The sequence below is a fragment of the Protopterus annectens genome, chromosome 16.part0 (genome assembly GCF_019279795.1).
Source record: "Protopterus annectens isolate FY-2018-M chromosome 16.part0, PAN1.0, whole genome shotgun sequence".
NCBI lineage: Eukaryota > Metazoa > Chordata > Ceratodontiformes > Protopteridae > Protopterus > Protopterus annectens.
The window spans coordinates 687,254,732-687,326,820 of NC_056750.1; positions in this window are offsets into that span (position 1 = coordinate 687,254,732).

The window sequence follows — 72,089 nt, forward strand, 5'->3', positions numbered from 1 at the left end:
CAAGTTGGAAAACATACTTTACAATGTGGTTTTGATTCTTTTGAGGCCTCTTGCAGGGCTGCTGTAACTGGGTCTGTGCTAAGAAGGCATGCTTGGCTCAAAGAGCAAACGCTGCCTGATCATGTTAAAGCAAAGTTGTTGGATGCTCCTTTAAAACAGGACCGTCTCTTTGGTTCACCAAACATTACCATTTGCCTTTCTTCTCTAAATCTAGAGCTGGCTTTGCCACTGCTGTCCTGCAGGGCCTAATAGCTGGTCCTAATGCTGTATAAATCCATCCTCCCAACCATAGCTTTGGGAATCTACCCAAATGTAATGACTGCAACAGTGAAACATGAAGAACATAGTACAGTTGTGTACACTTACCATAAATGTAGATGTTCGAGTGCATTCACTGTTGCAGTCTTGGTTACCCTCCCTCCAGCCCCCTGCTTTTTCTCTTACTATACCTCTACTTTTTTTACTATGCTTAAAAGCCTTTTTGGTGTATTTGCTTGTGTTTGGAGGTATATTTCTTGTGGTTTTAATTATATATATCTATATATTTTGCTCCCCATTTGGGGGGCACCTGACATCTGGGGCAAGAAAAACTGATGTATTGGCTGCATGTTTTATACCCCTGATGACCTGACGTTATAGAAGAAGGGACAGCAACTGACGCAGGACCCAATACTTTGCTAATCAAGCTGACTGAGGGCAACCTGCCAGCAGATTACCCCAAATGTAATGACTGCAACGTTGAATACACTCGAACATCTACATTTATGGTAAGTGTACACAACTGTACTTTGTCGTTGGTAGTGGCCAGAAACTGTAGTTCCTAGCACCGCAGGCAGGTGCAGCTAAGGCAAATGAGGAGTGAAAGTAGTAGGAACGAGCAGCAGTGGATGACAATGCTGGTTGAAAGAAGGTGCCATGCACCATGATACTGATTAAAAGGCAGAACTCTGCGGGACTGCTTTTCATGCTCAAAAGCCGAATACTCGAACATGCATAGGTTGGCCACTGTTTACATTAGAAAGATACATCCCATATCACAATATTAAAGAGCCAGGGCAATTTTATTTCAATTTCTGAAGATAGGGAGAAACCATTTGTACACAAGTACAACTAAGGAGATGCATAAGTAACAATGAGACATCATAACATACAACAGACTGTACTGACTCAAGGATAGGATTGGCCCACATCATGGTAATAGCATGTAACTTCCCTCTCTAGCCATAATGTGTATGATAACAATTTTACACTGAAAAGGTTGGTCACAAATTGTAGTGTAGCAAATAACTTTTAAATGATTGCCATGTAAACACAGCAAGATATTATTGTAGAGAAGTTAGTTGTTGCATTTGAAGTATTATTTGTGACTCTGATTTATGGCTGTAGGTGAGGTGTAATAGTGGCCTACAAACTTACAATCTGTGAAATAATTATGTGAGGTTGGTGAATTTATATACATCCTTCATTGCTAGCAATGGTCATAATAGCTGTAACCATAGGAAGTTGTATTTATTATAGAGAATATCATTTCATGAAAGCAGGGACTGAGGTTTTCAGTATTCCAAACAATAAAGTAGCATTAAATGGTTGCAATGTTACTTTTTTATGCCATTGCACCCCCCATTTAACCATCCACATCTTTTCTATTTTAATCTCTATGCTGTCCATTTTGTTTGTGTTATTATTTAAAAAAAATACATAAACACATATGAACATAAATGACTTACAAAACATTTTTCCAATTATTCAAAAATATCCATTGCATGCTGTTTGCCTCATACCTCCCATCCTGGAAAACATCAAAAATCTTGACAAGGCCCATGAAAAATAGGTACAAATCTGTACGCTGATTAACATCTAATTTCTATACATAATTACGTAACCCCGCCCACCCCAATGGAATTGTGGGATATCAACTTTCTAATGCAAACTGAAGAACAGACAACCAAAATATGGCACCACTGACCTCCTGCAGCCATTCCAATGTCCCAATACCTGGGGATTTTGCCTCATTTACCATAAACACTAATGTGTGCATACTGCTTTACTGCTACAATAATTATTTGGATTTTATTTTGATATCTGCTAAACAAAGCAATACTGTCTCAATGAAAATAGACTTGGCAAATCATCGGCCCCTTGCACACAAAACAAGAAACATATATGTGTTCTTTTATTTTCTTTTCTTTGATGCACCTTCCTGACTTTAAGTTATATTCCTTGTATAATATGTATAATACAACACACTTGTTAGGGCGCATTTTAAATTTATTGTTTGAACATTTTTCCAGTAGGCTGTACTGTAGGCAATAAAACAAAATGCAAGAACCAATAATGACAAAACTGTCCAATTCAGAACATTTCCATCATAAAAGTCTAGTTCCACACCCACACTATAAATAGAATGACAGTATTGTAAGCCATAGGCACAGCTTCTTACACTTATTTTCAAGTTTAGTTTTTTTTTGCGGGGGGTGCAAAAGGTTAAAAACCAGGAACACATTTTAAAAATTGCTTGTATAATTTTGGAAACTTGCTAGAATAAACTGTTGTTACCACCATTCATGTCACTGGCAAGACTTGAACCTAAGAACCTATGCATTATACTCAGAGCAACATACCACTATGCCAAATCAGCAGTTTCCTAAATGATAGAAAAATATAAGTCTATATGGCTGGTAATGCACTGTTTTTCACTCCCCCCACCCCTTATCTGCATGAATAAGTATTATTCATATACTAAGGGTATGCTGTTCTCAAAACCTAATATTGGGACGTTTGTCCTATTACTGTCCATATATTTAAATGGTTCAATGCTAACATACCTTGTTGAATTTCCATTGTTGTTGGCCTGTTGCCATAAATGTTACTGGCATGCTGTAGAATAATGACTGTTATTCTATTTTTGCATGTGTGCTGTTTGCCATGCAATTTCCCCAATTCTATTGTTCTGGGTTAACTGGAACACCCATGCATGCTGTTATAACTAATGTTGAAATATTTTGCTCATGACTAACCAGTACACCTTGAAAAACCTTAACACCATAGCATGTTTGGTAGGCAGATCCCAGCGGATTCGCCTGTCCTGCCTCATTTGGATGCGGCACCAAGTCCAAACACATTTTTGACCCAACATCGAACTGCCTCCTCCACTGGTCCTGCGCCACACTCAGATAGAACCATATCAGGGGATGGGGCCAACCCCCCTGGGAATGGACACAGAGAGGACTCTGTCACCTGATATCAGTTCTGAGGTGTCACCTGACACCAGTTCCGAGGTGTCACCAAGGTATGGTGCACAGGGTCATCCAGAGGCACTTGGATGTAAGCCTGCACCAGATTGAGGGCAGAATGGTGCCCCTTGAAAGGCAGGCTGAACCCGTCATTCAGCCCCCAGCAGAGCCACATTTGGGGCCATGAAGGGGCAGTGGTGACTGCCTATGGGTGGGGACTTTAGTCCCTCTGTTTCCATTTGGGGGCATCTGGCCCTCCAATTCCCAACCACCCTCCTCATCCAAGGTGTTTATCTTCCTCATGTGTCATACACTGCCCCATCTGCTGTCTTGTTTGTCTGCAAAAGCAACCTCTCCTACCCAACTTACCTCCCCAAATGTACCTACAACCCTTCCTCAACATCCCACTTTCACCTTAGATAAAAAAGGGGGCATATGTTCCCACAAAAATAATCTTGTCCAATACATAGCACTCCATTTTGCCCCATGTACTCTTCCATGAATTAATCATCCCATCAATTAAGCAACAAACGTATGTCCCCCACACACCTCCCTGTGGTATATGAGGCTCCAAATTGTCCACATTATTCACAGATGAGAGCTATGGTCCTTTCCTACACCTGTCGTGCACATCCCTAGCTGCCTTTCATAATGTATTTCTCCTGCTTGTTCCTGTTTCATCACTTTCCTATTACCTCTTTTTTTTTTTTTTTTGGAATTGACACAGGTTTTAGTGGGAGTAGGCACTGCTAAGCAAAGCTATGCATCTCTTGGCACCACTTAACATCATGCAAAATGACGCAAACCCACTTAAACTTGTTTAAAACTGCTTTAATCACTCTAGCTAGCTTCCCAGCAACAAAATAACCAGCCCTAGCAGGTTTCAAACCCAGAACAAGGTGCACTACAGTCATAGAAAGATACCAATGCACCAAATTTGCTGTGAGAATTTCTCATGCTTTTGTAAATATATCATGCATTACAGTCATTTAACATTACTGAAAACAAAAGTCCCTACCGGCAGGTATTGAACCCAGGATGCTATGCATTAGAGTCAAAGCAACACATCACAATGCCAAATCAACTATGGAAATTAGCATTGCTTTTGTAAATATATCATGCATCACAGTCATTTAGCTTTAGGGGGAAAAAAAAAGTCATCACTGCTAAGGTTTGAACCCAGAATCCTGTGAACTCAAATCAGAGAAATGTACCACTACACCATATCTTCCGTGAAAATTGCAAATGCTTTTGAAAATATATCATGCATTACTGTCATTTAACATTAGTGAAAACAAAAGTCCCTACTGGCAGGGATTGAACCCAGGACGCTATGCATTAGAGTCAGAGCAACACATCACAATGCCAAATCAACTACCGGAATTAACAATGCTTTTGTAAATATTACAGTCATTTTACATTAGGGAAAACAAATTATCACTGCTAGCTCTTGAACCCAGAAACCTGGGCAGTTGACTCAGAGCAATGTACCACTACACCATATCTCCTGGGAAAATAATGAATGCTTTTGTAAATATATCATGCATTGCAGTCAGTTAACATTAGGGGAAAAAAGTCATCACTGGACATATGTGTCACCTCCAGGTATCTGCAGGTAATACTGTCTGATGGGGATGAGGAGACACAGTTAAGGTGTACCTAGCTGTCTGAATGAAAAGACATATCTGGACAACAGAGTTGTATACAAATGTAGGGGCATGCCCAGTAAGACATTCAATAGTAAGAGCTGGACTCCATTCCAGAGGTAGCTGAAGTCTGGTCTAGAATTTTGTGTGCTAAAGCTGAATGGCTGATGAAGCTGTGTAAATAGTCCAGCACCTCAGTGATATACTGTGTGAGAAATCTCCTGGCTTTGTGTTATCCTTATTAACTGAGTCATATCTTGGTGTGGGTACAGAGGGAATTGGACTGAGCAAAGTTTTCAATAATATGTGTGGCATATTCTACATAGCACTGTGGTTTCCTGGTATGTGAGTGGCAGATCAGTATAGAGTTACATCAGGGAGCACTGACAGACATTTGTTTACTGACCCCATACATTGCGGGGAACTAGGGTACAGCATAAAATGTTCTGGTGTGCACATTCTATCTTTGTCTGGCTGGTGGTTCTCCTCCCTTTATATGTCTCTCTTTGTCCTTCTGTAGTGCACTCATGGCCTTTGTCCACAGTTGCTGCTGTTATGTATTTGTATTTATGGTGTGAGTGGGGTAGAAGTTGTAACATTACACACAGTGTTACAGACCTCACACCTCTGGATGTACCCATTTAGAGGGTTTTGCACCATTGTGCCCCATAGATCTACTGTGGTCCTCAGACGGTTTGTGTTGCACTGTTATTGTCAGGCTACAGATTGGTCATAGCTGTCAGATTCTTACAGACGGACATCTGGACAGACCCATATATAACAGTCAGACATGGGCCCAGACAATGGCAGGCTTTTAATATTGCTTTTCCAAACTTACACGGTTGGTAGAGCGGTTTTGTATTAGCTTGCAATTACTTTTGGGGATGACATCTGTATATCTACTGTCTGACATTGCTGTTTTCACATCAACCTTTATTGGTCTGCCAATAGTTTGTCACGCAAATGCAATGTTATGACAAGCAGAACAGATATATGAGGCATACATGTGGGCATTCTGTGACACCCTGTCATTTCATGGGTATGGATGGTGCCCACTTGTTGTCAGTACTGACATAGTGACATGGCAGCCAACTTCTCACAACCTGCTGTTGTAGTATGCACTGTGTAGGTTACTCAGACCTCTGTATTGTTCATATGTGTGGCCCCCTATCCCTCCATTGTGCAGTTTTCCTGCAGTAATAAGTATTGCCTTCTGGATAGTGTGTACAAATCCTACTATACCTCTCAACTACACATTTGCATAGACTGTCCAAATGTTTGCTTACCATTCAGAGAGTTAATGCAACTGTAAGACCTGCTGTGATATCACTCTGTAAGTGTGTAATAGGAATATTTCATCATTGTCTCTATTTGTGGTCCTTTGCCACATATTTCTTTATGGCTTTGTATAACTGACTTGCTGGGAGAGGCTGAGAGGTGTGTATGGGACTCTAACATTGACATCCATGCATGTGATCTATGACCTCACAGTTTGTTAGTCCCCTACATATACTGCAGTGGTTTTTGTCACCTAGGGGACTACTGCATATTCTAGGGAAGTCAATATTTTTGGACATTTGTCCTGTTCTCCCAAACAGCTGTCAGTATGCTGCTATCCCAGTAGGCCACACCATTCCTTTGCATACATGCAGTGATACCATAGATATGCTACCACAACATGCTACTCCATTCATTAGTTGGTAAGAAAAGTGACTTACCTTAGGCCTGCAGCAGTTGTGAGGACAGTGCTTCAGGGCTGACTCAGATGAATGCAGTACACAGTTTATACATGGTAAGGTACAGATAGTGTGATGTGTGTGTCATCCTTTTCACTGTGTGTGTGAGTTGGAGAGAGGTTTCAGTCCCTGGGTCCCTAGGGTGCCTGGGTATGTGCTGTATGTTGCCTCATTGCCAAGGGCCGGGCATATTGGGCATGCCTACATCTGCCTACAGAGACAGGCTGAGGTGGTGATTCCTGTGAGTCCCCCTGTTCCTGTGGGGACCTTGGCAATGGTGGGGAACTGTGTCCCCCTTCCCTGTGATGTTCCTGCCACAGCTGTTTCCACAGGATCATATTGCGTAGCATAGCACACAATTTGTGTGCACATGTAGCTGAAAAGTACTGCAGGGCTCCACCAGATATCTCAAGGCAGCATAACCGTGACTTGAGCAGCCCAAACATATGCTCTACAATGTTCCTAGTGTGGGTATGTGCCTGATTATGGTGGTTTACTGTGTGTGTGTGTGTGTGTGTGTGTGTGTGTGTGTGTGTGTGTGTGTATGTGTGTATAGCCAGAATCCCCCACTAGATGGCCATATTTATTTATTTATTTTATTTTTATTTTACATTTGTTAACAGGGAATGTCCGACTGGAGCAAGGTCCATTTACAGTAGAGGCCCGAGGAGAAAAGCTCCACATTAAACAAATACAGTGGTAGATATATATAAACAATCATGATATATATAAACAAAGGATATATAATACAACACAATTAAAAAAAAAAATATATATATATATATATATATATATATATATATATATATATATATATGCAATAGTTTGTTCTATGCAAGCTTATGCAGTCATAGTTTACACATAGTTGAAATTGGATAGGAGTATTTTGGAGAGAAATACTCCCTATTTCCTTATGCAGTGAAAGAGGTATTTCACAAGAGATAATATATAAATACAAAACATAATGGTTTGTGTACAAGCTCCTCATGGGAGTAATTTAATTACAGTATTGTAGGTATCGTAAAGAGTGAGAATACTGGGTAGTAAGTGTGAGGGGGGGGTGCATCTAAGTGATGCAAGGACATAGCCAGCACTGTGCGAGGTGCGACTTGAGTAATTTTTTGTATAGCAATATAGATGGAGCTGATGTGATATTCTGGGGGAGGCTGTTCCTTTTCTTGGTGATGGAATAAGAGAAAAGAGCTTTTCCTGCAGTATTGTTAGGTTTAGATACACAGAGTAGGGTTTTGTTGGATGACCGCAGGTAACGGTTTGTTATGTATTGGTTTAGTAGTTGATTTAAGGCTGGGGCTTTGTGGGGATTTTTTTACTATGTTGTAGGTGAGGACTAGTTGGTGATAACTAATTAATTGTGGGAGTTCTAACCACTGTAGCTCTTTTAGGGCAAGACAGTGATGGATTCTAAATGTGGAGTTATTTGTGAATTTTGCTATTTTGTTGTAACATGAGTCTAGTTTGTCCATGTCTGTTTTCCTGATGTGGGTTAGTATTGGGGAATCATACAATAGAGTAGACAGTAGGTGTGTTTGGGCTAGGGTGATTCGTGCCTGATCTGATAGCAACTGTTTGTGTTTGTATAGAGTTCCTAGCTATTTATGTACCTTTTTAATGGTTTGAGAGAGATGGACATCAAAGTGAAGATCCTTATAACACCAAGGAGCTTAGTATGGGGTGAGGGAGAGATTGTTGTGCCATTTTTGGAGGTGATAGTGAAGGAGGTAGGTATGGTCCTGGATTTATTGGGGTTAAAGAAAAGTAATTTTGTCTTATTGGGGTTTAGAATAAGTTGGATATCAGTAATCCATTTCTCGATGGAACAGAAGGATTCTTGGGTAAGGTTTTAAAGGGTCACTATGGATGGGGCTGAGCAGATTAAGGTGGAGTCATCTGCGTACTGTATGAGTGATGCTTGCAGAGTGGAGATATGTAGTTTATTGGTGAAAATTGTGAATAGTAGTTAACACGTTAACACAACACGCTCTATGCTTTACTGGGTGCTTTTTTTTCCACTGCTGTATTTGTGGGATACTGACATCATCAGACTTGCCAAAGAGTAATTTACCTCTTTTAATGTGTTTTGCCAGTCTCCAAAAAGAGCACTCCTCTCAAAGAAAATTACTACATACTTACCAATTGCAGGAATCAAACCCCCACCTAACTATGTTATGATACTAAAGAAATACACATTATCACAACGCACTATATGCTTTAATGGGGAATTCAGTTTCCACTGCTGTATTTGTGGGATACTGACATCATCAGACTTGCCAAAGAGGAATTTACCTCTTTTGATGTGTTTTACCAGTCTCCAAAAAGAGCACTCTTCTCTAAGGAAATCTCACACACACTCAATTGGAAGATTCAAACCCCTACCTAACTATGTTGTAATACTAAAAAGATGCATGTTAATACAACACGCTATATGCTTTATGGGGTGTTTACATTTCCACTGCTGTATTCGTGGGATACTGACATCATCAGACTTGCCAAAGAGGAATTTACCTCTTTTAATATGTTTTCCCTGTCTTCAAAATGGGCACTCCACTCATACGAAAACACACACATTCACCCCCACACACACTCAGCAATTGCAGGATTCAAACCCCTACCTAACTATGTTATGACATTAGAGAAAAATGCATTAACACAATGTGCTATACGCTGTATTGGGGAATTTGGTTTCCACTGCTGTATTTGTGAGACACTGACATCATTAGACTTGCCTAAGTGGAATCTGTTTCTTTTAATGTGTTCCTAGTCTCCAAAAACGGCATTCCTCTCAACGGAAATCACACACACACACTCTGCAATTGCAGGATTCAAACACCTACCTAACTATGTTATAATACTCAAAAGATACACGGTAACACAACGCTCTATATGCTTTACGGGGGGACTTTCATTTCCACTGCTGTATTTGTGGGATACTGACATCATCAGACTTGCCAAAGAGGAATTTACCTATTTTAATGTGTTTTCCAAGTCTCCAAAATAGGAACTCGCTCAGCAATTGCAAGATTCAAATCCTACCTAATTATGTTATGATACTAAAGAGACACGAATTAACACAATGTGCTATATGCTTTAATGGGTGCATTTATTTCTACTGCTGTATTTGTGGGATACTGATATCATCAGATTTGCCAAAGAGGAATTTACATCTTTTAATGTGTTTTCCCAGTCTCCAAAAAGGGCACTTCTCTCAAAGGAAAGGACACACACACTTTGTAATTACAGGATTCAAACCCTTACCTAAGTATGTTATGATATTAGAGAGATACACACTACCACAACGCGCTATGTGCTTTATTGGGGTGTCCAATTTCCACTGCTGTATTTGTGGGATACTGACACCATCAGACTTGCCAAAGTGGAATCTAATTATTTTAATATGTTCCTAGTCTCCAAAAAGGGCACTCTTGTCAAAGGAAGTCACACACACAAAGCAATTGCAGGATTCAAACTCCTACGTAACTATTTTATAATACTAGAAAGATATACAACACGCTATATGCTTGATTGGGTGTTTTCATTTCCACTGCTGTATTTGTGGGATACTGACATCATCAGACTTGCCAAAGAGGAACCTCTTTTAATGTGTTTTCCCAGTCTCCAAAAAGGACACTCCTCTCAAAGGAAATCACACACACACTCAGCAATTGCAGGATCCAAATCCCTACCTAACTATGTTATAATATTAGAAAGATACACGTTAACACAACACGCTCTATGCTTTACTGGGTGCTTTTTTTTCCACTGCTGTATTTGTGGGACACTGACATCATCATACTTGCCAAAGAGGAATTTACCTCTTTTAATGTGTTTTACCAGTCTCCAAAAAGGGCACTCCTCTCGAAGAAAATTACACACATACTTAGCAATTGCAGGAATCAAACGCCCACCTAACTATGTTATGATACTAGAGAAATACGCATTATCACAATGCACTATATGCTTTAATGGGGAATTCAGTTTCCACTGCTGTATTTGTGGGATACTGACATCATCAGACTTGCCAAAGAGGAATTTACCTCTTTTGATGTGTTTTCCCAGTCTCCAAAGAGGGCACTCTACTCTAAGGAAATCTCACACACACTCAATTGGAAGATTCAAACCCCTACCTAACTATGTTGTAATACTAAAAAGATGCATGTTAATACAACGCGCTATATGCTTTATGGGGTGTTTACATTTCCACTGCTGTATTTGTGGGATACTGACATCATCAGACTTGCCAAAGAGGAATTTACCTCTTTTAATATGTTTTCCCTGTCTTCAAAATGGGCACTCCACTCAAAAGAAAACACACACATCCACCCCCTCACACAGTCAGCAATTGCAGGATTCAACCCCCTACCTAACTATGTTATGACATTAGAGAAATATGCATTAACACAACGTGCTATACGTTGTATTGGGGAATTCGGTTTCCACTGCTGTATTTGTGGGATACTGACATCATCAGACTTGCCAAAGAAGAATTTACCTCTTTTAATGTGTTTTCCCAGTCCCAAAAAGGGCACTACTCTCAAAGGAAATCTCACACACACTCAACAATTGCAGGATTCAAACCCCTACCTAACTATGTTATAATACTAGAAAAAAACACATTAACACAACACGCTATGTGTTTTATTGGGTGCTTATATTTCCACTGCTGTATTTGTGGGATACTGACATCATCAGACTTGTCTAACAGGAATTTACCTCTTTTAATGTGTTTTAATGTGTTTTCCCAGTCGTCCAAATGAGGACTCTTCTCAAAGGAAATCACACACACACCCCACACAAACACACTCAGCAATTGCAAGATTCAACCCCCTACTTAACTATGTTATGATACTAAAAAGACACGCATTAACATGACGCGCTATATGCTTTTTCTCCAAAAAGGGCACACACAGTTAGCATTTGCAGGATTCAAACCCCTATCTATCTATATTTTAGTACTCAAAAGATACACGTTAACACAATGCGCTATATGCCTTATGGGGTGTTTGTATTTCCACTGCTGTATTTGTGGGATACTGACATCATCAGACTTGCCAAAGATGAATTTACCTCTTTTAATGTGTTTTTCCAGTCATCTAAAAATGGTGGTACTCTGAAAGGTAATTACACACACACTTAGCAATTGCAGGAATCAAACCACCACTTAACTACGTTATAATACTAGAGAAATATGCATTACCACAACGCACTATATGCTTTACTGAGGAATTTAGTTTCCACTGCTGTATTTGTGGGATATTGACATCATCAGACTTGCCAAAGTGTAATCTAATTCTTTTAATGTGTTCCTAGTCTCCAAAAAGGGCACTCCTCTCAAAATAAGTCACACACACGCATACACCCCCACAACAATTGGAGAATTCAAACCCTACCTAACTATGTTATAATACTAGAAAGATACATGTTAACAGAATGTGCTATATGCTTTAGTGGGTGTTTTTATTTCCACTGCTGTATTTGTGGGATACTGACATCATCAGACTTGCCAAAGAGGAATTTACCTATTTTAATGTGTTTTCCCAGTCTCCAAAATGGGAACTCCTATCAAAAGCAATCAGACACACGCTCAGCAATTGCAAGATTCAAACCCCTACCTAACTATGTCATGATACTAAAGAGACACACATTAACACAATGTGCTATATGCTTAAACGGGTGTTTTTATTTCTACTGCTGTATTTGTGGGATACTGATATCATCAGATTTGCCAAAGAGGAATTTACATCTTTTAATGTGTTTTCCCAGTCTCCAAAAAGGACACTCCTCTCAAAGGAAATCACACACACACTCAGCAATTGCAGGATCCAAATCCCTACCTAACTATGTTATAATATTAGAAAGATACACGTTAACACAACACGCTCTATGCTTTACTGGGTGCTTTTTTTTCCACTGCTGTATTTGTGGGATACTGACATCATCAGACTTGCCAAACAGGAATTTACCTCTTTTGATGTGTTTTACCAGTCTCCAAAAAGGGCACTCCTCTCAAAGAAAATTACACACATACTTAGCACTTTCAGGAATCAAACCCCCACCTAACTATGTTATGATACTACAGAAATACGCATTATCACAACGCACTATATGCTTTAATGAGGAATTTAGTTTCCACTGCTGTATTTGTGGGATACTGACATCATCAGACTTGCCAAAGACGAATTTACCTCTTTTGATGTGTTTTACCAGTCTCCAAAAAGAGCACTCTTCTCTAAGGAAATCTCACACACAATCAATTGGAAGATTCAAACCCCTACCTAACTATGTTGTAATACTAAAAAGATGCATGTTAATACAACGCACTATATGCTTTATGGGGTGTTTACATTTCCACTGCTGTATTTGTGGGATACTGACATCATCAGACTTGCCAAAGAGGAATTTACCTCTTTTAATATGTTTTCCCTGTCTTCAAAATGGGCACTCCACTCAAAAGAAAACACACACTTCCACCCCTTCACACACTCAACAATTGCAGGATTCAAACCCCTACCTAACTATGTTATAACATTAGAAAAATATGCATTAACACAATGCGCTATACGCTGTATTGGGAAATAGAAAATCATACACACAGTTAGCAATTGCAAGATTCAAACCCCTACCTATCTATATTTTAGTACTCAAAAGATGCACGTTAACACAATCTGCTATATGCCTTACGAGGTGTTTGTATTTCCACTGCTGTATTTGTGGGATACTGACACCATCAGACTTGCCAAAGTGGAATCTAATTATTTTAATATGTTCCTAGTCTCCAAAAAGGGCACTCTTGTCAAAGGAAGTCACACACACAAAGCAATTGCAGGATTCAAACTCCTACGTAACTATTTATAATACTAGAAAAATACACATTAATACAACACGCTATATGCTTGATTGGGTGTTTTCATTTCCACTGCTGTATTTGTGGGATACTGACATCATCAGACTTGCCATAGAGGAATTTACCTCTTTTAATATGTTTTCCCTGTCTTCAAAATGGGCACTCCACTCAAAAGAAAACACACACACTGAACAATTGCAGCACTCAAACCTCTACCTAACTATGCTATGATTTTAGAAAGATTCCCATTAACACAATGCGCTATCTGCTTTACTGGGGAATTCTGTTTCCACTGCTGTATTTGAGGGATACTGACATCATCAGACTTGCCAAAGAGGAATTTACCTATTTTAATGTGGTTTCCCAGTCTCCAAAAAGGGCACTCTTCTCAAAGGAAATCATACACACAGTTAGCAATTGCAGGATTCAAACCCCTACTTAACTATGTTATGATACTAGAGAGGTATGCATTAAGACAATACAGTATATGCTTTATTGAGGAATTTTCACTGCTGTATTTGTGGGATACTGACATCATCAGACTTGCCAAAGAGGAATTTACCTCTTTTGATGTGTTTTCCCAGTCTCCAAAGAGGGCACTCTTCTCTAAGGAAATCTCACACACACTCAATAGGAAGATTCAAACCCCTACCTAACTATGTTGTAATACTAAAAAGATGCATGTTAATACAACGCGCTATATGCTTTATGGGGTGTTTACATTTCCACTGCTGTATTTGTGGGATACTGACATCATCAGACTTGCCAAAGAGGAATTTACCTCTTTTAATATGTTTTCCCTGTCTTCAAAATGGGCACTCCACTCAAAAGAAAACCCCCTCACACACACTCTGCAATTGCAGGATTCAACCCCCTACCTAACTATGTTATGACATTAGAGAAATATGCATTAACACAACGTGCTATACGCTGTATTGGGGAATTCGGTTTCCACTGCTGTATTTGTGGGATACTGACATCATCAGACTTGCCAAAGAGGAATTTACCTCTTTTAATGTGTTTTACCAGTCTCCAAAAAGGGCACTCCTCTCAAAGAAAATTAAACACATACTTAGCAATTGCAGGAATCAAACCCCCACCTAACTACGTTATGATACTAGAGAAATACGCATTATCACAATGCACTATATGCTTTAATGGGGAATTCAATTTCCACTGCTGTATTTGTGGGATACTGACATCATCAGACTTGCCAAAGAGGAATTTACCTCTTTTAATATGTTTTCCCTGTCTTCAAAATGGGCACTCCACTCAAAAGAAAACACACACATCCACCCCCTCACACACTCAGCAATTGCAGGATTCAACCCCCTACCACTATGTTATGACATTAGAGAAATATGCATTAACACAACGTGCTATACGCTGTATTGGGGAATTCAGTTTCCACTGCTGTATTTGTGGGATACTGACATCATCAGACTTGCCAAAGAGGAATTTACCTCTTTTTGGAGACTGGTAAAACACATTAAAAGGGCACTCCTCTCAAAGAAAATTAAACACATACTTAGCAATTGCAGGAATCAAACCCCCACCTAACTACGTTATGATACTAGAGAAATACGCATTATCACAGCGCACTATATGCTTTAATGGGGAATTCAATTTCCACTGCTGTATTTGTGGGATACTGACATCATCAGACTTGCCAAAGAGGAATTTACCTCTTTTGATTTGTTTTCCCAGTCTCCAAAAAGGGCACTCTTCTCTAAGGAAATCTCACACACACTCAATTGGAAGATTCAAACCCCTACCTAACTATGTTGTAATACTAAAAATATGCATGTTAATACAACGCGCTATATGCTTTATGGGGGGGTGTTTACATTTCCACTGCTGTATTTGTGGGATACTGACATCATCAGACTTGCCAAAGAGGAATTTACCTCTTTTAATATGTTTTCCCTGTCTTTAAAATGGGCACTCCACTCAAAAGAAAACACACACATACACCCTGTCAGCAATTGCAGGATTCAAACCCCTACCCAACTATGTTATGACATTAGAGAAATATGCATTAACACAATGTGCTATACACTGTAGTGAAGAATTTGGTTTCCACTGCTGTATTTGTGAGACGGTCCCCGTCTTCAAAACATTAACACAATGTGCTATACACTGTAGTGAAGAATTTGGTTTCCACTGCTGTATTTGTGAGACACTGACATCATCAGACTTGCCTAAGTGCAATCTAATTCTTTTAATGTGTTCCTAGTCTCCAAAAAGGGCACTCCTCTCAAAATAAGTCACACACACGCATACACCCCCACAACAATTGGAGAATTCAAACCCTACCTAACTATGTTATAATACTAGAAAGATACATGTTAACAGAATGCGCTATATGCTTTAGTGGGTGTTTTTATTTCCACTGCTGTATTTGTGGGATACTGACATCATCAGACTTGCCAAAGAGGAATTTACCTATTTTAATGTGTTTTCCCAGTCTCCAAAATGGGAACTCCTATCAAAAGCAATCAGACACACGCTCAGCAATTGCAAGATTCAAACCCCTACCTAACTATGTTATGATACTAAAGAGACACACATTAACACAATGTGCTATATGCTTAAACGGGTGTTTTTATTTCTACTGCTGTATTTGTGGGATACTGATATCATCAGATTTGCCAAAGAGGAATTTACATCTTTTAATGTGTTTTACTCAGTCTCCAAAAAGGGCACTCCTCTCAAAGAAAATTACACACATACTTAGCACTTGCAGGATCCAAATCCCTACCTAACTATGTTATAATATTAGAAAGATACACGTTAACACAACACGCTCTATGCTTTATTGGGTGCTTTTTTTTTCCACTGCTGTATTTGTGGGATACTGACATCATCAGACTTGCCAAAGAGGAATTTACCTCTTTTAATGTGTTTTACTCCGTCTCCAAAAAGGGCACTCCTCTCAAAGAAAATTACACACATACTTAGCACTTGCAGGAATCAAACCCCTACCTAACTATGTTATAACATTAAAGAAATATGCATTAACACAATGTGCTATACGCTGTATTGGGGAATTCAGTTTCCACTGCTGTATTTGTGAGACACTGACATCATCAGACTTGCCTAAGTGGAATCTAATTCTTTTAATGTGTTCCTAGTCTCCAAAAATGGCACCCTTCTCAAAGGAAACCACACACACACACACACACACACACACACACACACACACACATAGCAATTGCAGGATTCAAACCCCTACCTATGTTATAATACTAGAAAAATACACATTAACACGACACACTTTATATGCTTTATTGGGTGTTTTTCTTTCCACTGCTGTATTTGTGGGATACTGACATCATCAGACTTGCCAAAGAAGAATTTACCTCTTTTAATGTGTTTTCCCAGTCTCCAAAAAGGGCACTCCTCTCAAAGGAAATCTCACACACACTCAACATTTGCAGGATTCAAACCCCTACCTAACAATGTTATAATACTAGAAAAATACACATTAACACAACACGCCATGTCTTTTATTGGGTGTTTACATTTCCACTGCTGTATTTGTGGGATACTGACATCATCAGACGTGCCTAACAGGAATTTACCTCTTTTAATGTGTTTTCCCAGTTGTCCAAATGAGGACTCTTCTCAAAGGAAATCACACACACACCCCACAGAAACACACTCAGCAATTGCAAGATTCAAACCCCTACTTAACTATGTTATGATACTAAAAAGACATGTATTAACATGACGCGCTATATGCTTTTTCTCCAAAAAGGGCACTCTTCTCATAGGAAATCATACACACAGTTAGCAATTGCAGGATTCAAACCCCTACCTATCTATATTTTAGTACTCAAAAGATGCACGTTAACACAATCTGCTATATGCCTTACGAGGTGTTTGTATTTCCACTGCTGTATTTGTGGGATACTGACACCATCAGACTTGCCAAAGTGGAATCTAATTATTTTAATATGTTCCTAGTCTCCAAAAAGGGCACTCTTGTCAAAGGAAGTCACACACACAAAGCAATTGCAGGATTCAAACTCCTACGTAACTATTTTATAATACTAGAAAGATACACGTTAATACAACATGCTATATGCTTGATTGGGTGTTTTCATTTCCACTGCTGTATTTGTGGGATACTGACATCATCAGACTTGCCAAAGTGGAATCTAATTCTTTTAATGTGTTATAATACTAGAAAGATACGTGTTAACAGAATGCGCTATATGCTTTAGTGGGTGTTTTTATTTCCACTGACATCATCAGACTTGCCAAAGAGGAATTTACCTCTTTTAATGTGTTTTCCCAGTCTCCAAAAAGGGCACTCCTTTCAAAAGAAATCACACACACACACAGCAATTGCAGGATTCAATCCCTTACCTAACTATGTTATGATAGTAGAAAAATACACATTAACACGACGCACTAGATGCTTTACTGGGTGTTTGTATTTCCACTGCTTTATTTGTGGGATACTGACATCAGACTTGCCAAAGTGGAATCTAATTCTTTTAATGTGTCCAAATGAGGACTCTTCCCAAAGGAAATCACACACACACCCCACACAAACACACTCAGCAATTGCAAGATTCAAACCCCTACTTAACTGTGTTATGATACTAAAATGACATGCATTAACATGACGCGCTATATGCTTTTTCTCCAAAAATGGCACTCTTCTCAAAGGAAATCATACACACAGTTAGCAATTGCAGGATTCAAACCCCTACCTATCAATATTTCAGTACTCAAAACATACACATTAACACAATGCACTATATGCCTTATGTGGTGTTTGTATTTCCACTGCTGTATTTGTGGGATACTGACATCATCAGACTTGCCAAAGATGAATTTACCTCTTTTAATGTGTTTTTCCAGTCATCAAAAAATGGTGGTACTCTGAAAGGAAATTACACACACACTTAGCAATTGCAGGAATCAAACCACCACTTAACTACGTTATAATACTAGAGAAATATGCATAATTACAACGCACTATATACTTTACTGAGGAATTTTGTTTCCACTGCTCTATTTGTGGGATATTGACATCATCAGACTTGCCAAAGTGTAATCTAATTCTTTTAATGTGTTCCTAGTCTCCAAAAAGGGCACTCCTCTCAAAAGAAGTCACACACATGCATACACCCCCACAACAATTGGAGAATTCAAACCCTACCCAACTATGTTATAATACTAGAAAGATACATGTTAACAGAATGTGCTATATGCTTTAGTGGGTGTTTTTATTTCCACTGCTGTATTTGTGGGATACTGACATCATCAGACTTGCCAAAGAGGAATTTACCTATTTTAATGTGTTTTCCCAATCTCCAAAATGGGAACTCCTTTCAAAAGCAATCAGACACACGCTCAGCAATTGCAAGATTCAAACCCCTGCCTAACTATGTTATGATACTAAAGAGACACGCATTAACATAATGTGCTATATGCTTTAATGGGTGTTTTTATTTCTACTGCTGTATTTGTGGGATACTGATATCATCAGATTTGCCAAAGAGGAATTTACATCTTTTAATGTGTTTTCCCAGTCTCCAAAAAGGGCACTTCTCTCAAAAGAAGTCACCCACACCCCACAGCAATTGCTGGATTCAAACCCCTACCTAAATATGTTATAATACTAGAAAGACACGCGTTAACGCAATGCATTATTGGCTTTACTGGGTGTTTTTATTTCCACTGCTGTATTTGTGGGATACTGACATCATCAGACTTGCCAAAGAGAAATTTACTTCTTTTAAATGTGTTTTCCCAGTCTCCAAAATGGACACTCCTCTCAAAGGAAATCACACACACACAACTCCTCCCACACACACAGTCAACAATTGCAGGATTTAAACCCCTATTTAACTATGTTATGATACTAGAGAAATACACATTAACATGACGTGCTACATGCATTACTGAGTGTTTTTATTTCCACTGTTGTATTTGTGGGATACTGACATAATCAGACTTGCCAAAGAGGAATTTACCTCTTTTAATGTGTTTTCCCAGTCTCCAAAAAGGGCACTCCTCTCAAAGGAAATCACACACACACACACACTTAGCAATTGCAGGATTCAAACCCTTACCTAACTATGTTTTAATACTCAAAAGATACACGTTAACATAATGCGGTATATGCTTTACTGGGTGTTTGTATTTCCACTGCTGTATTTGTGGGATACTGACATCATCATACCTGCCAAAGAGGAATTTACCTCTTTTAATGTGTTTTCCCAGTCTCCAAAATGGGCACTCCTCTCGAAAAGAATCACACACCCACCCACTCTGCAATTGCAAGATTCAAACCCCTACTAAACTATGTTAGGCTACTGAAGAAACATGCATTAACACAACGCACTACATGTTTAAATTGGTGTTTTTATTTCCACTGCTGTATTTGTGGGGTACTCACATCATCAGACTTGCCAAAGAGGAATTTACCTCTTTTGATGTGTTTTCCCAGTCTCCAAAAAGGGCACTCTTCTCTAAGGAAATCTCACACACACTCATTTGGAAGATTCAAACCCCTACCTAACTATGTTGTAATACTAGAAAGATACATGTTAATACAACGCGCTATATGCTTTACTAAGTGTTTACATTTCCACTGCTGTATTTGTGGGATACTGACATCATCAGACTTGCCAAAGAGGAATTTATCTGTTTTAATATGTTTTCCCAGTCTTCAAAATGGGCACTCCACTCAAAAGAAAACACTCACATACAGCCCCACACACACTCAGCAATTGCAGGATTCAAACCCCTACCTAACTATGTTATGACATTAGAGAAATACGCATTAACACAATGTGCAATACGCTGTATTTGGGAATTTGGTTTCCACTGCTGTATTTGTGAGACACTGACATCAGACTTGCCTAAGTGGAATCTAATTCTTTTAATGTGTTCCTAGTCTCAAAAAATGGCACCCCTCTCAAAGGAAACCACACACACACACACACATAGCAATTGCAGGATTCAAACCCCTACCTAACTATGTTATAATACTAGAAAAATACACATTAATGCGACACGCTATATGCTTTATGGGGTGTTTTTATTTCCACTGCTTTATTTGTGGGATACTGACATCAGAGTTGCCAAAGAGGAATTTACCTCTTTTAAAGTTTTTTTTCCCAGTCTCCGAAAAGGGCGCTCCTCTCAATGAATATTACACACACACTCAGCAATTGCAGGATTCAAACCCCTACTTAACTATGTTATAATACTGGAAAGATACACGTTAACACAAAGCGATATATGCTTTATTGGGTGCTTTCATTTCCACTGCTGTATTTGTCGGATGCTGACATCATCAGACTTGCCAAAGAGAAGTTTACCTCTTTTAATGTGTTTTCCCAGTCTCCAAAATGGGCACTCCTCTCAAATGAAATCGCACACCCCACACACACTCACTCAGCAATTACAAGAATCAAACTCCTACCTACCTATGTTATGATACTAGATAGACACGCATTAGCATGACACGTTATATATTTTAATGGAAGTTTTCATTTCCACTGCTGTATTTGTTTGATACTGACATCATCAGACTTGCCCAAAAGGAATTTACCTCTTTTAATGTGTTTTACCAGTCTACAAAAGGGTATTCCTCTCAACGGAAATCACACACAAACATACACTCCCATACCCACTCGGCAATTGCAGGATTCAAATCCCTACTTAACTATGTTATAATACTAGAAATATACACATTAACACAACACACTATATGCTTTACTGGGGAGCTCTGTTTCCACTGCTGTATTTGTGGGATACTGACATCATCAGACTTGCCAAAGAAGAATTGATGACCTTGATGACCACCGGTCAGATACAGCTTCTCTCTATGCAATGTTACCATTCAAGGTACTATGGCTAATTTGATCACAAAGCAAGTACAGATTATACTTCATTTCTTCAAGTAATCATTGTTTGACTGTATCTAGTTCTTCTGCAGCTGTGCATGTTCTCATAACACGAACAGAGCTAATTGTTCAAGTTCAGTAACATTATAGAAAACAGTATTGTTCTATTCATTAATTTCCTGACCTAGCAGATAATCACCTGTTTCTCAGTATATTTCCAAAAGGCATAAACATGAAGTTTGCTGTGCTAGCAAATACTAGGTCAGGGTGCATCTTGCAGTTTTCAGAAAGAATATTGTCATTTTAGAAAAGCATCTTTTAGTTTCACACAAAACTAAGCTGTACATAAAATAGAATGAAATGTGTTAACCCTTTTAGCTTCTAATAAGCACTAAACACATACATTAATACATATTGTTCTAACAGGAATAGCAAGGAAAAGGTTTACCATAGGAAACATGGAAGTGATGTGGGTAAAGTTAGTGGACCACACTGAGTTCTGTAAAAGGGTGGATTTTTAAGGGGATTAGTACAATGTCAGATACCTTCAATGACGTTATGGACAAAGGGAGATTAATCAAATCTGTGGAAGAAGATACAGCAGCAGTAGTGTTATTTAAACAAAAAAGGAAAGACACCAATATGAAAAATGTCACTCATATCTCAGTGTAATATAGTTAGAAATACTTTTCTTGTTGTGACTGAAAGACTGGAAAATGTTCTTTTCAGATAGCTTTGTGATGAAGTGGGATTTCGGTGTAGATAGCTCTTAGATGATTAGCATACCCTTGAAGTTTATACAGTGGGTTGAGAAAAGGGGTAGAAATTTTGTGAATTGAGATTTAGAATGCCTTTGATTATGGTTCTCTAGACTTCATGATAGATACATTGACAGAGGAAATTGGAGATGGTAAGAGGCAAAAGGGAGTTACAGTCCTTTATAGGGTCCCAGAGTTATAGCTTATACATTAATGGTGGATTTAGAAAACAAAACAGTATTAGGAAAATGACATGATAGGGCTGTTCTTTCATTAGTCTATTTTTAATTATCTATGAATGTCTTGTGTAATGAATAAGGAATAATTGCTTGGATCAGCAAACAGAAAATGAAGTGGAATTTTCAGATGATAATATGGCACTGCTTGTGGATGTTACTATGCAAATTCTAGGTGAACCGGAGATATTCAGCAGATTTGGGCAAGAATCAGGGCACCATTACTATGCCAAGCACTTAACGTATTCTCTTCTAAGTACAAAAAACTGGTGACTGTTTCAAAGAAATCAACTAGGTTTAAGAGGCATGATCTGCCCTTAACAAAGCCGAACTGGGTAGGATCCAGTGTCTGTAGGTCCCCAATATCTTTATTTATGAGGTCCATGATAATCCTTTCCATAGCTTTGCAGACCAAGCTAGTCAGGCTTATGGGGTGATAGTTTCCAGGATCCGTTGAGGCACCACCTTTGTGGAGAAGGACCACAGTGGCTGTACGCTACTCTTTTGGTACATATCCTGTAGTAAAGGCTGAGATTGAACAGTAGTTTTATGTTTGAGTTTAGCTCTTCTTGGAGTTCATGTAGGACACAGCCCGGGACACCGTCTGGTCCCATTGATGCTGTGTTTTTTGCTTTGGAGAGGGCGGCTCTTCCCTGAGCATCTGAGATGTCAGGGGACAGCACTCTGCTGGGATAGATATTTGCCCTTTTGGTGGGGAGGGGGGGAGAAGTTTGCGCTGAACCTGTCAGCTAGGATGTTAGCAATGTCTGTGGGTTTGGTGTATTTTTTGACATTTTGGACTAATTCTGAGCATATCTGGGAATTACCACCCAGGTTCCTAACATAACTAAAGAAAGCCTTGTGATTATCCTTAGTGTCCTGTGCAATTTTTCTCTCGAAGCTGGCCTTAGACGATTTTATGAGTGCCCGTAGTTTTTTGCTAATACTGATCAGAGATGCCTTCCCTTTTTGGAATTTTGCTCTATCATTTAGTAGCTTCCTCCTTCTATTGTATAGTTTGTTTATGGCTGGGGTCCACCAGACAGGACGTCTGCCTTTGGAGGATTGGGTCTTGGTTTTATTTGGGATCGCATGATCCATGAATTCCTGAAGGTGTTCATAGAATGCGTTTATAAAGGATTCTGCGGTCTGGCCCGTATTTTCCACAGGCCCGGGGGCTTTGAAAGATTCCACCTCAGTTTTGAGGAGTGTGAAATTTGCTTTAGAGAAGTTTTTCACTGTGGTTTTATGGGCAGGGGGTGGTGTCGGGATGTGAATATCCAGTGAGATTAGTTTATGGTCTGATCTTACCAGTGAGGGATACACTTCAGGTCTGGAGCATAGAGTCCCCATGTTGGTGATGATCAGGTCCAGTATGTTTTCCTCTCTTGTGGGAATGGTAACAAGTTGTTCCATAGCATTTGAGTTTATAATTTCTAGGAACCTTTGGGCTAGGGTGTTGGAGCTAGAGTAATGCTCCCTTTCTATGTTTGGGTAGTTGAAGTCGCCCAATATAATGGTTTTTGGAGAGACCTTCATACTTTCCAGTGTTCTCAGGAAGGCCGAGTGGGGTTCCTGGGTTAGGGAGGGTGGTCTGTAGCAGGCTATAAACTGGAAGGCAGTTTTACCCACTGTTAGTTGCACATGGATAGTCTCTGATGCTTCGTGCTGTGCCACCAACCTGGAGGTGTGGGTATCTTTGATGTATATTGATACTCCCTCTCCCCCTCCTTTTGTGGGTCAGTCCAAGTTTTGGGGCTGAAAAGCATGGTATGAGGTATAACCTGGTAGTGCTCTCGGGAGCCTTGAACCAGGTTTCTGTTACTGCACAGATATCGATGTTCTCCATGCTAAGGAGAGTTTCATGTGCGTGCATCTTGAGGTTTAGACTTCTGGCGTTGAGTAGCATTACTGTTAGTTTCTTATCCCTTGTGATACCTATGGAGGTGGGTTTGTCTTTTGAGCCTTGCCTAAAAAAGGCACTATGGGGGTAGCAAGAGCCTTTGCCAATATCCAAAAGCCTGATCAGAGATGCCTTCCCCTTTTGGAAGGTGCAAGCCGTCCCTAGCGAAGCATCGTGGCTTGTCGAGCATGTCATCCCAGGCTGACAGGCATTGGATCCCCTTTGAATGACACCAATACTTAAGCCAATTGTTGAAATTGATCATCTTGTCTTCATATTGTGGCATCATTCTTGGTGAGGGTAAGATGCTACTCAAGGTCAGGGTCATACCGGCCTGGGCCACATGCTCAGGGAGCTCCTCTATGTCTCTTTTCATGTAGTCCAGGGAGGTATGTCTCAGGTCATTCACACCAGCATGGACAATGACTGAGTCATATTGGAGTGACCTGAGTGCTTGTGTTATTTGGCGGATCCTAGCGCCCGACAGGCAGCTCACCGTGACCTTCTCCTTGTTCAGCCTGGTGAGCGGGACGTCAGTGTGCCTGACGATAGAGTCACCTATTACAAGTGTATCAGGTGTGTTGTTTAGCCTTAAGGGCTGTGACTGTTCAGCACACTGGCTTTGTGAGCTATGTGTTGCACGTGTTTTGTTTTGGGGTAGCGGTTGCTTAGGTGTCTGCTTTGGAAGATTTTTATTTAGAGCCTCCGAGTATGTTTTTGTGTGTTTATGTGTTTGGTTTGCTGTCGTGGTAGGTCTGTGTGAGACTGGAATTGTACTGAGTGTGGTTTCCTTCTCCTCCTGACTGGTTACACCAGTACTGAGTTGAGAGAGCTTAGCCTCCAGTTTGGCTATATGGATGCATCTCTCACATGTGTTGGAATTTGTTGGGAGGAGGAGAGGGTTGTCTGTGTACATGAGGCAGTTGTAACATTGCCTCAAGATTCCCAGATTCACCAGCTGGACCGGAGAGAAGATAAAGAAATGACCTTTGGACATGCTAGAATAGTATTGGGAATTCCTTTATAATTGAAAAAAAAAGGGCCAATGAGGAACAAGGTACTCAAGAGGACTTTGTGAGAGTGTATTGCTTTTAATTTTTTAGTGCTGACTTATATAATTGCTTTAGTGAGCAAGTGCCTTTAGTGAGCAAGTGCCAGGTAACTTAAATGCAATGTGTTACAGGTAACTTAAATGCAAAAACAACAAACAGTAACTTTCTTTTAAGTGAAACAAGGAAAATGAGTACAGTAAGCAATGCAGATATCACTAGGGATCCACAGAAGCGCTGAAAAGCCGTGTTTTAGGTGGTATTAGCATTTCAGGGAAATAACAAGCATACAAACAGAGCTAGATTTTGGCCTGTTCCACAATAATAGTTGTGTTTTTCTGCCAAATCACTGGGATGATATGAGGAATGATGTCACTAAATGATAATAAACATTTCAGTTGCAGACTTCAAATCCCTCAAAGTGTATGTCAAAACAAACCCTGTTACTTTAGCAAATTTTAAACTTTATAGGAGTAATATTTAAAATATGACCCTAGTTATGGGCCTTTGTCCCCTCCATTTTGTCATGCTTTGTCCAGATTTCTTGGGCTAGGAGGTTGAGAGGTATGACTGAGCTTCAGGAGTGTAACCACATTGTACTGTACTGGCAAGAATAGAAATGAATATAAAGTATTACCTGTGAAAATGTATGTATTAATAGCAGAATATGGAAACATAAGTAGACAGTAATCTGACATTTGCCCGACATGTAGCCAATACAACAAGAATATTGTCCTGTTGCCCCACTCTTAAGCAAGAGTATGGCATCGTGCTCCAAGGAAGTTTTGCTACCACTCAGTTCAGTCCTCATCAGACCGATCATTGCTTACAGCAACCCATTTGGCATGTACTTAACCAAGCCCTTGCAACAGTTGGAATACCCTTAAGGGTTCCTCACCAGGAGAATATTTGAAATGAGTATCCTGGCCTACATAGATCACCTTAAAGCCTTATCACTGTAATCAGGTTTTTACAGGTTACCTGTGGCAATATACACCTAGTACATAAGACATCCTCAAATTTAACCCTGACTGATGTCTTGCACATGCACAAAACAAACAGCACCAGAAGCACTTTACCCAAGGACATGATCTTTCCCTGTGACCTGAAAAGAAAATACTGAAGAGACCAATGTGTGTCTCAAAAGATTCCTGTGCTATGGAATAAACCTCCCATCTTCCTGTAACAGACTTCATCTGTGACCCTTTTCAAAAGAAACTTGATCATTGGATGGGAAATCACACATTCACCCCCAGTCTGGGTTCCATGACTCTGATAGACAGAGGTCAACAGTAAGAAAATCAATCCCCAACAAACATAACCTTTAGCTGCCTCTTTACTAACATACAGAGGGGAGGTTGGCATCATGGTCATGGTGTTTATCTTACAGGGGCAAGGAGCAGAGTTTGACTCTCACATAGAGTAATTGGCTAGGCTTAAAATGATCCATAAGGGCAATTAGCCTGGTATTAATCTATGAACCTATATGTCACCGTATAGGCATTCAAGGAGCTCTGGGACAAAACTGGGTTTTGTTGCATAACAAGGCTTGTAAAGCCCCTGGTGGTAATTCGCCAAGTATAAACCTATGAACTTATATAAGATGTATGCTGCTGCTAATAGTAACTTATTACTACCCAAAATCCTTAGCACAAAAAAGGCAGATTACATGAAATATTGTTGAAAAGCATTGAACTAGTTTATAAGTAAGCTGCTCAGTTTATCCTGGCTGGGAGATATTATGCAGCAATATTAACAGTAGTGGCAGAACAGCTGATAGCATTTGATCTCAAAACAAGAGGTTGCCCAGTTCATTATTTGGCTAAGGTTCCTTCTGTGCAGAGTGTGCATGTCCTCCCTGTGTTCAAGTCGGTTTCTTCCGGGTGTGCTGGTTTCCTCCCACATTCCAAGGACATTCAGTGGGTGGACTGGACACTCTAAATTAGATATAGGTGTGAGTGTGTGTGGAAGAATTACAGTGGCAGGGCTAGCCACCCGATGGTGTAAGCATTGGCTCTAAGTGATTGCCACTGTTGAAGTGACACCTCATCCCCATGTGCAAAGATGTGCAAAAGGTGCTGCACATAGATGGATTAAAGTAGTAGATATGTAAAGTTGATATCTGTGCAATGCAGTAGGTTCACACATCAAATGCCTTTATTACAAGAGATGGTTGGTGTTAGAATTTCTGAAATATTAACAGGTAAGGCTAGACTATGTGATTAACTTCAACTTTGTTCTGAAAAATAAAATGCTTTCATACATCTCAATTAATGGTGCACTTTTTGCCTGTTCTTAACTTCAAGATTTTTTGCAATTTGTGTTTTATATATATAAAAGGGCAAAGAAGGTTTCATTTCATTACAAAATGCTTAAGAACCTGGGAGAAGAGACAGTTGATAACTCTCTAATCTGGGAGCTTCATTAGGGTGCATACTTTGTATTGAGTTGCATTGACCAAGAGTACTCTGTGACTTCCAGAAACCTTGATTTGTTTCTGCTTAAATGGGTGCTTAGTTCAGAGTACTGAGTTTTTAAGGCAGTACATCAACCCCGTGCTTCCTCTTATTTTAACGCTGTTGCCTTTTATTAGCAAATGACTTGCATTCCCTGAAAAACACATTTGCACCCAGAGTGGTCTGTGCATGAAACTAGGTGTTTAAAATGCCAGTTTGATGAAATCTATTTGAATGGTTTCAAAGGAAGGAATGATTGTTTCAAAAGAAGGAATGATTGTTGCTTGGCTACTACAGTCACTGTATTGATATTTTTTTGGTCCTTAGAGTCACTGGTAGGACACAAGGCAGTATGTTCTGTGCTTAACACACAAATGTAAAGCTTTGACTGTGGCATATAAGACCTTACTTTGATTAGTGGCTCAGGGAAATGGAGGATCCAAATAGGGGGGAGGGTAGGACTGACTGGCATAGTCTGGTTCCCACATTCTGGAAGGGACAGAGGTATCTAACTCATTGCTGTGCTGCCCATCAGCACTGTTGTGGATCTGGTACACAGCAGTATGGATTGGGTGACAGCTGTGCTGAACAGCAGCAGGGAGACTGTCTCTCTTAGAAAGAATGTGAACATTGCATCTGCCATAGACAGAGAGGGTCCCTTGCATGAATGACAGCCTGCTTAGTGTTCATCTCTTCCACTGAAGGGTAATGAAGGGAATCATAGGGGTCTCACCTTAGTCATGGAATGAATGGGCCGTAGGTCTTTTGTTGTCCTGGCTAGGGAACAAATGGGTCAGAAGTTACACCAGAGTGGGAACACGCAAGTTGATAGAGTGCTGATGCCAGAAATAGTTGTTTAAAGATAAATGAATAAAATATCTTTAATTTTGACCTAATTTAATACAGATAATTTGATATTAACCTCATGATGCCTGCCCCAGAAAGCATGACTAACAGCTGACTGTAAAGGCACCTCTGAAGACAGATACTGAGGAAATATCACAGCCAAAATATGTCCTAATGTTCAGATGTCAGCAATGAGCTTGTCCCTTCCACACATTGTTAGTCTGTCTTAATTTTATGAACTCAGCATGACTAGGATCTCATCTTTACTGGCTTACGTCAGCCAGAATTGCTATTCGTAGCACCCGCAATGTGCCCTGTAATGACTCCTTCTGCAATTCGTATGGGGTTACATGTATTGGTAACATATCTAAATATGATTGTAGATTCTTTTTTATAAGATCCATTGCTGCTACTACTATTGGAACTGTCTGGAAATCTTTCTTCCATATTGCTCTATTTTTTTCCTGAAGATCCTGATATTATGACTTTGTGTATCTCTGTATGCAAGACATTGTAATCACTGGGTATGGGGATTTCAATGATCAATGTTACTTCTGTCTTCTTTTCATGGACCACTATAACCAGTTTTCTAGCATCTATCTTTTGAACTTTTTGTAATGGGTGATCCCATGTGATACAAACTTCATCATTTTATATGATGCTTTGTAGGTCATGCTTCCAGTGTTTTTATTTCATTGTTTTTTCAGCCACTTCAATACCATAATATTTGCGCAATTCCCCAGTGCAACAGTCTTGCCACATTATTATGCCTTTCAGGATATAGTCCTTCTGCCATTAGTATGTCACAACCAGCAATGAGAGGTGCCACTGTTTCCATGTCTGTTTTATAAAACCTACATTTGTCTCTTTCTCCCACATGTCCAGTGGACTTTGTAAATCAACGTGTACATAGCCCATTATCTCAAGCTGCCAATATTAGCCTTTCATCTCTTGGTTTGAATTTGCCTCTCCTTAACCATTCCTGAATTCATTCCTGATCAACATGAGGTTCTTCTAGACATTTTCTATACTTGCAACTATATTTATGCATTTTCCACATTTCTTGCTTTCTCATCTGGTCCTTCACATTATATTCTTTCTTTTGTTTTTTGTCACTTTCAGTTGCTACCTGATTTTTATCTACTTGGTTTGATTTCCATTCCTGCTTGAAGCCGATGTGCTTCGGCTAGACTAAACAGTGAAGTCATTTTAGATTTATTTTCCTCATGTTTCAAAACGTTCACTACATTTGGGTCTTGTGAGGTCAGCAGATATTTGTGCAGTCCCATGATTGCAGATCTATACATGTAATAATAAAACCAAAAAGCTCCAAGAAAACTAAATAAATTAAAATGAACTCACTGTGGCAAAAATAAAAAATACACACTAGACGGTACTAGTATTAAGTGCTTTCATCCTTTAATGATGTGAACAACTTCATCAGACTATAGTAACAAGGAAAGATGCTGTAGAAATAAATGGTAATATAAGATTAAATGTGCAACCAAAGAAATGAATATTTTTAAAAAATACAAATCCAGTAACCAATAACAGAAGGGTATAATTTTGAGAAGCTATGATAACTAGCTTTGTCTATTTATAATATACACATTTGTATGAAAAGGGAGGAGCCAGCATAATGCACACACTATGTTGATGTTCTTGTTAAGACCAGGAGCATCCTCAGCATTCAGCAGCAGTTGCCATTTCATTTCTCTGACCTGTAAGAGAGCATCACAATCACGAAAAAACATACCAACTTGTACAAGCACAACGGAATGAAACCCTCAGACATTAAAACAAACTTCCTTGTGTTTATCCCTGCTTATAGGAATTGGGAAGCTTAATATCACATCTCTTTTAGGTTGATCACTGGGGGAAAAAAAAAGTGAATGATAAGCTGGAACTTAGTATAGCAGTTTGTTAGAATTTCCTCAAATAGTCTCTGTAATAATTCTTGGGGATAATTCTTTAACATAAATATTTTTTGCAAAAAAATATGATTCATTGATAAAATAAATGGGGGAGTTGGATAAAATGTCCTCGAACCAAGTTAACCCTCATAAAATAAGGATGTTGGCTGCAAAAGTCAAGGAAATTATTCATATATGTGTCTTTCCTGAATACTGAAGAGTGCAATTGGCCAGTGGGTTCTTTTCCTTGTTACTGTATTCTGATGAAGTTCTTTGCATCATTAAAGGACAAAAGTGCTTAATACCAGTTCTGTCTAGGGTGAATTTCTTTATTTTTGTGTAGTGAGTTTGTTTTAATAGCTCTGTACATTTATAAACAGTCCAGATTTCATAGGTTCTTAGGTGTTTGTTTACAAAGCTAATGACCACAAAGGCACTTTTAAGCCTAGCCATGCATCCCAAATCCTTGACAATTTCTCATATCCTTGATGCATCCCAAATCCTTGACAATTTCTCATATCTTTGATAAGTGTAAGTAGGGACTTGAGAGGTGAGACATTTACAGGCAGGGGCCTGAGAAATAAACCATTTGCAGGCTGACTGTGTCCATTAGAGATGTAGGTGCCAAACTAGGGATGAATTTCCTGTTTCTGATCCAATTTTCCAAGTTACACTTGAATTGGATTTTGGGGAACTCTGCTTCACATGGATGGGTAGCCTGTTCCAGAAAGTTTCTGGTAGACATACCTGTCTCTTCAGCAGGTCCTGTTTATAACACAGGTAAGGACTAAGTCTTTCGTATGGGTAATTCTGGTGATGCTTGCTTTGCAGATATGCAGGAAGACCATCAAAGTTAGGTTGAATGCCTTGTTTGCCAGGTATAGCCTGTAGGAGGAAGAGTATAGGGATAGGGCCTTGAGGCAGTCTGCATAGGGCATGTTATTACACCCTGTATTGTATTTTGTTAGTGTGGGACCCTTGCTTTCACCTTTGACACCACCCACATGACCCTTGTAAAACGAAGACAGTAAACCATAATAGCCCAATCCTAGTACAGGTCCTGACCATGTGGATTTGCAATTTCTTAATGTCTCTGTGGATAGCTTGGTAGATACAAGCATTTTGAGACTATGTAGGCACAACCTTTTAATCCATAAAGAAAGAAAGTTTATGAGAGGTGTACATACTTTCTACACCCTTGGAGGCAAAAATCTCTCTTACAAACAAGGTTGCTAAGAACACATGCATTACATCCTCCACACATGCAGCTCACCACACACATATAACTTATTATGATGAGACACTAAAAATAACCCTCTCCAAACCTCTAAGATCTCTTAAGCTGTTAAACTGCAAAACCTACCCTCAGCAATTACTAAAGCTACACCAAAAGCACTACCTAACACCACACATAATCCAGCAATTCCCCAAGAATGAAGCTCATAAGGCAAGCAAACACTTTATGTGGTACTGTCATCATAGGGCATTCTATTGTACAACACAGAGAGACTCCTCTTGAGAAGCTGGATAAGGAGAGAATAATGGCAAGTTGCCTACCAGGAGCTAAAATCTGCAATATCATGAGTGCCCTCTAGTCAGTTCACTACAGGTACCAATATGATTCCATCATACTCCACAAGTGTAAATGACCCGAGGCATATGTCACTGGATTTTATGAATCTTTCTATGTATCACAGGCATGTATGTGTCTTGCATTGAGTAGCATTTATTCAAAGCTTTCCTGTGCCTTGCTTGGACACCTGTGACTACAAGACCTTGGGCTGCTTCTAAAACCATCTGTGGACCTACAAAGCTAACAAAAGTTTTTTTTTTTTTGCACGTAGAGCCTCAGAGTTTAATACTTCTGTGAGCCACAGAAGTGATCCCCGGGGTGAATTTCTTATCTCCCATCCAATCATCAAGATTTTTCTTGAAGAGTGCTAATGAGGAGCTTTGTTTGATATAGATAGGTAGTTTGTTCCAGAGTATGGGAAGTCTCTGGGACAGGAATTTATCCCTCCAGCATGTTCTGTTTATTGTGGTGACAAGGTTTAGGTCCCTAGAGGGTGTAGGTCATAGGGATTGGGATTTCTTTAAGTGGAGCATGTCTAAAAGCTCTGAGTTTGACATAACTTTGTGTGTTAGGCAGAGATCACCTCGGAGTAGGCGATATGCAACGGAGTAAAGCTGCAGTTTTTTGAGACGGTCTGCATAGGGCATCTGTTTGAGGCCAGTAATCCTCTTTGTGAGGTATTTCTGTGGCCTTTCTAGTTGTTGTAGATGTCTTGTGAGGTACATACCAAAAGGGGCATTGTACTCTATAATGGGTCTAATGAGTGACGGGTAGAGGGGAACAATTACCTCTTTTTTCCTGGATGAGAAACCTTTTGTGATGAGGTGTGCCATGTAGAAGGATTTCCTGACTACTGTGGTGATGTGATAATCAAAGGAGAGACTACTGTCCACCTGTGTCCCCAGGTCTCTTATCGCACTTTCAGTGTTAAGTAGACTACCGCCTATGTGGTAGTTCATGGGTACTGAGTTTTTACCAAAAGGGATGACAATGCACTTTTTGCCATTGAGCTTGAGGTCATGGCTTTTTCACCAGGCATCTGTCTCAGCGAGGCCCTTTTGTAGGATGCCCACATCTTTTGGAGTTTTGATTATGGATCCTAGTTTGCAGTCATCTGTGAACTTCATTAGCCAAAGACCTTCTGTGTTGGCCTGTACTTCAGAGAAATGGATACCAAACAGGAGATGACCCAGGACTGAACCCTGTGGTACTCCACTTGTCACTGGTCTGAAGTTGGATTTGGAGTCTGCTACTTTCACAGTGTGGGTTCTGTCAGTGAGCCAATTGGCAACCCATCTTGTGACATAGGGATTTATACCTAGTTTAGTGAGTTTATCTATAATTCTAGAGTGGAGGATGGTGTTGAAAGCCTTGGCAAGATCTAGATAGGCTGTGTCGACAACCTTACCCCCATCTATGGCTTTGGTGACTGCTTCAAAGAAGTCTATCACGTTTAGGAGACATGATCTGCCTTTTACAAACCCGAACTGGGTGGGGTCCTGAGTTTGGAGATTACCAATGTCATTGTTTATAAGTTCCATGATGATACGTTCCATAGCTTTGCAGACCAGGCTTGTTAGGCTAATGGGGCATTAATTTCTGGGGTCTTTGTGGAGTGGGATAACTGTCACTGTGCGCCATTCAGTGGGCACATAGCCTGAGGTGAGGCTATGATTGAACATGGTACTTAGGTGGGGTGCCAGTTCGTTCTGTAGTTCATGTAGAACACAGCCTGGGATGTCATCAGGTCCCATGGATGCCGTGTTCTTGGCTTTGGATAGTATGTTTATTACCTGTGCAGCTGTAATTACAGGAACTTTGCATTTTTCTGGAATAGAGATGGGCCCATTAGGGGATGACAGGGGGGTAAGGATAGCACTAAACCTCTCTCCCAGGATGTTGGCAATATCAGTTGGTTCTGTATATTTAGTGCCATTGTGCTGTAACTCAGAGCAGATCTGAGTGTTGCCATTGAGATTCTTGACATAGCTATAGAATGCTTTGTGGTTGTCTTTAGAGTCAGTGGTGATTTTGTTTTCATAACTAGCTTTGGAGGATTTTATGAGGGATCTCAGCTTCTTACTGAGGCTGACCAGAGAGTTTCTCCAATCATGGGATTTTACTCTTTTTTTGCAACAGTTTCTTTCTTCTGTTGTAGAGTTTGTTTATGGCAGGGGACCACCAGATTGGCTTCCTTTTTTTGGAGGATAGCATCTTGATTCTGTTAGGGATTGCATGATCCATACACTCATGTAAGTGCTTATAAAGTGCATGTGTGTAGGATTTAGCAGTCATACCTCTATTGTCCATCAACATGAGTGTCGTGAAGTTGGCCTTGAGGCGGTCGGCATGGGACATGTTATTTATGCCCTGTATTCTTGTAGAGAGGAACCTTTGTGGACATTGCAATTGTTGGATATGCCTGGTTAGGGACAAGCCATATGTGCCATTGAACTCGATGATAGGTGAGATGAATGCTGAATAAAGTGGAATGACTTCCTTGGACCTAGATGCCATAAGTTGCGCAACATAACATCATCATCATCATATGTCTACAGTAGTAAGGAAATCAAAGACTAGATCACTGTGTGTGTGTGGCCCCAATTCTCTTACCATTCAGCCTAACACTATACTTATGGTTGACTTCAACTACACTTCCATAAACTGAGGCGTATACAACCCATAATTTCACATTAGAGAAAAAAAGTATCACTGGAAGGTCTTGAAACCAGAACCCTGTTGACTAGAGTCAGAGCAATGTACTACTACACCAGCTCTCCTGTGAGAATTGTTAATGCTTTTAAAAATATATCATGCATTACAGTCATTTAACATTAGGGGAAAAAAACATCACTGGGAGGTCGTGAATCCAGGACACTATGCACTACAGTCAGCGCAATGTACCACTACACCAAATCTCCCATCATAACTAGCAATGCTTTTGTAAATATAGCATGCATTACAGTCATTTAACATTAGAGGAAAAAAGTCATCACTGGCAGGTCTTGAATTGGGTGGAAAAGGCCTCAAAATACTTTAACCTACAAATACACACACGGCAGGTGAGGTGAGATGACAACCCCTACCTGACTACTATTACAGAATGGAAGTCACCTTCATACTAGCATGTGCCAGTGATTGCTATTGGTGAGCAACTGTCTGCATGAGGACATCGCTCTATGCCTTTCAGAGTGTCTCTCTCTCTCTCTCTCTGTCTGTCTGTCTCTCTCTTTCTCTCTCTGTCTATCTATCCATCTCTGTCTGTCTCACCCTCCCCCTGTCTCTGCCTGTCTATAATTGATATATTTGTATATTTTACATATGTATATCTGTTCTAAACAAAACAGAGTCACAAGTTTCAGACAGAAATCAAATCTTTATTGATAAAACATTATTGTTACATGCATTAATACAGTTAGTTTATATTTTCGTTTTTTAACAGGTGACTGACCTAGGCCAATGGGGCAAGAGAAAAATTGTTACAGCAAGCAACATTCATCTAACTAAAAAAAAATGTAAAAGAATAAATGTCTACTATTTAAGCAAGATATATTAGAATATTAATAGGAGCAACTCTTGTGAAATCATCACCATCAACAATGCTGAGGGGAATACTCAGCTTATATGTACTATGATTTCTTGTGACACGTACTTTGAGAGTTTTTCTTCCATTTCAGGACATGAACAGCAGACTAGTGTTTCTTCCACCACCTTTCATAGCAGAAATGTAGTTTTCTTAGTTATGATACATGTTCTACAAAGACAAGACATCAGTAATTACTGAAGGCAAACAAACAAAAGTTTTATAAAACCACAACCAAGTGTAATAATCTGTAAAGTCATATTTCAGAAAAAACTTAGGGTAAATACATTCTTTCATGTTCACTTTAACAAACCAGCACTTGCAAATATGCCTAAAGCATTCATTCTACCAATCTGCTTACATACACATTAAATGCATTCATATGTTTTACATTTTCTGGATTACTTCATGACAGATTGTAATGGAGTTTGTTTTGTGATTATTGGAGGGACTATATAGTTATCAGAGATACCACATAGTGTCCCATTGCTTTTAAACACGTTATTACTATCATAATGATCTGTAGTCTTCACTGGCTTAATTACTGCTGAAGATGCATGGTTTCTGTGGTAGGAAACACCACTACAGATGGTTATGATGTGTCTTTGATTTCCTTAAGTGCCATCAATCACAACATTAAACCAGGAGAAAAATACATAAACATGTCAGTAACTTGAAATCACAGTCTGAATTTGTACTTGGATAAGTGTGCTGTTCATAAAGGTAGTAGAGCTTGAGGGACCATAAAGTGTTTAAATGAGGGTCAGTCTCACCAGCTGAACTCAGCATTTCTGTATGCTTTGTAAAAGTGAAACATTTTTTTGCACATAAATCATGATGTAGTGGTATGTGCCCACAGCAGTAGTTTGATACCCATATAACTTGTTACAGGTGTCACTACAGTATAATGAATGACAACTTAACCCCCTCACCATTGTATGGCCCACTGAAAACAAGCAGTAGGTCAAAGCTTAAGCCTTCTAATACCAAGGATTAAGCCATCTGAAATCTGTACATGCTCTCATACAGCATAATAGTTACCAAAGTTGTATTTAGTATCCATGGGCATATATCATGAATTCATTAAGTAGTGGAATCGGATAGGATTAGTACATTGACTACATGGTCAACTAAGAAAAAACCCTGGCACAAAACTGTCATCTTCAAAACATTTGAAATACAGTGCGTCAGACATCTTACTGACACAAAATACTTGGGTCACTGCAACACAACCAAGAATTTAGGTTCACTATACTTGTAGTTTACAAGTAGGAATGTATGTACTCTGATGCTGTGCCTGTTGACATTTACTGTAGGATGAGAACTAATATGTGCTCATTTACGTGAATTTATATTTTAAGACACTATACAATTAACAGACTAAGAAGAAATTTCACCAGTTCTCTAACTGCATTGTGCTTGCACTCATTACTGACTGTGGTCCATTGTATTTGCACTCAGTATTACTGACTGCAGTCCATCGATGGCCACTTTTCACTTTTTCACATTAAGTTGTAATATCACTGTCACATTAAGTGACCTTCTAAAAGCAATGATGCCACCTCTGGGTGGTTAGTCCTCCTGCTTATTCTTCCATAACACATGTACTCATACCTATTGTTGGCCGAGTGTCCAATCCACCTATTGTTTTTGGAAGAGAGAAACAAGAGCATCAGGGGAAAACCCACATGAACAGAGAGGGCATGCAATGGCATGAGAAAGAACTGGCTTGAAAAACATTGGCACTTGAAAGAACTGGCTTGAAAAACATTGGCACTTGAAAGAACTGGCTCAAAAAACATTGGCATGAGAAAGAACCGAGGAATGGAGCAGAAAAGAATTATTACAAACACTTAGTAGGGGGCATTTTGGCCATTGAAAACTAACATTAACACAGCTTGTAGAAAATGAAATGCATTATTTTTACCACCAAACATGCCCACCTCACCCCACCCCTCAAGAAAAGAAAGTTAACCGCATTCACTGAACCAAAAAACACTAAAATGAATGAGAATGCACAGTGGATACCATAGACCTGATTTATCTTTTGACCACAGCAGTTAAAAGAAATGTATGGCACTAATTTACACAGCGCAGTGATCTATTAATGAACATGCCCAACAGCAGCACTGTTCATAATCGGATTATAATGAAAACAGTACATAAGTTTATTGAAGACATCACTAAAACACAAAATACAAACTTTGCTACTTATAAAAGAAAACTACCATGTAACAACAACATGGTGTAGCACAATCACAAACACATTGCAATAATGTCTGAGCATACATCCACAAAAAAAAAAAAAAAAAAAAAAAAACAGGAAAAAGTCCGTAAACATTTTAACTTTTAAAAATACTTCTTGCAAGAGAAATAATATAAACTACAATGTACAGCAGACTTCATTTGCTCCTTTTACCTCAAAACATAACAATTAAGAGTAATTTACCCACCACAGCAATGCAATAAACAGGCCCAAGCAAAAGCAGCACACCCATATTCACATTACAAGCAAAGCAGTACATTTTAACCTTATTAAAAATGCATAATACATTAAATGCACACATTTACAAGTATAAATGAAAACAATCTTGAAAAAGCTTCGGCAAATTGGCAACATGTACCTACTAGAACAATAAATGCATCACATTAACTGTTAACATTCCCCCTCAAAAAGTAGACTTGTACCACATACACATTGACTTGCAGGAACTAACAGGAAAAATTACCCAAACAGTATATCCTAACTTCCTGAAAACAGCATTAAATTGCACACATTTCCATACAAAAAAGTGCAAACTATGCTTGAACTTTTTCTATCTGCAAACAGATAATACCCAGAAAAAGCTACGACAATAGAAATACATCACACTAAATTTATATCTCACTGCCCCCCACCAGAAATAATCAACTTCTATACACAGTTCAGCCTTTTAAAAGTAATGCTTCCAAATCATACCCCCAAGAATAATACCAATTACATATACATTCTGGTTTTATACCTTTAAAAAATGCTACTCAAAATAACCACTGCACAGATTTAAATACTGCGTACTGCACCCCCATCTACCTCTAAACATTAAAAAAATTAAACCACAGTATATTCCCATTTTAAACTACTACTCAAAAATCTCAAAATAACCACTGCACAGATTTAAATACTGCATACTACATCCCCATCTACCTCTAAACATTAAAAACTTAAATAAAGCAAATAACTAAAGCCACAAAATACTATTATGTACTTACCACTATCACAGTTTTTGCTGGGCTAGCTTGCTTCCTTCCTGCTGGAATAGCACAAGTGGCCGGGCTGGCTGGCAGGCTCCCTTGCTGGCTAGCAGGCTCCCTCCCTTGCAGGCTGGCTGGCTGGCTTGCTGGCTTGCTGGCCTGCTGGCTAGCTGGCTCGCTGGCTTGCTGGCTGGCAGGCTGGCTTGCTGGTGAAACAGAATTTGCAGATCTTTTTCGTTCGCAGCTGTAGAGCTTAGCGCTCTACAGCTGCGACCTTTATTGGACTCCACTTAGTAAATCCCCACCCCCTCCAGTCCCTCCAGCCAATTGCTGTTGCATTACACCACCCGGACCTAGCAGGGAATCCCTCTAACTGCAGGTCCGGGTGGTGACATAGCCGCGGAAAAAATGGAAGTATTTTTGGTTTTTCCTCTGTAATTCAATTTGCGATCCGGGAAAATGGGACTTTTAAAGTCCCACTCTTGGTGAATGCGGGAAGTGGAATGAGAGGGCTCAACCCGTGAGTGTCCCGCTGACAACGGGATGGGTGGCAACCATAGTACCAAACCATCATTATGAGAGTCCAATCAAGAAAAAAGGAAAGTGTGGAAGAAAAAAATATTTAAATCCATTGGCTGCATGGCAGCTTACTTAATATCTAGATGGAAACAAAAAGGTTGTGCACTCAACTCAAACCACTTCTCCTTGCACTGCAGTTCTAATTATAATTTATATTCAGCTTTATAAACGTACCAAGTAACATGTTGAAAGTAGCAATCTCTTTGATACTCCCACTTGTAAAAATGTTCCTTATCCAAAAAAGACCTGCTGCCTGACAACAACTACCTACTTGTTTCATGGGGAAAACATGATCAAAGTAAAAAATGAAAAGCAAACAGGAAACAAGCTCAACATACATTGCTTAAAGGATTACTGCACAGGATATGGACCACACATGATAGATTGGCATTCTGTTTAGTTTGCAGGTAAAGCCTGTAATGAGCTCTTAAAATAATGTAATCCTGTCCTTTATTACAAATACTGTCATATGCATTTCAATACCCAAGGCTCATATGTTATCTATATATGTTATCCTCGTCCAAGGTGTTTATCTTCCTCATGTGTCATACACTGCCCCATCTGCTGTCTTGTTTGTCTGCAAAAGCAACCTCTCCTACCCAACTTACCTCCCCAAGTGTACCTACAACCCTTCCTCAACATCCCACTCTCACCTTAGATAAAAAAGGGGGCATATGTTCCCACAAAAATAATCTTGTCCAATACATAGCACTCCATTTTGCCCCATGTACTCTTCCATGAATCAATCATCCCATCAATTAATCAACAAACGTATGTCCCCCACACACCTCCCTGTGGTATGTGAGGCTCCAAATTGTCCACATTATTCACAGATGAGAGCTATGGTCCTTTCCTACACCTGTCACGCACATCCCTAGCTGCCTTTCATAATGTATTTCCCCTGCTTGTTCCTGTTTCATCACTTTCCTATCACCTCTTTTTTTTTTTGGAATTGACATGGGTTTTAGTGGGAGTAGGCACTGCTAAGCAAAGCTATGCATCTCTGTGCACCACTTAACATCATGCAAAATGACGCAAACCCACTTAAACTTGCTTAAAACTGCTTTAATCACTCTAGCTAGCTTCCCAGCAACAAAATAACCAGCCCTAGCAGGTTTCAAACCCAGAACAAGGTGCACTACAGTCATAGAAAGATACCAATGCACCAAATTTACTGTGAGAATTTCTCATGCTTTTGTAAATATATCATGCATTACAATCATTTAACATTACTGAAAACAAAAGTCCCTACTGGCAGGTATTGAACCCAGGATGCTATGCATTAGAGTCAAAGCAACACATCACAATGCCAAATCAACTACAGGAATTAGCATTGCTTTTGTAAATATATCATGCATCACAGTCATTTAGCTTTAGGGGGGAAAAAAAAAGTCATCACTGCTAAGGCTTAAACCCAGAATCCTGTGAACTCAAATCAGAGAAATGTACCAATACACCAAATCTTCTGTGAAAATTGCAAATGCTTTTGAAAATATATCATGCATTACAGTCATTTAACATTAGTGAAAACAAAAGCCCCTACTGGCAGGCATTGAACCCAGGACGCTATGCATTAGAGTCAGAGCAACACATCACAATGCCAAATCAACTACGGGAATTAACAATGCTTTTGTAAATATTACAGTCATTTTACATTAGGGAAAACAAATTATCACTGCTAGCTCTTAAACCCAGAAACCTGGGCAGTTGAGTCAGAGCAATGTACCACTACACCATATCTCCTGTGAAAATAATGAATGCTTTTGTAAATATATCATGCATTACAGTCAGTTAACATTAGGGTAATAAAGTCATCACTGGACATATGTGTCACCTCCAGGTATCTGCAGGTAATACTGTCTGATGGGGGTGAGGAGACACAGTTAAGGTGTACCTAGCTGTCTGAATGAAAAGACATATCTGGACATCAGAGTTGTATACAAATGTAGGAGCATGCCCAGTAAGACATTCAATAGTAAGAGCTGGACTCCATTCCAGAGGTATCTGAAGTCTGCTCTAGAATTTTGTGTGCTAAAGCTGAATGGCTGATGAAGCTGTGTAAATAGTCCAGCACCTCAGTGATATACTGTGTGAGAAATCTCCTGGCTTTGTGTTATCCTTATTAACTGAGTCATATCTTGGTGTGGGTACAGAGGGAATTGGGCTGAGCAGAGTTTTCAATAATATGTGTGGCATATTCTACATAGCACCGTTGTTTCCTGGTATTTGAGTGGCAGATCAGTATAGAGTTACATCAGGGAGCACTGACAGACATTTGTTTACTGACCCCATACATTGCGGGGAACTAGGGTACAGCATAAAATGTTCTGGTGTGCACATTCTATCTTTGTCTGGCTGGTGGTTCTCCTCCCTTTATATGTCTCTCTTTGTCCTTCTGTAGTGCAGTCATGGCCTTTGTCCACAGTTGCTGCTGTTATGTATTTGTATTTATGGTGTGAGTGGGGTAGAAGTTGTAACATTACACACAGTGTTACAGACCTCACACCTCTGGATGTACCCGTTTAGAGGGTTGTGCACCATTGTTCCCCATAGATCTACTGTGGTCCTCAGACGGTTTGTGTTGCACTGTTATTGTCAGGCTACAGATTGGTCATAGCTGTCAGATTCTTACAGACGAACATCTGGACAGACCCATATATAACAGTCAGACATGGGCCCAGACAAAGGCAGGCTTTTAATATTGCTTTTCCAAACTTACACAGTTGGTAGAGCGGTTTTGTATTAGCTTGCAATTACTTTTGGGGATGACATCTGTATCTCTACTGTCTGACATTGCTGTTTTCACATCAACCTTTATTGGTCTGCCAATAGTTTGTCACGCAAATGCAATGTTATGACAAGCAGAACAGATATATGAGGCATACATGTGGGCATTCTGTGACACCCTGTCATTTCATGGGTATGGATGGTGCCCACTTACTTGTTGTCAGTACTGACATAGTGACATGGCAGCCAACTTCTCACAACCTGCTGTTGTAGTAAGCACTGTGTAGGTTACTCAGACCTCTGTATTGTTCATATGTGTGGCCCCCTATCCCTCCATTGTGCAGCTTTCCTACAGTAATAAGTATTGCCTTCTGGACAGTGTGTACAAATCCTACTATGCCTCTCAACTACACATTTGCATAGACTGTCCAAATGTTTGCTTACCATTCAGAGAGTTAATGCAACTGTAAGACCTGCTGTGATATCACTCTGTAAGTGTGTAAGAGCAATATTTCATCATTGTCCCTATTTGTGGTCCTTTGCCACATATTTCTTTATGGCTTTGTATAACTGACTTGCTGGGAGAGGCTGAGAGATGTGTTTGGGACTCTAACATTGACATCCATGCATGTGATCTATGACCTCACAGTTTGTTAGTCCCCTACATATACTGCAGTGGTTTTTGTCACCTAGGGGACTACTGCATATTCTAGGGAAGTCAGTATTTTTGGACATTTGTCCTGTTCTCCCAAACAGCTGTCAGTATGCTGCTATCCCAGTAGGCCACACCATTCCTTTGCATACATGCAGTGATACCATAGATATGCTACCACAACATGCTACTCCATTCATTAGTTGGTAAGAAAAGTTACTTACCTTAGGCCTGCAGCAGTTGTGAGGACAGTGCTTCAGGGCTGACTCAGATGAATGCAGTACACAGTTTATACATGGTAAGGTACAGATAGTGTGATGTGTGTGTCATCCTTTTCACTGTGTGTGTGAGTTGGAGAGAGGTTTCAGTCCCTGGGTCCCTAGGGTGCCTGGGTATGTGCTGTATGTTGCCTCGTTGCCAAGGGCCGGGCATATTGGGCATGCCTACATCTGCCTACAGAGACAGGCTGAGGTGGTGATTCCTGTGAGTCCCCCTGTTCCTGTGGGGACCTTGGCAATGGTGGGGGGCTGTGTCCCCCTTCCCTGTGATGTTCCTGCCACAGCTGTTTCCACAGGATCATATTGTGTATCATAGCACACAATTTGTGTGCACATGTAGCTGAAAAGTACTGCAGGGCTCCACCAGATATCTCAAGGCAGCATAACCGTGACTTGAGCAGCCCAAACATATGCTCTACAATGTTCCTAGTGTGGGTATGTGCCTGATTATGGTGGTTTACTGTGTGTGTGTGTGTGTGTGTGTGTGTGTGTGTGTGTGTGTGTGTGTGTGTGTGTGTGTATGTGTGTGTGTATAGCCAGAATCCCCCACTAGATGGCCATATTTATTTATTTATTTTATTTTTATTTTACATTTGTTAACAGGGAATGTCCGACTGGAGCAAGGTCCATTTACAGTAGAGGCCCGGGGAGAAAAGCTCCACATTAAACAAATACAGTGGTAGATATATATAAACAATTATGATATATATAAACAAAGGATATATAATACAACGCAATTAAAAAAAAATATATATATATATATATATATATATATATATATATATATATATATATATATATATATATATATATATATATACAATAGTTTGTTCTATGCAAGCTTATGCAGTCATAGTTTACACATAGTTGAAATTGGATAGGAGTATTTGGGAGAGAAATACTCCCTATTTCCTTATGCAGTGAAAGAGGTATTTCACAAGAGATAATATATGAATACAAAACATAATGGTTTGTGTAGAAGCTCCTCATGGGAGTAATTTAATTACAGTATTGTAGGTATAGCAAAGAGTGAGAATACTGGGTAGTAAGTGTGAGGGGGGGGGTGCATCTAAGTGATGCAAGGACATAGCCAGCACTGTGCGAGGTGCGACTTGAGTAATTTTTTGTATAGCAATATAGATGGAGCTGATGTGATATTCTGGGGAGGCTGTTCCTTTTCTTGGTGATGGAATAAGAGAAAAGAGCTTTTCCTGCAGTATTGTTAGGTTTAGATACACAGAGTAGGGTTTTGTTGGATGACCGCAGGTGACGGTTTGTTATGTATTGGTTTAGTAGTTGATTTAAGGCTGGGGCTTTGTGGGGATTTTTTTACTATGTTGTAGGTGAGGACTAGTTGGTGATAACTAATTAATTGTGGGAGTTCTAACCACTGTAGCTCTTTTAGGGCAAGACAGTGATGGCTTCTAAATGTGGAGTTATTTGTGAATTTTGCTATTTTGTTGTAACATGAGTCTAGTTTGTCCATGTCTGTTTTCCTGATGTGGGTTAGTATTGGGGAAGCATACAATAGGGTAGACAGTAGGTGTGTTTGGACTAGGGTGATTCGTGCTTGATCTGATAGCAACTGTTTGTGTTTGTATAGCGTTCCTAGCTTTTTATGTACCTTTTTAATGGTTTGAGAGAGATGGACATCAAAGTGAAGATCCTTATTACACCGAGGAGCTTAGTATGGGGTGAGGGAGAGATTGTTGTGCCATTTTTGGAGGTGATAGTGAAGGAGGTAGGTATGGTCCTGGATTTATTGGGGGTAAAGAAAAGTAATTTTGTCTTGTTGGGGTTTAGAATAAGTTGGATATCAGTAATCCATTTCTCGATGGAACAGAAGGATTCTTGGGTAAGGTTTTGAAGGGTCACTATGGATGGGGCTGAGCAGATTAAGGTGGAGTCATCTGCGTACTGTATGAGTGATGCTTGCAGAGTGGAGATATGTAGTTTATTGGTGAAAATTGTGAATAGTAGTGGACCTAGTATTGATCCTTGTGGAAAGCCAATAATAGTTGGTAGTAAAGGTGATGGTACACCCTGCCATTTGACTGCCAGTTGTCTATCAGAGAGATAGTTTTTGAACCAGGATGTAGTGGAGGGGGCAAAGGACATTGTAGTTAGTGTCTAGAAGTAGGTTGTGAGAGACCATGTCGAATGCCTTAGATAGATCTAGGAATATGGCTGATACAAAGTGATTGTTGTTTCTAAGTTGGTTAATCTGATTGGTGAAGGACAGAAGAGCAGTAGTTGTACTATGATTTGGGAAGAAGCCATGCTGTGTAGAGGAGAGAAGATTGTGTGAGATTAAGAAGTGCATCACTTGTGTGTGAATACGTTTCTCTAGGAGCTTAGAAAGGGGGGATAGGATAGCAATGGGGTGGTAGTTTGATAGCTAATAGGAGTTGCCACCTTTGTGTAGAGGAATAATGTATGACACTTTCCATAATTTGGGGATTTGAGCTTCTTGTATGGAGTGGTTAATAAGAACTGAAACAGGGTAAGCCAGGGACTCTGCAGCTAATTTTAGGAAATTAATGAGTAAACCATCTGCTGCGAGGGTGGTAGGTTTTAGTTTTAATAGCAGTTTTTTTTACCATGGAGGTTGGTACAGGTGAAAGTGTAAAGGAGGATAAATCTTTGTTATATGTAGTTGGCGTGAGTGTAGAATTATTGTTAGATAGTTGGGTAGATAATGTCAGAATAGATTCTGTGAAGTGGTGATTAAATTGAGAAGCTATGCTGTCATTGTTAGTCTTGGTGTTTGGGGCTGGGGTGGTAGTTTTGCTGGGTTTTAGAAGGGAATTGATAGCTTGCTAGAATTTTTGTGGGTTTTTGGAATGTTTGTTTTGGACATTAAGGAAGTAGTTTTGTTTATCCATTTTTTTTTTGTTTTTGACCTGATTTCGAAGTTGTTGATATATTTGTCTATTATGGCCAGAATTGTTCTTTTTCCAATTCTTCCAGGCATTGTCCCTGGTTTTTAGTAGGGCTTTTGTGGACCTATTTAGCCAAGGTGCATAGTTAAATTTGGTTCTACATTTCTTAGCGGGAGCTATTGTATTTATAACATTTATAAAAGTACTATTGAAAAAGTCGACTGCCTGGTCTAGTGCTAGAGTCTGTAGCAGGTGCCAGTTACATTGTTGTAGTATTCTATTGAGAATTCATGGATTAACCTTGTGTTTATCTCTAATTTCCTTATCCTTTACTTGTCTGAGCCTTTCCTTCAATGTTATTTCAAATATTTCCTGTGATTTTAAATTCTGATATCACTCTGAATATATACAACACAGAATCACTATCAGCCGGGCATACTTCCACGAAAGTGCTTTTTACCAAAAAACACTTTCGCTGAAGTATGCCTGCAGCTAGAGGGAGTCATGGGGGATGACTGTTTTGGAGAGCGTACTATGGTGTGGATAAGGGAATATTCTCTTTTCCTCACTCTAGTGTGATCTCAGAGTGAGAATGTTAAAGTGGGGGGTGGGTCATTACTGATGCCATATCCTTTGGTATACGTTGTGCAATATAGAATGATTTCCTTACTACCATAGACACTGTCATGGTTAAAGATAATATTACTGCCTACATGCTTTCCCAGTAGTAAAGGATATGTCTATTGGTGTTCCCTGTGGGGTGTCAGGAAGAGAGGGCTAAAACCTGGAGCTGAATTTGTTGACCAGTGGATTTGCAATATCTTCAGGCTCAGTGTAGATTTCCTATTCAGAATTAGTTTAGTGCATATCTATGCACTGCCTTTGAGGTTGTAGATTTAGCTGGAGGAAGCCTTGAGATTGTCCTCAGGCTAGAATGCTCTTTTATCTTCAAATTTGGCTTTAACAGACTTTATTAGTTCTCTGAGTTGCTTGTTTAGAATGATGAGGGAGAGATTGAATTGCTTGACACTGCACTTCCTAATTTTGGCATGATTATCTTCCTTTTATTATACAACCTATTGATATAGGGATTCCAACATGTTAACTTGTTTTTTTCCCCATTCTTATTCCTGGTAGGTACAGACATATGTATGCAGACTTGTATTAGCATGATTATACAGGTTTTTTGATAGCAATTCCACATAGGCAGTGGTTTGTTGGGCACTTGGAATTTTCCAGGGACTCATTTAATAGTCAGAAGTTAGCTTTAGGATAGTTCCTAACTGTTCCAGGGCTGGACATCCAAGCATTATTTTTAACACATACGTTTCCTATTCAGAATTAGTTTAGTGCATATCTATGCACTGCCTTTGAGGTTGTACATTTAACTGGAGGAAGCCTTGAGATTGTCCTCAGGCTAGAAGGCTCTTTTATCCCCAAATTTGGCTTTAGCAGACTTTATTAGTTCTCTGAGTTGCTTGTTTAGAATGATGAGGGAGAGATTGAATTGCTTGACACTGCACTTCCTAATTTTGGCATGATTATCTTCCTTTTATTATACAACCTATTGATATAGGGATTCCAACATGTTAACTTGTTTTTCCCCCCATTCTTATTCCTGGTAGGTACAGACATATGTATGCAGACTTGTATTAGCATGATTATACAGGTTTTTTGATAGCAATTCCACACAGGCAGTGGTTTGTTGGGCACTTGGAATTTTCCAGGGACTCATTTAATAGTCAGAAGTTAGCTTTAGGATAGTTCCTAACTGTTCCAGGGCTGGACATCCAAGCATTATTTTTAATACATACGAGACAGTTTTATGGCCCAACCTTTCCAGTGAGGAAGGGTTGCAGCATTCTCCCATGTTTGTAAAGATCATATCCAGGAAGTTTGTGCTCATAGTCAGACCTGGATCATGGTCAAATGGGAATAGACACTTCTTCCCTTGAAAATCAAGCATGAATTAGCATCTATGTGAAGTGTTCGGAAATTCAAAAGACAAGTGCACAACATATTTGCTAACAGCTTTGGACAGCTCACTGCATGTAAGTGTTTCTCTTGTAGGATGACCTAGGAGCACTGTCTGGTTAAGTAACTTAGTCAGAGTCACACATTAAACAAATGAAGGCTGGGAGAGTTTATACCTGCACTAAAGAAGTAGCTTTTTGCCATACTTATTTGTACTAAGTACTAGATAGACTGTGGTAGCCTAACACCATGCTTTTCACACTCATTTGCATGCAAAAAAACAAGGTTCAGTAAAATGTGTTCAATGTTAATATATTAACATTTAACTCACAGACTCCACAATGTCCAGTTTACTCATAGCCAGGTAATAAACACACTCATAATAGTCAACAAAACATGGAATCCAAAGATTGTACTGAAAGAACATGGGATATATGCTGACTTTCTTGTTTACTACAATCAGTTCCTGATTTTATACCATAATTGCTGTAGGTCATAGAACTCAAGTACATGTGTGCATATGCCAACCATCAATTATATTCACTAGTATGACTTTACACCTGTGAAAAGTGATCCCTGCATTGAACAATGTCATAGTCTCACGCATGGTTACCACACACCACCTATGCTAGTAATGCTGCATTCTGTGTTTGTGCCTCTGTGTGCAAATGATGCTAACTTTGTATTTCTCAGCCCTCTAGATTACATGGGTATGGTAATGTCTGAGATACAGTGTGGCCAGTTAGTGCACACCTGCATAGCCTAGGATTGTTAAAGAATTCTACAGAAAATTTATTCTGTGATAAATATATGTAGGCAAAACTGATAGGAGGCTCAGAGATCGTATCAGAGAACATCTATACCAGATATGCATTCATTCCAATACTAATGCCTTATCCAAACATACTCTTGAAGCAGGGACAGAGCATACATTTTGCTTCCTGGTGATTCAGATGAATCATTTTAGTATCAGGGGTGGTGATGTCAGGAATCACACAGAAAGAATGGAAGTTAAATGAATAATTCAGTTTAAAGCACATGTTAGTCCAGGGTTAAATGACAAAATTCCCCTGAAACCATAGGAAGTTGGTAGCTAAGTAAACCATGGGATTAATACACCATTGTTTTTAAAATTATGTTTTGTGATATATAGTTACTATATTTTTTATGTTAATATGTAGATATTTTTAATCATGGTAATTGTTTTATTTAGTTATTTATTTTTGAGTTTTTTCCTTATGGATGCAATGTTTTAATATGCTTGCTTATTATGATATATTTTGAATGCATTTGACTGCCTTAGCTTATGACTTTAAGAGCAGTGCTGACTTGATTGGTATCGATTATCTAATTACCAGCTAGCTATATGGTAGTAGTTGCTTTTACACTCTTCCAATCCAAAATCCTCTTCTGATTTTGGATTTGTGCTTTTTTTGGGAGGTGATACCTTACCCTGACAGTGTTCTTTTCTTGCTGAACTTTGCTTTTACACTCTGTTTAAGGTTTGACAAAGCCTCTTGGCGAAAGCGCTTACTTTCACGTGTCTGGAATAAAAGGATTTTATTTTTACTTTGCCTCTGGATTTTATCTAGCTGCTGTTGGAGTACGTATCGAATATTGTCACTGTTAGAGACTGTATTTCGAGTGCATAGATATATGCTGAACTTTTGATCCTGTGCTGGGTTGCTCCTGAGCTTTTATATTTATCACAGTTACTCTTCACTTTTTTGGCTATGGAGCATTTTTCCCTTGGTGGGTAACGTGTTTATTTTCAGTTTAGAAATTTTATTCTGTTTGCCTTGCCATGATTCATAGTTGTAGACCATCTAGCACCTATTTCCTAATGATATAAAATATTACATGCACCTATGCCTTTCATGAGGACCAACTGCAGTCAGTTCCTCAGAAGATTCCTTAGCCACCATGCCCTCTGCTGCTGGCACATGCATAAGATGAAATAATTAAAGTTGCACTACTACTTGAAGTTTTTGCCGTATGCATTTGGCACTGTGTTAGGCTGTGCTCAAGTATATAATCAAGTCTTTTTCTGGTATACAGAAGCATCATGTAGTGTACTGACAAATTGTTGGCACACACTACTCCATGGTGGCTGAACTCCTTATACCACTTACCAAAGCTAATGTGTTGATACACTAATCGATGGCTTGGACATCATCTATATTCTTTATTCTGCCATATTATTTTTATTATTGATTAATTTCTTAAATGGATTTTTGAACTAGGCCTTTATGACAAAGGCCATGTGACATGCAAAAGTGATACCCTGATTAATCTGCCCAATATGTACGGTAATTCATTGAAGATTGTGCATACTATTTATGCATGCATGCATGTTTAAGAAAATTAATATCCATGTTATACACCTACAGCAGAGATCATTCTACTCAGAAAATGGCTTCCTATACTACATGCATCATTTCTGTGAAGAAATTATTATAGTTTTCCCTCAGTTCTAAAATGATAAAGGGTGTGCCTTCTTAAAGAGAATTTCAGAGACTGGGGCTCAGAAACCAGAAGCTTTTGTCTCTTATTTCATTATGTTCCTTTTGAAACTTAGAATTGTTTTGCACTTTGGGATAAATAAAATGGCTTTAGAATGACTGAAGTCCCCGTACTGGAAATATTTGCTTAGTGTGAATGCATGCTTTATATTTGAGGGCGGGAACATGATTTTTGCCTATATAACTTATCCGAGAATGATGGTAAGATTTACTCTTTTTTTGGCTTTAACTGATTGTACAAGGATGTGCCTATGCAGCAAGTGAAAGGCAAATATAATCTTAAGTAGTTCATTTTCAGTAACAAAAATTTAAGGAACATTGAGTCTCCTTTTCTGAAGTCTGTTGTCTAATTGAAACTATGTAGTGAGCTTAGATAATACTCAGGTCAAAAGACTTGTCTTGAAATACTGTCAAGGGTTGTATCCAGACATATGCAATAGTATTTTTGAATGTTTATGACTCCTGTGGTCTTAACTGTTGACTACAGACTTTCTTAATGCACATTATCCAGCTGCTCTATGAATATGCTTGCTCCCTATTGTGAAGGCTGTCTTGTAAAGATCTTACCTGAATAATTAGGATGTAAAGCAAACAGTAACACAACATAAATATGTGCAGGAATGAAACATAAACTAATCTTGTATTTTGCCTGTATGTGTATTTCTGTCACAAACTCTTCATCTCTTCCACCCTTTCTCTGACATCAAATAAACCTGCTTGATTCTAACCTGCTTCCATCAGCAATAACTTGCTTATTCCCTTGAGTGCCATAATACACCTGCAGCATACAGATAAGGACTGAAGAACTGCTACTCTTATGACTAATGTGTAAATCATCTCACCTGAAACATGACCATACCACATACCTGTTCTGTATTCCATCAGATTCACACATGGTTGTATGTGTACACTGCTTATTTGTGAAAAAGTCTGCACAGAGCTGTATAGACTACTTCTAATTCCCATTCTAAGTTTACCACCTGAAGATATGTTTATGAATGCACTGATATTTTGCCATCAGCAGCACAACTGAGCTTCCAGCAGTGTGCTTCAGACAGTGAGTAAAACAATACTCAAATAGTTATATAGGTAGTACAATGTCTGTATGTTTTTACTGAATTTTGAAGAAGGTATCTGGATTTGAGTGATTGACTCAAGTAAGTAGTCTGTTAATGTATTTCTGCACTGCAAATACTGCACATGCAACTGTGTTACATTGCTGGGTAACTTTTGCACACATAATCCATCAATGTTATTCTGAAGTGCACTGCCATACTTCTCTCCAGTTACATTTCTTTAATATACCATTTGAATACTGAAGCAGTAAAGCATTTACAAAAACATTCCATCTCCAGCAGGGAGACTCAGACAGCATGAGACAAGTGAAAGTAACAGTATAAATATTTCCATGCAATCATCCCAGAATGAACTTGCAGGAATGCTTGACTGATAATCCACTGGTTTGCATTTGTGATTGTCATTGACAGCTCATAATGTAAAACAGGTATATATTCCTTTCAGTAATGCAGTGTATATAAATGACAGTATATAAATCTTAGCAGAGAAGTGTGTCATTACATGGAAGAAGCACAGTGCTGTTAAATTGCCTGTCTCCAAAAACATGTATTTGTCCCAATACCTGTGATGCACAGTACCAGCTGTTCCAAACAGTGACGTTTTACTAAGTACAAATATGCATTTTCACACGGTTAAAGTCAGACTTCTCCTGTGTGGCTTGCAACTGATACTGTGATCTTTCAATTGTAAATTAGATAGGTAGGAGTTTCAAATCTCACCATGTTGAAGTTGTGTGTGTGTGTGTGTGTGTGTGTGTGTGTGTGTGTGTGTGTGTGTGTGTGTGTGTGTGTGTGTGCATATATGGATGTGGTTCTAGTGACAGTTCCTAGGATCATAGGAGGTTACTAGGCTATTGGCCCCGAGGCCCTTATAAGCCTAGTCAAGAGTTTAGCTCATATTTAGACAAGTTAGCAAACAGAGCCCCTGTCCAGCAGGGACACAGGTGGAATCCCAGGTGTGTATTTTCTGTTTCCCAACCAGTTGTCCAGGTTGCTCTTAAAAAGGGTTAATGAGGTACTCTGTTTGATGTGGAGAGGGAGTCTATTCAACAGAAGGGGGAGTCTCTGGCATACAAATCTTTCCTGCCAACAAATCCTATTGATATCACAGATCAAGTTGAGGTCGCACATACGGGTTGCACTAGTGGAGTTTGACTTGTGGGTATGCAGTAGTCCCATCAAGGCTGGGTCTGAGATAGCGTTGTATGCCAGACGGAGGTCACCTCTGAGGAGTCTGTATGAAACTGAGTAGAGGGACAGGGCCTTTAGCCTATCTGTATATGGTAGGTGTTTGAGGCACTGGATTCTCCTGGTGAGGACCTCTGTGGTCTCTCCAGCCGCTGCACATGCTTTGTGAGGTGCATGCCGAATGGGGTGTTATGCTCAATAATTGGTCTTATAAGGAAAGAATACAGGGATCTTATGACCTCTTTGTGCCTGGATGAGATACCCTTACTTATGAGGTGGGCCCTGTAGAAAGATGTCTGTACAATGGAAGCAACACGGTTGTCAAAAGTAAGGTAGCTATCAACCTGGGTGCCCAAATCCCTCACTACTGATTGTGTACTTAGGACATTGTTATTAATGTGATATATGGGGGTGTCACTCTCCCCAAAGGGGATGATGATGCATTTTTTGGCATTCAGCTTGATGCCACGTTTCTGGCACCAGTCATTTGTTTGGGTGAGACCCTCTTGGAAGGTGTCCAAATCACTTGGGAAACAGATGACTGCACCCAGCTTTCAGTCATCTGCAAACTTGGTCAGCCACAGCCCACTGGTTTTGACCTGTACCTCAGAGAAGTATATCCCAAATTACAGAGGCCCCAAGACCGATCCCTGGGGTATGCCGCTCATTATGGGTCTACTGCTTGAGGTGGCTTCCCTCGTTTTGATTAGGTGGGTTCTATCAGTGAGCCAATTTCCCACTAATTGATACTATATGGCTTGATGTCTAGTTGACAGGGTTCATCTACTATGCCCGAGTGGGCAATAGTGCTGAAGGTTTTGGACAGGTTAAGGTAGGTGGTGTGCACCGTCTTCCCCTTCTCCATGGCTTTCATGATTCTCTTAAAGAAGTCAACCAGATTTAACAGACGTGACATCCTCTTGACAAAGCCAAATTGTGTGGGGTCAAGTGTTTGGAGGTTGCCAATGTCCCTGTTAATGAGGTCCATGATAATCCATTCCATGGCCTTGCAGATCTTGCTAATTAGGCTGATGGGACTATAATTTCCTGTATCGGTGGATGCTCCACTTTTGTGTAGTGGGATGACAGTGGTTGTCCTCAACTCAGCTGGGACAAAGCTGTTTTTCGGGCTTTGGTTGAATGGGGTGCCTAATGGTGTTGCAAGTTCATGCCTGAGTTCATGTAGAATGCAGCCTGGGATGTTATTGGGTCCCATGGAGGCTGTATTTTTTGCCTTTGAGAGGGCAGTGATAACAGCATTTTTGCACGTGGTGGCCTTGACCACCAATTCTGAACAGATCCAGGTGTTTCCTTTGAGATTGTGGACATATTTGAAGAAGGCCTTATGATTGTCTCTGGTAGATGTGGCCAGTTTGGACTCAAAGTTGGCTTTAGATGATTTCACAACACAACGCACATTCTAGTCATTGGGGACTCCATTGTAAGACAAACTAACATCTCCTTTACTAGGTTAAAGTAGGAAAAGATCACAGCCAGCTGTCTTCACCAGATCACAGACGCACTTTGGTTTTTAAACCACAAGTTCCAGTATAAGACAATCGTAGTCTATGTGGATGAAAACAACCTGTTACTGAAACCTCCAGCGTGGGAAAAATCATTCAGTAGTTGCTCAACCCTAGGAATTTATTTAAATGGCATTCTCTGAAAGCAATCCTTACCTTGGAGAAGCAAGAAATATGTGCTGTTATGGAATCATGGTTCAGAATCATGTAAAGCATCCTGGCTATCAAAGGCTACAGTGCCTTTCATACACTTCAATCCCCCTCAGCTCAGATAACAAAAAGGGACGAGATGTCTTAGTGTTCATAAAAGACAAGTGCACTGCTTGACTGATCCAGCAACATGACTGGGAGATGAGCCATTTACAGCCTGCCTGCATCTGTTAGACATTGGTGTCAAACCAGGGATGCATTTCCTGTTCCCCATCAAATTGTCCAAGTTATATTTGGATCGAGTTAAGGAGGAACTCTGCTTCACATGTATAGGAGCCTGTTCCAGAGACAAGGTAATGTCTGGGTTATCTACCTGGCTCTCCAGCAGGTCATACTTGTATCACAGGCAAGGTTTAATTCTTTAGAATGGGTAATTCTGGTGCTGTTTGTTTTGCAGATATGCAGCATGTCTATCAGACTGGGATCTAACAATGCCTTGTATGCCAGGCAAAGATCTCCCATTAACAGCCTGTAGGAGACAGAATACAGGGATAGGGCCTTGAGGCGGTCTGCATAGGACATGTTATTTATGCCCTGTATTCTTGTATAGAGGAACCTTTGTGGACATTGCAATTGTTGAATATGCCTGGTTAGGGACATAGCATATGGGCCATTGAACTCAATGATAGGTGTGATGAATGCTGAATAAAGTGGAATGACTTCCTTGGACCTAGATGCCATAAGTTGCGCAACATAACATTACCATCATATGTCTACAGTAGTGAGGAAATGAAAAACTAGATTACTGTGTGTGTGTGGCCCTAAGTCTCTTACCATTCAGCCTAACACTATACTTATGGTTGACTTCAACTACACTTCCATAAGCTGAGGCATATACAACCCATAATTCCCTTGCTCAGTGGTTTTTAGACTAGTCAATGCAAACACCCTGGAGCAATTAGTTAGCTCACAAAATAGAGGAACTAATATCCTAGACCTAGTACTCTCACATGGGGAGATGCTGCTCCCTTCCCTGCAGTAACTTTCCTCTCCAAGGCCATGGTGAGAATTATCAAGGTTCTGATCAATGACATAGGAACTCTCCAAATTGGGAACAGACCCATTTTGGTCTTGTCAAATGGAGGTCTTGCCTCCTCAATCTGGTGGACTTCAAGTCAGCAGAGCCATGGATTAGAGTAAAACAATACACCCTGCTTATCTAAACCTGGCCAAAGCTTTCAACACAATCCCTCAGTTAGGCATAAACTCCCTAAATCATTAGATGGATAGGAAGCTGGCTCACTTAAAGGACACATGTTGTCTGGATAGGTGAATTCACGTCTGATAAAATATTACTACTGATGTCCCCACAGGGCTCAGCTTTGGGACCTCTCCTGCTTGGTATACACTTGTTTGAAGTGAAGGCCAGCATTATGCCTCTGGCTCATCAAGTTTAACAAAGACTATAAGCTGTGAGAAATAATTGTAGGATGTAGTACCATTTGGAGATTCAAACAGGCCTAAAAATGAAAAACAGATGGGGACAAACCATGGTCTGAAATGAATACTAAAAATAAATAATCATACCCTTGGGTAAATTAGATATACCTGCAAATTATAATACTGATAGCAGTATAGCACAACCTTAAAAGCAGACACAGGTGAGGGACTTAGGAACCCATATAGATGGTAACCTAAACATTGACCACCAGGTAGTTACGGTAGTGAGGAAATCCTGTGTGGCTCAAGTTATAAGTAAAGGCATGGGATCAAGATCAAAGGAAGTCATAGTGCCATTGTACTTGGCCCTCATCAGGCCAGAGTACAATGCTGCCTTCTGCATGTATATCACCTGCAGCAGCCCCAGAGGTTGCTCACTTAAAATGCAAAGCGTAAAATACATCTTATGCAGACTGACGAAAACCCCTATCCATTTACATCTCATATCATTTACTGAAAGGGTACTTGCATCTGACCTACAAGGCGTTCTCTGATCCAGCCCTGATGAAGATGTCACATATTTGCAGGAAAAATTATATGGGAGTTACACGTTCCATGGACCTGAACCTTATTTGTAACTGTGACAGAACTTGCTGATGGTTCTACATTTCCCTAAACTGCTTGAAACTCCATTCAAATATACTGACATTAGAGTACATCAGAAATTCTTAACAGAAGTATATGCTAATTGTGTACATTAAGCATGTAGGTTATTACAGACACACAACAAGACATGCATGTGTGCTCAAAGTGCCTGAGGTGAGGAAGCTGTTCACTCTTAATTTTACAGGACATTGAGCAGTTCTAAACAAAACAGAGTCACAAGTTTCAGACAGAAATCAAATCTTTATTGATAAAACATAATTGTTACATGCATTAATACAGTTAGTTTATATTTTCATTTTTTAACAGGTGACTGACCTAGGCCATTGAGGCAAGAGAAAAATTGGTACAGCAAGCAACATTCATGTAACTAAACAAAAATGTAAAAGAATAAATGTCTAATATTTAAGCAAGATATACAAGAATATTAATAGAATAAGCAACTATTGTGAAATCATCACCATCAACAATGCTGAGAGGAATACTCAGCTTATATTAACTATGATTTCTTGTGACACGTACTCTGAGAGGTTTTCTTCCATTTCAGGACATGAACAGCAGACTAGTGTTTCTTCCACCACCTTTCATAACTAGTTGGTGATAACTAATTAATTGTGGGAGTTCTAACCACTGTAGCTCTTTTAGGGCAAGACAGTGATGGCTTCTAAATGTGGAGTTATTTGTGAATTTTGCTATTTTGTTGTAACATGAGTCTAGTTTGTCCATGTCTGTTTTCCTGATGTGGGTCAGTATTGGGGAAGCATACAATAGGGTAGACAGTAGGTGTGTTTGGACTAGGGTGATTCGTGCTTGATCTGATAGCAACTGTTTGTGTTTGCATAGCGTTCCTAGCTTTTTATGTACCTTTTTAATGGTTTGAGAGAGATGGACATCAAAGTGAAGATCCTTATTACACCGAGGAGCTTAGTATGGGGTGAGGGAGAGATTGTTGTGCCATTTTGGAGGTGATAGTGAAGGAGGTAGGTATGGTCCTGGATTTATTGGGTAAAAGAAAGTAATTTTGTCTTGTTGGGGTTTAGAATAAGTTGGATATCAGTAATCCATTTCTCGATGGAACAGAAGGATTCTTGGGTAAGGTTTTGAAGGGTCACTATGGATGGGGCTGAGCAGATTAAGGTGGAGTCATCTGCGTACTGTATGAGTGATGCTTGCAGAGTGGAGATATGTAGTTTATTGGTGAAAATTGTGAATAGTAGTGGACCTAGTATTGATCCTTGTGGAAAGCCAATAATAGTTGGTAGTAAAGGTGATGGTACACCCTGCCATTTGACTGCCAGTTGTCTATCAGAGATAGTTTTTGAACCAGGATGTAGTGGAGGGGGCAAAGGACATTGTAGTTAGTGTCTAGAAGTAGGTTGTGAGAGACCATGTCGAATGCCTTAGATAGATCTAGGAATATGGCTGATACAAAGTGATTGTTGTTTCTAAGTTGGTTAATCTGATTGGTGAAGGACAGAAGAGCAGTAGTTGTACTATGATTTGGGAAGAAGCCATGCTGTGTAGAGGAGAGAAGATTGTGTGAGATTAAGAAGTGCATCACTTGTGTGTGAATACGTTTCTCTAGGAGCTTAGAAAGGGGGGATAGGATAGCAATGGGGTGGTAGTTTGATAGCTAATAGGAGTTGCCACCTTTGTGTAGAGGAATAATGTATGACACTTTCCATAATTTGGGGATTTGAGCTTCTTGTATGGAGTGGTTAATAAGAACTGAAACAGGGTAAGCCAGGGACTCTGCAGCTAATTTTAGGAAATTAATGAGTAAACCATCTGCTGCGAGGGTGGTAGGTTTTAGTTTTAATAGCAGTTTTTTTTACCATGGAGGTTGGTACAGGTGAAAGTGTAAAGGAGGATAAATCTTTGTTATATGTAGTTGGCGTGAGTGTAGAATTATTGTTAGATAGTTGGGTAGATAATGTCAGAATAGATTCTGTGAAGTGGTGATTAAATTGAGAAGCTATGCTGTCATTGTTAGTCTTGGTGTTTGGGGCTGGGGTGGTAGTTTTGCTGGGTTTTAGAAGGGAATTGATAGCTTGCTAGAATTTTTGTGGGTGTGGGAATGTTTGTTTTGGACATTAAGGAAGTAGTTTTGTTTATCCATTTTTTTTTTTTGTTTTTTGACCTGATTTTGAAGTTGTTGATATATTTGTCTATTATGGCCAGAATTGTTCTTTTTCCAATTCTTCCAGGCATTGTCCCTGGTTTTTAGTAGGGCTTTTGTGGACCTATTTAGCCAAGGTGCATAGTTAAATTTGGTTCTACATTTCTTAGCGGGAGCTATTGTATTTATAACATTTATAAAAGTACTATTGAAAAAGTCGACTGCCTGGTCTAGTGCTAGAGTCTGTAGCAGGTGCCAGTTACATTGTTGTAGTATTCTATTGAGAATTCATGGATTAACCTTGTGTTTATCTCTAATTTCCTTATCCTTTACTTGTCTGAGCCTTTCCTTCAATGTTATTTCAAATATTTCCTGTGATTTTAAATTCTGATATCACTCTGAATATATACAACACAGAATCACTATCAGCCGGGCATACTTCCACGAAAGTGCTTTTTACCAAAAAACACTTTCGCTGAAGTATGCCTGCAGCTAGAAAGAGTCATGGGGGATGACTGTTTTGGAGAGCGTACTATGGTGTGGATAAGGGAATATTCTCTTTTCCTCACTCTAGTGTGATCTCAGAGTGAGAATGTTAAAGTGGGGGGTGGGTCATTACTGATGCCATATCCTTTGGTATACGTTGTGCAATATAGAATGATTTCCTTACTACCGTAGACACTGTCATGGTTAAAGATAATATTACTGCCTACATGCTTTCCCAGTAGTAAAGGATATGTCTATTGGTGTTCCCTGTGGGGTGTCAGGAAGAGAGGGCTAAAACCTGGAGCTGAATTTGTTGACCAGTGGATTTGCAATATCTTCAGGCTCAGTGTAGATTTCCTATTCAGAATTAGTTTAGTGCATATCTATGCACTGCCTTTGAGGTTGTAGATTTAGCTGGAGGAAGCCTTGAGATTGTCCTCAGGCTAGAATGCTCTTTTATCTTCAAATCTGGCTTTAACAGACTTTATTAGTTCTCTGAGTTGCTTGTTTAGAATGATGAGGGAGAGATTGAATTGCTTGACACTGCACTTCCTAATTTTGGCATGATTATCTTCCTTTTATTATACAACCTATTGATATAGGGATTCCAACATGTTAACTTGTTTTTTTCCCCCATTCTTATTCCTGGTAGGTACAGACATATGTATGCAGACTTGTATTAGCATGATTATACAGGTTTTTTGATAGCAATTCCACATAGGCAGTGGTTTGTTGGGCACTTGGAATTTTCCAGGGACTCATTTAATAGTCAGAAGTTAGCTTTAGGATAGTTCCTAACTGTTCCAGGGCTGGACATCCAAGCATTATTTTTAACACATACGTTTCCTATTCAGAATTAGTTTAGTGCATATCTATGCACTGCCTTTGAGGTTGTACATTTAACTGGAGGAAGCCTTGAGATTGTCCTCAGGCTAGAAGGCTCTTTTATCCCCAAATTTGGCTTTAGCAGACTTTATTAGTTCTCTGAGTTGCTTGTTTAGAATGATGAGGGAGAGATTGAATTGCTTGACACTGCACTTCCTAATTTTGGCATGATTATCTTCCTTTTATTATACAACCTATTGATATAGGGATTCCAACATGTTAACTTGTTTTTTTCCCCCATTCTTATTCCTGGTAGGTACAGACATATGTATGCAGACTTGTATTAGCATGATTATACAGGTTTTTTGATAGCAATTCCACACAGGCAGTGGTTTGTTGGGCACTTGGAATTTTCCAGGGACTCATTTAATAGTCAGAAGTTAGCTTTAGGATAGTTCCTAACTGTTCCAGGGCTGGACATCCAAGCATTATTTTTAATACATACGAGACAGTTTTATGGCCCAACCTTTCCAGTGAGGAAGGGTTGCAGCATTCTCCCATGTTTGTAAAGATCATATCCAGGAAGTTTGTGCTCATAGTCAGACCTGGATCATGGTCAAATGGGAATAGACACTTCTTCCCTTGAAAATCAAGCATGAATTAGCATCTATGTGAAGTGTTCGGAAATTCAAAAGACAAGTGCACAACATATTTGCTAACAGCTTTGGACAGCTCACTGCATGTAAGTGTTTCTCTTGTAGGATGACCTAGGAGCACTGTCTGGTTAAGTAACTTAGTCAGAGTCACACATTAAACAAATGAAGGCTGGGAGAGTTTATACCTGCACTAAAGAAGTAGCTTTTTGCCATACTTATTTGTACTAAGTACTAGATAGACTGTGGTAGCCTAACACCATGCTTTTCACACTCATTTGCATGCAAAAAAACAAGGTTCAGTAAAATGTGTTCAATGTTAATATATTAACATTTAACTCACACACTCCACAATGTCCAGTTTACTCATAGCCAGGTAATAAACACACTCATAATAGTCAACAAAACATGGAATCCAAAGATTGTACTGAAAGAACATGGGATATATGCTGACTTTCTTGTTTACTACAATCAGTTCCTGATTTTATACCATAATTGCTGTAGGTCATAGAACTCAAGTACATGTGTGCATATGCCAACCATCAATTATATTCACTAGTATGACTTTACACCTGTGAAAAGTGATCCCTGCATTGAACAATGTCATAGTCTCAGGCATGGTTACCACACACCACCTATGCTAGTAATGCTGCATTCTGTGTTTGTGCCTCTGTGTGCAAATGATGCTAACTTTGTATTTCTCAGCCCTCTAGATTACATGGGTATGGTAATGTCTGAGATACAGTGTGGCCAGTTAGTGCACACCTGCATAGCCTAGGATTGTTAAAGAATTCTACAGAAAATTTATTCTGTGATAAATATATGTAGGCAAAACTGATAGGAGGCTCAGAGATCGTATCAGAGAACATCTATACCAGATATGCATTCATTCCAATACTAATGCCTTATCCAAACATACTCTTGAAGCAGGGACAGAGCATACATTTTGCTTCCTGGTGATTCAGATGAATCATTCAGGGGTGGTGATGTCAGGAATCACACAGAAAGAATGGAAGTTAAATGAATAATTCAGTTTAAAGCACATGTTAGTCCAGGGTTAAATGACAAAATTCCCCTGAAACCACAGGAAGTTGGTAGCTAAGTAAACCATGGGATTAATACACCATTGTTTTTAAAATTATGTTTTGTGATATATAGTTACTATATTTTTTATGTTAATATGTAGATATTTTTAGTCATGGTAATTCTTTTATTTAGTTATTTAGTTTTTATTTTTTTCCTTATGGATGCAATGTTTTAATATGCTTGCTTATTATGATATATTTTGAATGCATTTGACTGCCTTAGCTTATGACTTTAAGAGCAGTGCTGACTTGATTGGTATCGATTATCTAATTACCAGCTAGCTATATGGTAGTAGTTGCTTTTACACTCTTCCAATCCAAAATCCTCTTCTGATTTTGGATTTGTGCTTTTTTTGGGAGGTGATACCTTACCCTGACAGTGTTCTTTTCTTGCTGAACTTTGCTTTTACACTCTGTTTAAGGTTTGACAAAGCCTCTTGGCGAAAGCTTACTTTCACATGTCTGGAATAAAAGGATTTTATTCTTACTTTGCCTCTGGATTTTATCTAGCTGCTGTTGGAGTACGTATCGAATATTGTCACTGTTAGAGACTGTATTTCGAGTGCATAGATATATGCTGAACTTTTGATCCTGTGCTGGGTTGCTCCTGAGCTTTTATATTTATCACAGTTACTCTTCACTTTTTTGGCTATGGAGCATTTTTCCCTTGGTGGGTAACGTGTTTATTTTCAGTTTAGAAATTTTATTCTGTTTGCCTTGCCATGATTCATAGTTGTAGACCATCTAGCACCTATTTCCTAATGATATAAAATATTACATGCACCTATGCCTTTCATGAGGACCAACTGCAGTCAGTTCCTCAGAAGATTCCTTAGCCACCATGCCCTCTGCTGCTGGCACATGCATAAGATGAAATAATTAAAGTTGCACTACTACTTGAAGTTTTTGCCGTATGCATTTGGCACTGTGTTAGGCTGTGCTCAAGTATATAATCAAGTCTTTTTCTGGTATACAGAAGCATCATGTAGTGTACTGACAAATTGTTGGCACACACTACTCCATGGTGGCTGAACTCCTTATACCACTTACCAAAGCTAATGTGTTGATACACTAATCGATGGCTTGGACATCATCTATATTCTTTATTCTGCCATATTATTTTTATTATTTTTATTATTGATTAATTTCTTAAATGGATTTTTGAACTAGGCCTTTATGACAAAGGCCATGTGACAAGCAAAAGTGATACCCTGATTAATCTGCCCAATATGTACGGTAATTCATTGAAGATTGTGCATACTATTTATGCATGCATGCATGTTTAAGAAAATTAATATCCATGTTATACACCTACAGCAGAGATCATTCTACTCAGAAAATGGCTTCCTATACTACATGCATCATTTCTGTGAAGAAATTATTATAGTTTTCCCTCAGTTCTAAAATGATAAAGGGTGTGCCTTCTTAAAGAGAATTTCAGAGACTGGGGCTCAGAAACCAGAAGCTTTTGTCTCTTATTTCATTATGTTCCTTTTGAAACTTAGAAATGTTTTGCACTTTGGGATAAATAAAATGGCTTTAGAATGACTGAAGTCCCCGTACTGGAAATATTTGCTTAGTGTGAATGCATGCTTTATATTTGAGGGCGGGAACATGATTTTTGCCTATATAACTTATCCGAGAATGATGGTAAGATTTACTCTTTTTTTGGCTTTAACTGATTGTACAAGGATGTGCCTATGCAGCAAGTGAAAGGCAAATATAATCTTAAGTAGTTCATTTTCAGTAACAAAAATTTAAGGAACATTGAGTCTCCTTTTCTGAAGTCTGTTGTCTAATTGAAACTATGTGGTGAGCTTAGATAATACTCAGGTCAAAAGACTTGTCTTGAAATACTGTCAAGGGTTGTATCCAGACATATGCAATAGTATTTTTGAATGTTTATGACTCCTGTGGTCTTAACTGTTGACTACAGACTTTCTTAATGCACATTATCCAGCTGCTCTATGAATATGCTTGCTCCCTATTGTGAAGGCTGTCTTGTAAAGATCTTACCTGAATAATTAGGATGTAAAGCAAACAGTAACACAACATAAATATGTGCAGGAATGAAACATAAACTAATCTTGTATTTTGCCTGTATGTGTATTTCTGTCACAAACTCTTCATCTCTTCCACCCTTTCTCTGACATCAAATAAACCTGCTTGATTCTAACCTGCTTCCATCAGCAATAACTTGCTTATTCCCTTGAGTGCCATAATACACCTGCAGCATACAGATAAGGACTGAAGAACTGCTACTCTTATGACTAATGTGTAAATCATCTCACCTGAAACATGACCATACCACATACCTGTTCTGTATTCCATCAGATTCACACATGGTTGTATGTGTACACTGCTTATTTGTGAAAAAGTCTGCACAGAGCTGTATAGACTACTTCTAATTCCCATTCTAACTTTACCACCTGAAGATATGTTTATGAATGCACTGATATTTTGCCATCAGCAGCACAACTGAGCTTCCAGCAGTGTGCTTCAGACAGTGAGTAAAACAATACTCAAATAGTTATATAGGTAGTACAATGTCTGTATGTTTTTACTGAATTTTGAAGAAGGTATCTGGATTTGAGTGATTGACTCAAGTAAGTAGTCTGTTAATGTATTTCTGCACTGCAAATACTGCACATGCAACTGTGTTACATTGCTGGGTAACTTTTGCACACATAATCCATCAATGTTATTCTGAAGTGCACTGCCATACTTCTCTCCAGTTACATTTCTTTAATATACCATTTGAATACTGAAGCAGTAAAGCATTTACAAAAACATTCCATCTCCAGCAGGGAGACTCAGACAGCATGAGACAAGTGAAAGTAACAGTATAAATATTTCCATGCAATCATCCCAGAATGAACTTGCAGGAATGCTTGACTGATAATCCACTGGTTTGCATTTGTGATTGTCATTGACAGCTCATAATGTAAAACAGGTATATATTCCTTTCAGTAATGCAGTGTATATAAATGACAGTGCTGTTAAATTGCCTGTCTCCAAAAACATGTATTTGTCCCAATACCTGTGATGCACAGTACCAGCTGTTCCAAACAGTGACGTTTTACTAAGTACAAATATGCATTTTCACACGGTTAAAGTCAGACTTCTCCTGTGTGGCTTGCAACTGATACTGTGATCTTTCAATTGTAAATTAGATAGGTAGGAGTTTCAAATCTCACCATGTTGAAGTTGTGTGTGTGTGTGTGTGTGTGTGTGTGTGTGTGTGTGTGTGTGTGTGTGTGCATATATGGATGTGGTTCTAGTGACAGTTCCTAGGATCATAGGAGGTTACTAGGCTATTGGCCCCGAGGCCCTTATAAGCCTAGTCAAGAGTTTAGCTCATATTTAGACAAGTTAGCAAACAGAGCCCCTGTCCAGCAGGGACACAGGTGGAATCCCAGGTGTGTATTTTCTGTTTCCCAACCAGTTGTCCAGGTTGCTCTTAAAAAGGGTTAATGAGGTACTCTGTTTGATGTGGAGAGGGAGTCTATTCAACAGAAGGGGGAGTCTCTGGCATACAAATCTTTCCTGCCAACAAATCCTATTGATATCACAGATCAAGTTGAGGTCGCACATACGGGTTGCACTAGTGGAGTTTGACTTGTGGGTATGCAGTAGTCCCATCAAGGCTGGGTCTGAGATAGCGTTGTATGCCAGGCGGAGGTCACCTCTGAGGAGTCTGTATGAAACTGAGTAGAGGGACAGGGCCTTTAGCCTATCTGTATATGGTAGGTGTTTGAGGCACTGGATTCTCCTGGTGAGGACCTCTGTGGTCTCTCCAGCCGCTGCACATGCTTTGTGAGGTGCATGCCGAATGGGGTGTTATGCTCAATAATTGGTCTTATAAGGAAAGAATACAGGGATCTTATGACCTCTTTGTGCCTGGATGAGATACCCTTACTTATGAGGTGGGCCCTGTAGAAAGATGTCTGTACAATGGAAGCAACACGGTTGTCAAAAGTAAGGTAGCTATCAACCTGGGTGCCCAAATCCCTCACTACTGATTGTGTACTTAGGACATTGTTATTAATGTGATATATGGGGGTGTCACTCTCCCCAAAGGGATGATGCATTTTGGCATTCAGCTTGATGCCACGTTTCTGGCACCAGTCATTTGTTTGGGTGAGACCCTCTTGGAAGGTGTCCAAATCACTTGGGAAACAGATGACTGCACCCAGCTTTCAGTCATCTGCAAACTTGGTCAGCCACAGCCCACTGGTTTTGACCTGTACCTCAGAGAAGTATATCCCAAATTACAGAGGCCCCAAGACCGATCCCTGGGGTATGCCGCTCATTATGGGTCTACTGCTTGAGGTGGCTTCCCTCGTTTTGATTAGGTGGGTTCTATCAGTGAGCCAATTTCCCACTAATTGATACTATATGGCTTGATGTCTAGTTGACAGGGTTCATCTACTACGCCCGAGTGGGCAATAGTGCTGAAGGTTTTGGACAGGTTAAGGTAGGTGGTGTGCACCGTCTTCCCCTTCTCCATGGCTTTCATGATTCTCTTAAAGAAGTCAACCAGATTTAACAGACGTGACATCCTCTTGACAAAGCCAAATTGTGTGGGGTCAAGTGTTTGGAGGTTGCCAATGTCCCTGTTAATGAGGTCCATGATAATCCATTCCATGGCCTTGCAGATCTTGCTAATTAGGCTGATGGGACTATAATTTCCTGTATCGGTGGATGCTCCACTTTTGTGTAGTGGGATGACAGTGGTTGTCCTCAACTCAGCTGGGACAAAGCTGTTTTCGGGCTTTGGTTGAATGGGGTGCCTAATGGTGTTGCAAGTTCATGCCTGAGTTCATGTAGAATGCAGCCTGGGATGTTATTGGGTCCCATGGAGGCTGTATTTTTTGCCTTTGAGAGGGCAGTGATAACAGCATTTTTGCATGTGGTGGCCTTGACCACCAATTCTGAACAGATCCAGGTGTTTCCTTTGAGATTGTGGACATATTTGAAGAAGGCCTTATGATTGTCTCTGGTAGATGTGGCCAGTTTGGACTCAAAGTTGGCTTTAGATGATTTCACAACACAATGCACATTCTAGTCATTGGGGACTCCATTGTAAGACAAACTAACATCTCCTTTACTAGGTTAAAGTAGGAAAAGATCACAGCCAGCTGTCTTCACCAGATCACAGACGCACTTTGGTTTTTAAACCACAAGTTCCAGTATAAGACAATCGTAGTCTATGTGGATGAAAACAACCTGTTACTGAAACCTCCAGCGTGGGAAAAATCATTCAGTAGTTGCTCAACCCTAGGAATTTATTTAAATGGCATTCTCTGAAAGCAATCCTTACCTTGGAGAAGCAAGAAATATGTGCTGTTATGGAATCATGGTTCAGAATCATGTAAAGCATCCTGGCTATCAAAGGCTACAGTGCCTTTCATACACTTCAATCCCCCTCAGCTCAGATAACAAAAAGGGGACGAGATGTCTTAGTGTTCATAAAAGACAAGTGCACTGCTTGACTGATCCAGCAACATGACTGGGAGATGAGCCATTTACAGCCTGCCTGCATCTGTTAGACATTGGTGTCAAACCAGGGATGCATTTCCTGTTCCCCATCAAATTGTCCAAGTTATATTTGGATCGAGTTAAGGAGGAACTCTGCTTCACATGTATAGGAGCCTGTTCCAGAGACAAGGTAATGTCTGGGTTATCTACCTGGCTCTCCAGCAGGTCATACTTGTATCACAGGCAAGGTTTAATTCTTTAGAATGGGTAATTCTGGTGCTGTTTGTTTTGCAGATATGCAGCATGTCTATCAGACTGGGATCTAACAATGCCTTGTATGCCAGGCAAAGATCTCCCATTAACAGCCCGTAGGAGACAGAATACAGATAGAGTTATGTTTATTACCCTGTATATGTATATAGTAGATTCTTGTATGTGGACAACTTGTTTGGACATTGCAATTGATAGCTTGAGGAGGCGGTCTGCATAGGACATGTTATTATGCCCTGTATTCTTGTATAGAGGAACCTTTGTGGACATTGCAATTGTTGAATATGCCTGGTTAGGGACATAGCATATGGGCCATTGAACTCAATGATAGGTGTGATGAATGCTGAATAAAGTGGAATGACTTCCTTGGACCTAGATGCCATAAGTTGCGCAACATAACATTACCATCATATGTCTACAGTAGTGAGGAAATGAAAAACTAGATTACTGTGTGTGTGTGGCCCTAAGTCTCTTACCATTCAGCCTAACACTATACTTATGGTTGACTTCAACTACACTTCCATAAGCTGAGGCATATACAACCCATAATTCCCTTGCTCAGTGGTTTTTAGACTAGTCAATGCAAACACCCTGGAGCAATTAGTTAGCTCACAAAATAGAGGAACTAATATCCTAGACCTAGTACTCTCACATGGGGAGATGCTGCTCCCTTCCGTGCAGTAACTTTCCTCTCCAAGGCCATGGTGAGAATTATCAAGGTTCTGATCAATGACATAGGAACTCTCCAAATTGGGAACAGACCCATTTTGGTCTTGTCAAATGGAGGTCTTGCCTCCTCAATCTGGTGGACTTCAAGTCAGCAGAGCCATGGATTAGAGTAAAACAATACACCCTGCTTATCTAAACCTGGCCAAAGCTTTCAACACAATCCCTCAGTTAGGCATAAACTCCCTAAATCATTAGATGGATAGGAAGCTGGCTCACTTAAAGGACACATGTTGTCTGGATAGGTGAATTCACGTCTGATAAAATATTACTACTGATGTCCCCACAGGGCTCAGCTTTGGGACCTCTCCTGCTTGGTATACACTTGTTTGAAGTGAAGACCAGCATTATGCCTCTGGCTCATCAAGTTTAACAAAGACTATAAGCTGTGAGAAATAATTGTAGGATGTAGTACCATTTGGAGATTCAAACAGGCCTAAAAATGAAAAACAGATGGGGACAAACCATGGTCTGAAATGAATACTAAAAATAAATAATCATACCCTTGGGTAAATTAGACATACCTGCAAATTATAATACTGATAGCAGTATAGCACAACCTTAAAAGCAGACACAGGTGAGGGACTTAGGAACCCATATAGATGGTAACCTAAACATTGACCACCAGGTAGTTACGGTAGTGAGGAAATCCTGTGTGGCTCAAGTTATAAGTAAAGGCATGGGATGAAGATCAAAGGAAGTCATAGTGCCATTGAACTTGGCCCTCATCAGGCCAGAGTACAATGCTGCCTTCTGCATGTATATCACCTGCAGCAGCCCCAGAGGTTGCTCACTTAAAATGCAAAGCGTAAAATACATCTTATGCAGACTGACGAAAACCCCTATCCATTTACATCTCATATCATTGAAAGGGTACTTGCATCTGACCTACAAGGCGCTCTCTGATCCAGCCCTGATGAAGATGTCAGATATTTGCAGGAAAAATTATATGGGAGTTACACGTTCCATGGACCTGAACCTTATTTGTAACTGTGACAGAACTTGCTGATGGTTCTACATTTCCCTAAACTGCTTGAAACTCCATTCAAATATACTGACATTAGAGTACATCAGAAATTCTTAACAGAAGTATATGCTAATTGTGTACATTAAGCATGTAGGTTATTACAGACACACAACAAGACATGCATGTGTGCTCAAAGTGCCTGAGGTGAGGAAGCTGTTCACTCTTAATTTTACAGGACATTGAGCAGTTCTAAACAAAACAGAGTCACAAGTTTCAGACAGAAATCAAATCTTTATTGATAAAACATAATTGTTACATGCATTAATACAGTTAGTTTATATTTTCATTTTTTAACAGGTGACTGACCTAGGCCATTGAGGCAAGAGAAAAATTGGTACAGCAAGCAACATTCATGTAACTAAACAAAAATGTAAAAGAATAAATGTCTAATATTTAAGCAAGATATACAAGAATATTAATAGAATAAGCAACTACTGTGAAATCATCACCATCAACAATGCTGCGGGGAATACTCAGCTTATATTAACTATGATTTCTTGTGACACGTACTCTGAGAGGTTTTCTTCCATTTCAGGACATGAACAGCAGACTAGTGTTTCTTCCACCACCTTTCATAGCAGAAATGTAGTTTTCTTAGTTATGCTACATGTTCTACAAAGACAAGACATCAGTAATTACTGAAGGCAAACAAACAAAAGTTTTATAAAACCACACCTGAGTGTAATAATCTGTAAAGTCATATTTCAGAAAAAACTTAGGGTAAATATATCCTTTCATGTTCACTTTAACAAACCAGCACTTGCAAATATGCCTAATGCATTCATTCTACCAATCTGCTCACACACACATTAAATGCATTCAATTTAGATTTTCTGGATTACTGCATGACAGATTGATAACAATATAGTCCCTCCAATAATCACAAAACAAACTCCATTACAGAGATACCACGTAGTGTCCCATTGCTTTTAAACATGTTATTAGTATCATAATGATCTGTAGTCTTCACTGGCTTAACTACTGCTGAAGATGCATGGTCCATCAATCACAACATTAAACCAGGTGAAAACTACATAAACATGTCAGTAACTTGCAATCACATTCTGAAGTGTACTGTTCATAAAGGTAGCAGCAGAGCTTGAGGGACCATAAAGTGTTTAAATGAGGGTCAGTCTCACTAGCTGAACTCAGCATTTCTGTATGCTTTGTAAAAGTGAAACCTTTTTTGCACATAAAACATGATTTAGTGGTATGTGCCCACAGCAGTAGTTTGATACCCAGATAACTTGAGTCAGCAATTCTACATGATGCACCTCTGCCCCACCTCAATTTTGCTGACATTCATGCTAATAATTTTTACATGGTTCAGGAAATCACTTTGTAAATGTCAGTGCTCCTTTCCACTCCACTGAACCATGCACCATACAGTTTGACACCACATTCACTAGAGGCTTATGTTCCTTTCCACTGTGCTTTGTTAAGTAGAGCTGGTGTGAAGGACTAAGACTGATATTTCCAATAGAAACAAGGTGAAGATGCAGAGAATACTTTAAGGAAAAGCATGGTGAACAGACACTTTTCTTTGGGAGTGTCTAGCCAAGACTTTTTATACTGAACAGCTCAATGGCATTAGCCATTGCACACACAATGGTAGGGCACCAAGTCCCTGCAGTGACATGTACTTTTACCTAAACATCAGAACTTAACACTCTTATAGCCTGCCTCACTGGATATGGGTGAGGAAAGTCCAAGTGTGTGTCTGCATGCTCACTATCTACACTGCATTATTCCTGCTCTGGGTGCTTCCATAACAGACTAATGAATGAGATCAGGTCCGGTTATAGGGGCTGATGGTTGGCAGGCAACAAGGGAGGCTATGTTTCAACTCCCTAGCATGCACAGCAGTCAACAGGTGTATTTTGTCACCTACAATGTGGCTTATTGGGAATTGGTGTCACAGCACAAAGTCAAATAGCTCTTCCCTTACAGACTACTGTATATAAAAATGAAGGCTCGCTGCACTGACTCCCTGCCAACAATACCCCTCCAGTCTGCTTAGAAGGCCAGCTGGCTGCTAGTAAGAGTGAAGGTAGACATTTTTTTTCCACTGGTAAGCATATCTTCTGTTAAAAAGCAGGCATTTGTCATGTTCCCTTTAACATCCCTTCATTTGACATGTATATTACTTGTCACACATAAAGTATTACACCATATTAAAATAATGTGCATGCACCGGCTTCTGAAGGTGTATTCAGGCCTACTGACTTGCATATTAAACCAATGCCATCTTCTTCTTCAAGGCCTAAAACTCAATCCATGCCCAGAAAACCAACACCCAGACCGCATGGTCAGGCCCCTATGCCTAAAAAACAAATGATAAGAATGGCTGAAGACCTTATCACTCTAATCAGGAAACCATTCTTCTCCCTCTAAGAGACCTCGGACTGATTTTCCTTCTGATCATGATTCTGAAATTTCTGATTTCTCTGATGATCAGGATTTGCCCTTATCTACCTATGAGGATTCTGATGCAGAGGACTTCATTCCCTCTGCTTCCCCCTCAGAGGATTTCTCTTTTGGTGAAACCTTGCATACTCTTAGGGAGCATTTCCGATGGGAAAGCCAGGATTACTCTGACTCCAAAAAGAGCCTTAGGGAATTCTTACTCCTGCCTCAACACAGGTCTTTAGCTATCCCTCCTGTACTGGACATTGTAGATGCCTTCTCGAGATCTAGCCTGGCACTTGACACTTCGCCTCCTGCTCCCAGAAAACCTGATGGGTATTACAGGGTACCGACTCTCACAAGTTCCTCTTTAAAAATCCTACTGTGGATCCTGAGACAATTTCACAGGGACCCAAGGACATTAAGGCTACTACTGCCAAAATCCCTACCCCCTCTGATAG